The 66,393-nt window shown below is 40.4% G+C and overlaps 1 protein-coding gene across 1 annotated transcript; it reads right to left on the reverse strand.

Annotated features, from left to right (window-relative positions):
• Nucleotides 1–48,807: 48,807 nt before the first annotated feature.
• On the reverse strand, nt 48,808–59,418 carry MUC21 (mucin 21, cell surface associated). The gene is made up of 3 exons (XM_077763935.1): nt 59,337–59,418; nt 49,578–50,875; nt 48,808–48,996 (listed from the first exon to the last, which is right to left on the reverse strand). The coding sequence occupies exons 1-3, from the start codon at nt 59,416–59,418 to the stop codon at nt 48,808–48,810; spliced, it is 1,569 nt and encodes a 522-aa protein (XP_077620061.1).
• Between the last annotated feature and the right edge of the window lie 6,975 nt (nt 59,419–66,393).

The raw sequence follows: 66,393 nt of genomic DNA on the forward strand, positions 1-66,393 counted from the left end.
TAGTGCCTTGGACCAGGGAGCTCATTATATCAATGTGACTTATTGCTGGTGATGTTAATCTTGAACACTCTATTAAGGTATTGACTGACAGGACTCCCCACTGTAGATTTACTATTTTTCCCTTTGTAATTACTAAATATTTGTGGGAAGATGTTTTGAGACTGTGCAAATATTCTATTTTTTTTAAAAGTAGGCTCCATGCCCAGCGTGAGGCTCAAACTCATGATCCTGAGGTCAAGAATTGCATGTTCTACTGACTGAGCCAACCAGCACCCTCTTTTTAAAGTATTTTCTTATATTTTGTCATCACAAGATCCTCCATGCTCATTTTGTATATTCCTTGCCCATGCCCTGGAATCAATCATTTCTCCATGTAACTCTGGTTCTGTTTATTAGAGAACAGTATTTAGAAACCAAGATCTGGGCACTAGGTGTGTTCATTCTTAGTTGGGTATTGCTGCTTCTTGTCTATCACAGCAGTTAGAGCCAGGAAATAAATAAATAAATAAACAAATAAATATTAACTTATACATAAACACATACCTATATTTATTTCTGTATTATCTATCTGCAAATATATTAAACATAAATATGAGTCCAGTTTGATACCTCCAGCTCCAGTCTAGCAACACAAAGTTTATTCTACCCTCTCCCCTTCCCCTATTTGTAGTTTGTTTTTCTGATGTTGTTTGCAATATTTACAATATTTCTTTTTTTATATTTTATTTATAAGGGTGCCTGGGTGGCTCAGTCGGTTGAGCATCTGACTTTGACTCAGGTCATGATCTCATGGTTTGTGNAATAAACATTTAAAATATTTTTAAATATTTTATTTTTAAATAATCTCTACACCCAACATAGTGCTCAAACTCACAACCCTCAGATCAAGAGTTGCATGCTTTATCAACTGAGCCAGCCAGGCCCCCCTACAATATTTCAAGTACTTATTTATTCATCCCTATTAAATAGAGAGTAGTTTCAGAATTGCTAATCCACACTCATGTGAGAAAACAATTTGTCGACCAGAGTACAGTGTTTGTGCACAATTCTTTTTGTCTTTAGCTTAACAGTACAAACACTGTTTTTCAAAGTTACTTAGGTCAGCTCCTTCCCTATCCCATTTGATATGATTATGTGATTCATTTGTCAGAGTCTGCATTCCACCCCTCTCCCTACACCCTAGTTGATTTGCTGAATTTCCATACAGTAAAATTTACTCTTTGTAGGGTACAGTTATATAGATTTTGATAAATTATAGAGTCATGTCTTCACCATACTGAAATATTTCCTCACCCCCCAAGCCCTCTCTATACTGTTCCTTAATAGTCAACCCTATCTTGATTATCTTGATTCCCAGGTTTTGGCAAAACAGACCTGGTTTCTGTCCCTAAAATTTTGCTATTTCCAGAAAGTTGTATGAATGGAATTATATAGTCTGTAGCCTTATTGTTTCTACCATAATCTATATATTATACATAAAAACCATGTTTGCAATTATTCATCAGTCAAGAATAAACTATTTTTCTTGCATATGTTCTTGGATATAGTGTTTTATATAAAGAGTTTTATAAATAAATATATCTTCTTTTTTTTAAATGTTTTTATTTATTTCTAGGAGAGAGAGAGACAGCGTGATCAGGGGAGGGTGAGAGAGAGAGAGGGAGACACAGACTCCGAAATAGGCTCCAGGCTCTGCGCTGGCAGTCAGCACAGAGCCCGACGCGGGGCCCGAACCCACGAACCGCGAGATCTTGACCTAAGCGGAAAGTCGGACGCTTAACCGACTAAGGCACCCAGGGGCCCCTAAATATATCTTCTTGAGTATATAGTAAAACCTTGGATTGCAAGTAATTTGTTCTGCGAGTGTTCCACAAGATGAGCAAACATTTCTAATAAATTTTAACTTGATAAACAAGCAACATCTTGCAATATGAGTAGTATGTGACACCAAATGTTACATGATCACAACTGAGCCAATGGTTCTTGATGTTCGCTTTGATATACAAGATACAAATGCTTTGCATTACAAGCATGTTTCTGGAATGAATTATGCTCACAAACCAAGGTTTTACTGTATTCTTGTGTATAAAACATGTCATAAACAACAAGATATTCTTCAGTCTCCCCTCTGCCTGCCCCCAGTTCAGTCTCCAGCTACAGAAGGTGGGAGACATGTTGATTGTTATGTAAAGACAATAAAAATTTCAGAGAATTAATCATTTGATAAATTAATTTTAAGAAAATTGCCTACAGCTGTTAGAAGAGGATCTTCCTGAAACAAGACTTCTAACAAAAGTCACTATGGGCTCTGGAGAAGGGGTTTTTTAAAAAACTGCTAGGAAGAAAACTCTTGAAATCCACTTTTCTTCTTGATTCCCATTTCTAATTGTGATCTTGAATTTTTTTGTTTCTTTGCTGGGATATTACAAGAGCCTTTGAATTTCAAGCTCTACTGGATTGCAGCCTCTATTTTCTACTCACTCAGGCAGAGTGTTCTTGTTTGGAAAAAAATATTTAATCCCATAACACCTTAAAACAATCTGTTGGCTTCCTGTTGTTACAGAGGGAAATCTCACCACTTGGTGTGGCATCCAAAACCCCATAGTTAACCCTCTGGCCTCATTTCTCTGTGCTGTCCTATCTGGTCCCACAACTCTTTTGACCACTCACTAGCAGTGCCACACCTCATCACGCACAAGGTGCTTGTTTGCCTGACTTTTCCCCTTTTCCTCCTTATAAATGCCTGTCAACCCTTTATGATCTGAGTCAAAGTCATTTATGTGAGTCAGCCCCTCTTCCCTTGGTCAAGTTCTATGTTTTTTCCTGGAGTACCTTAATTAATAGTACTTGATGCATTCATTGGCCTAAACTTATCTGTCTACAAGTCTGTCTCCTTTACCAAATTGTGACCTACACATTCATCTCTGTCTCTCCAACTTCTCTAGACCTGGCACCCAGCAGGTGCTCAGTAAATATGGTGAATGAATGAATGAAAGAAATGAATGAGAAATGTGATAATTATTTTATTTATTTATTTATTTATTTATTTATTATAAATAGTTTATTGTCAAGTTGGTTTCCAACAACACACAGTGCTCATCCCCACAATGCCCCAGTGCTGCCTTTTTTTTTAAAAAAAAATTATTGTGATAAAATATACGTAACAAAAATGTTACCACTTTTGCAATCGAAAATGTATATGCAGGGACATTTAGTACCTTCTCAATGTCACGCAGTTATCACCTCTATCTAGTCCCNTTATTGTCAAGTTGGTTTCCATATAAAACCCAGTGCTCATCCCCACAAGTGCCCTCCTCCATGTCCATGTGATAGTTATTTTAAGACAAAGGACTGGGAACTATTAAAACTGAAGAGGAGATAACTAGTTAGAATCTTCAGGTATAAAACCATTATATGGTAAAATTATTTAATTTATTTTAAAAATTGTGTGATATTAAACTGTTATGTGGTAAAAAATGCAACCCTAACTACCATATAGTTTTGTTTAAGTAAAATTTACAGACTGTGAAATGCACAGATCTTAAGTATTCAGATGAGTTTTGATAGATATATTTACCTGGGTAACCAAAAGACCAACCAAGATATAAAACATTTCCATCACCCAGAAATTTTCCCCTTCTAAAAATTCTCACCCACAATGGGAAATCAGTGATCTAATCTCTGTCACTATAGGTTAGTTCTGTTTATTATTGAATTTCAAAGAAATGTAATCAAACAATAGGTATTCTTTTGCATTTAGCTTCTATACAGCATTTTAAAACTGTTTTGTTAACAGTGTTATAAAATGTACCTAAACAGCTTTGGTCCTGTTAAAAAGGCTTTGGCAAAGATCAAGACTTTGAGAATGATAGAGGCTGAAGAGACTTAGGGTTAAGACATAGGGTTAAGTTAAGGTGAGTGATTCATTTGCTACCAGGAAGGGTTAGTGGTATGTGTGTGAGGAGCGAGTGGCACCAGAAGCCTTAACAAGGCGGTGACCTTCAGCAAGAGCATGGTGTTAATACACAAGTTTTGTGTCCCTGCTCTGAGGCCTGGTTTTGCAGGGACAGCTGAGTTCCCAGCTCCTGACAGGGCAGGCTGGCCTGTCCCTGCAGAAACTGGGAGCGTGGTCTCCTTGTATGATAGCCCTCTTGAGTCTGACAGCCCACAGGAAAGAAAGGTGGCAACTCAAACCTATCTTTTCAGTGAAGAGTCCAAGCCCAGAGCATACGTGAGCAACCAGTGAATGTGGCCATGTCTGGGAGTAGCCCCATTAGCTGTTAAGTCTTTCTCTACCTCACAGCAACCCCAACACTTCATGCTCTAAGCTCACACAGAGACCATCCATCTTTTCATTGTGCAACACAAATCTGTGAAGTCCAACACCTGCCTTCCCCCATCTTTCCTGATTCAATTCTTCTATCAGCCTAGAGGCCTTATGGGAATGAGGACAAGATAGGGAAGAAAATGGGACAGATATAAGGTCTCTGGATTTCACTCTATGGGTTTAAGAGCTGAGAGGATACAGGAAAGAGAGGTTTGTGGGATACAGGGAACCTCTACTCACAGCAATATATAAACACTAATATATACAGTTTGGCTCCCACATGTATTGACCTATTAATTTAATATTTCCTCCTTTCCATGGTCTGGATAAACCAATGAGAGGGAGGAGTGTCAGAGCTGGGAGGAGCAGCCCTGAGGGCATATAGGTCATATTCAGTCCCTCCAGTCATTCAGGTCGGCTCTCTCCCTCCCCCTGAGGTGATGTTTCTGCCTTCAGGGATACTCAGAGCCGCTTGTGTTTCACAGTCAGTCAGCTCCAGGGCTGCAGGGAAAGACTGGTCTCCACTGGACTCAATCACAGACCCATCATGGACTCCATAAAAGCTGTAAGATGTGGACCAAGGTTGGAGCCATGGGGGTAGCAGAGATATGTGTTGAAGACGTTTTTTAGGCACAGAGAGTTTCTCCAGAAAACAAAAGGATAAATCATTTCTGAGTTATCTCCTCTCTTCCAGTGCTCTCCAGTCCCTGCCAGCACTACTCCCCAGTGCTCTTTTTTGACCCCATATTTCTCCCATCAGTTTCCTCTGAATATGTCTTAGCTTTTCTAACCATCTGTCTTGCTGGTTCTAACTTGCTGTTTCTGAGTCTTGTTTTGTAACTACTGATTTCCCATTTCCTACTATCCCTACAGTGACCCTGCTCTCTCTACTGTACTTCCTGCCTCACTTTCCTGCTCTCTTTTTCTCAGAAAAAAAGTTTTCTGTACTTTTGAGTACAGTGTTTAGGCACTCACAAAGCAGAAGAGGAGACCAGTGAAGAGAATAACAGCCATTCCAAGGAGGCCAGGGTGATTAGGGCAATTTCCCATGACCTGAAGTATCTGTTAGATTTTTCCTCATTCTCTGGAGGGACAGTGCTTGTGCTTGTGACATCAGAGGCCATAGGTATTGTTTTGGTTCCACTGGATACTGTGATTGTTCCAGGGTGGGTGGTTGTGATGGTCCCACTGGATGGTGGGGGTGTTGCACAGTGGGTGATTGTGATGGTCCTGCTAGGTGACATGGTTGATGCAGGGTGGGTGGTTGTGATGGTTCCAGTGGGTGGTGTGGTTGATACATGGTAGGTGACTGTGATAGTCCTGCTGGAAGGTGTGGTTGTTCTAGGGTGGGTGGTTGTGATGGGCTTGCTGGCTGGTGTGGTTGATACAGGGTGGGTGGTTGTGGTGGGCTTGCTGTGTGGTGTGGTTGATACAGGGTGGGTGGTTGTGATGGTTGTGATGGTCCTACTGGGTGGTGTGGTTGTTCTAGGTGAGTGGTTGTGGTGGTTCCACTGGAAGGTGTAGTTGTTCCAGGGTGAGTGGTTGTGATGGTCCTGCTTGATGGTGTGATTGATACAGGGTAGATTGTTATAGCATTAGCATTGGAAATTACAGCTTATTAAGAAAGGATGGCATGTTAGGCCTTTTGGAAACTTTGGTTCTGCAAGTAGTACTAACTACTACTAATAATTATAAGAACTATCATTATTGAATGGTCACTATGTTCCACGCATTGTCCTAGGTACCATATATGAATTAGTACTTCAAATCCTCACAATACGTCTGTGATATAGGGACTGTTTATACTCACATTTTATAGATAGGGAAATTGAGGTTTAGAGAAGTTAAGCAATTGGTCCCAGGTTATGTAGCTAGGCGATCATGGAAGAGAGATTTACTTATTTTATTTATTTATTTATTTGTTTGTTTATTTATTTATTTAAAGTAGGCTCTGTGCCCAACATGAGACTTGGACACACAGTCATGAGATCAAGAGTCACATGCTCCACTGACTCAGCCAGCCAGCCACCATAGAACAGGGATTTAAACCACAGCAGTCTGGCACAGAGTCAGTTCTTAGCCTGTATACTATTCTACATCCTAGGTATGGGGGAGTCACATGACCTGGGGTCAGAGGAGGATGGTATCATTTCTCCTCTGACTATTCATGATGATACTCTCCAGATAAAGAATGTAAGAGAAAGTTAGTAGGACTGTGTATACATATTCTGCTACTCTCTGAATAGAATTTTACCCTTTTTCTACAGGAAAGATAATCAAAGAGAATCAGTTTGGGAAAGAACAGTGATAGGCATTTTTACCACTACCAGGTAATTTTTATGCACACAAAAGTTTGGGACCACCAGTTAAGGGATCCCAACTGGTCTTGGTACTTAGTCTATCAAAGAACTAGCCACATGTAGCTCAAATAGGTAAGATAATTTGGGATTCAAGGAAGGGGCTAAACCTTCTTGGTTAGTGAGTTAGAGTTAATGTGAAGCCATACTTTTTCCCTGTATCAAACACCTACCTTTTACCCCTGATTTTCCATCCCAATAACAACTTGGCCTCCTGCATGCCTATATATCCATGTCTCACTTATAGCCCTGTTCTTCCACTGAGATTTAGATGTTCTTCCCCTCACNGCCTACCTTTTACCCCCTGATTTTCCATCCCAATAACAACTTGGCCTCCCGCATGCCTATATATCCATGCCTCACTTATAGCCCTGTTCTTCCACTGAGATTTAGATGTTCTTCCCCTCACCCTACCCGTGTGTGTGTGTTTGTGTGTGTTGTCTGGACTAATGTACAGATTGCAGATTTAGATTTGGGAGAGGAATCCAAAAGCTTGTATTAATACCTCTAATTAGGTTCATGGACAAACTAAGTGAGAAGTTGAGATGAAGAGTTGGCTTGTGGAGAGGCAGTAGATTTATTTTGTGTTGTTCAGGGGTATAAAACAAATGAGCCAGGGGGGAGGAAAATTCTAGAAAAAAATTAAAGCTATGCAAGTGTGGAACAGCATTGCTCCTGGCATATTCAATTAGAGGCTTAGTGACTGCTGTCAGAGATATTGGAAATGGATTCCTCCCTATTGTAGGTGGTCAGAGATTAACTTTAAGATCTCTGCCAACTCTAATATGTCTCCATTTGATAGTGACTTAAGAAAGAGGAAATAAGCCAGACTTCTGGGCAGAAGAGCTGCTACTGGAAACAGAATGGGGAATAAAGGCTGGGTTGAATTTGAGAGAATAGAGCAAGATAATGGCCCTAACACTTTTTTGGAAAATGGGAACTAACAGGACAGAATGTGCATCCCAGAGGTTGTCAGAAATTTCCCCAAACTCTACTTAAACTCCAAGAATATCCTTTTTAAAACAAAATCACTCACCAGCTCCTAAAAGTAGAAGATGAAACAATGGCCAACATGCAAAGGAAAATGTTTTTCTGTTCATCTTGAGATAATCTACCTGTGAAGCCTAGAAGGGAGGGCTCCTGAGTCCCAATATGACAAAAGCCTAGAAGTGAAAGAAAAAAACACAACAGAGTGTCTTGAGAGATAACAGGTAGAGCTCTGAGGCTGGAATGCTGGCAGTTGGAGTCTCCAAAGAATGGGTCCTTAACCTAAAGAAAACCACCAGGAAAGAGCACATGGGGCTACAGAGTGGGGATGCTGGTCCCTTGGGCTTCCTCCATTGAATGTCACCTCTTTCCTTATCTTTCAAAGAAAGTCTTTATAGTATCATCTGGGCTGGGCAGGAGCAGGATATGTTGCCTGTTTTTTTCAGCTGTAAGCAGGTGACAGAATACTTAAATTCAGAGAGGAGGAGTATAGAGGTCAGGAAGTACATGAGAATTGAAAATGACATGATCCTCTTAGGCAGGGCCTGGGGAGGAGCAGGAAGTAGGACAGTTCAAGAGGATCAAATTGCCAAAGTGGAGGGGACCCACCCTCTGAGGCAGAGATGGGGCTGAAAACCTATTATAACTCAGCACTTTGTTTCCTGGATGACAAGTCCTGAGTGCCTGGGTGTTAGAAGGAAGCTCTCATGAACAGAACTTAGCAGGAAGGACATATCAAGTGAGATTCAGTGTGAATTGGAACTGGGGACTGGATCTCTGGGAGCTGCTGAGCATATAGTAGGCATGTAAGACACACCTTGAATGAAGGGGGAAGAGAGACTCAAGGACAGACTTTGGAATTACTGGGGCATGAGAGGTGGGGGTGGAATGAGTGGGGCTATGGACTGTTGGGGAAATGAGACCCATGGTATACTGGTGTCAGTGCATACCTGTGCCCTAAATTGTTGAGTTTTTGGAATTTTTTGCAACACAACCCCTTAAACATTTAATTACCATACTGAGAGCTAAATTATATTTAAAACAATGATAAGAATACTCAAAACTCATTAATTCTTAATTATTTTGCTACATTTTACTATTATCTATGCTCATGAAGTTATGTACATCTATTGTATCTGGTAGAAATAGTGTATAATGGTGTGCGCACATCTCTTCTCAACCTCCTTTTCAGTGATGTCACATTGCTAACCTGAAATCAGCTATGGGGAGAGCATTTGTACCACAGAAAACTGGTTGTTAAACATTCACCAATACACACACTGGATGAGACCTAGAGAGAATAATGACAACTGGAGAAGAATGTTCCTGCTTTCAAGCCCCTTCATAGGAGTATTCCTCTCTCCTTAAAAAAAAAAAATGTATTTTGAGAGACAGAGACAGAAAGGGAGAGAGACAGGGAGAGAGAGAATCCAGTGCCCAATGCCGGGCTTGAACTCACTAACTGTGAGATTATGACTTGCGTGAAATGAAGAGTCAGATGCTTAACTGACTGAATCACCAGGCACCCCTCTCTTATTTTTTAAGAACTCATAGAAATTTTCACACCCTGGGGAACTTCAGCTGCTTCTTCCCATCAGTGCTGTATGCTAGATAAGCTGAATTATCAAGGAAAACACTGACAGTCTGTTGGGGAACTGAGGGCTTGCAGTACATTTTGTTTAGACACTTAGACAAAGCCAACAGAAATGATGCAAAGACAGTTGAACAAGGAAAACAAAACGAAGACGGTAATAAGCTAACGGGATTGACAGTTACTTCGTCTAGAGTTCATGGCAAGAAATTAGGACTAGACCTATGAAAGTTTTAATTTTATACTATATGTAGTCAAAACATGCTGTTTCTACACCCTCCAAAAATCTAGCAAAGCTTCCTGGCAGAGGAGCCATTTCAGATCATTCAGACGTTTAGGTGGAAGAATATTCATGGCATATGAAGCTTGTGGAAATGAGCTGACAAGCAAGAGATGGCTGGGGATTCATCCCACAAATACTTAGTCGTTACCCACTATGTGCTGGACATTGTACTCCAATAAACGAAACATAAATTTGTGTTCTTTGGGAGCTTATATCTTAAGATATGAAAGAACTGTGAATGACTGAGTCCTAGAAGCTGTATAGAGAGAATGTGCTGTGGTAGAAAATGAGGTCTTGAATGTGGGGTCAAGAATCTAGATTCTAGGATGCCCTGGGCTTGGAAGTTGATCTATTTTCTGCATTGGGAAGTTCCTTGGGGGGATGGATTAGTGGTGTGGTCAGTCACAAGTTGGTACTAGGATCTCAGCACTCTGCTCTGAGGGTAAAAAATCCCTATAATACTTCTAAATAGAAAAAATCCACACACACACACACACACACACACCCCGTCCGAGAACCAGTTGGAGTTAGAGAACTTGTCTTACAGTGCAATCTTGCTCACTTATTAGCTTTTTTTCTGAGTTGCAGTTTTCTCATCTGCTTAGTGAGAAGTGTAATCTGGACTTCATATGATTGTTATGAGGACCAGATGATGGTACATGTAAAAGCTCTTAGCATACTGTGTGGCACAGGCAGTCACTCAGAAACAAAGGAAAGGAGCAAAAGAAACAAAATTTAAAAAAATAAGCATTTAATCTGGATACCACATATGTTAAAGAATTTTTATACCTTAGTGTATCTAGTAATTCTCTTCTTAGACATACAATATCTGAAGAAGACACAAAAGAAGAGAAGAAGACTCTTCAGAGACAAAGTCAAGCTCTGGAGGGTACTGGAATGCTGTGTTGAGTCCAGTCACAGTGCCCATCCCCACTCCTATCAAGGGCCAGCAAACTCCTTCATCTTGAGATTCTGAGTTATGGGGAGAGCCCAGGGAATACATTTACTTGAGGTTGTTTCTAAGGCTGAAAAACTGGCTATCTTTCAAAACCACACTATGCTTGAGCTTTGTTAGTCAGATATTGAGAGGCTTTCCTTGGTTCTATTCTTGAGCTATGCCATAACTTATGGCCATTCCCTGAGAACATTCTGGTCCCCTGTCTTCACTCACTTCCCCATTATAGAGCTTTGTCTTCTCCTCCATGCCCTTCCTTCCATAAGGTGTCCCCCTCAGAATGTCTCCCATTTTCCAGTGGCTATAGCCATGCCCTCTTCAATGACTTCCTCTGGGGCCTGCCCTGTGGTTGTCTCTATCATGACTTCTATCATGGTCTCATATCTGGCTTCCACCCTGAACTCCTCTGTGGATACTTCATGACTCATTCTATGATCACCTTTATGACTGTGGTTCCAATCATGGCCTGCATTATCGCTTCCTCATGGCCAAAACCAAGGGCCCCTCCATAGCTCATTTTATTGTTGAAGCTGCAGGACAATGGACCCAGGCCTAGGTCATAGATGTATTATATGCTAATATTTCTCAGAGGCAGAAGTATCCCTCTAAAAGGAAAAATATATAAATATGTTAAGAAATTAATCCTTCTCTCCCATTTTATAGCACACCAGGTTGACTGAAGTCAGTCTTTCACTTTTTAGGAAAACCCATTAAAAAATCTCTTCTCAACCTCTTTACTTCCTTTGTATTTCTCTTTGTATCACTGTGTTACCTTTGTAACATTGTAATAACTATGTTATTATTTCTCTCTCTGAGAAGATGGCAAAACAAGAAAAATAAAATAAAATGACCTTACTGTGTCTATGAATTCTCATTTATTACGCTGTACCAATATGGTAGAATTTGCAAAGCAAAAACAATCAGTCTCCCAATGTTCAGAGGATGGACCCCACCAAAGTGCAGGAATCAGTCATTGTATTAATTAAAGAAATGTGTGTTTAGGAGACTAAGAGTAACTGACCTGGGAAAGCCACAGTCTTGAAATCTATCTACAACCTTGCAGTTAAGAAGGTAGATTCCTGGGGTGCCTGGGTGGCTCAGTCGGTTAAGTGTCCAACTTCAGCTCAGGTCATGATCTCACAGATCGCGGGTTTGAGCCCTGCATCAGGCTCTGTGCTAACCACTAGCTCAGAGCCTGCTTCAGATTCTGTGTCTCCTTCTCTCTCCGGCCCTCCCCTGCTCATGCTCTCTCTCTCTCAGAAATAAATAAAACATTAGAAAAAAAAAGAGTGTGGATTCCTGAATTTTAAAAATCCTGACGGAGGAACAAGGGGGAGAAGAAGGGCGGAAATGGTGGGGGAAAGGGAGAGAAGCAAACCATGAGAGACTCTTGAATGCTGACAGAAACTGAGGACTGATGGATGTGGGGGGAGGGGGGATGGGCATGGAGGAGGACACTTGTGGGGCTGAGGACTGGGTGTTATGTGGAAACNTTAAGTGTCCAACTTCAGCTCAGGTCATGATCTCACAGATCGCGGGTTTGAGCCCTGCATCAGGCTCTGTGCTAACCACTAGCTCAGAGCCTGCTTCAGATTCTGTGTCTCCTTCTCTCTCCGGCCCTCCCCTGCTCATGCTCTCTCTCTCTCAGAAATAAATAAAACATTAGAAAAAAAAGAGTGTGGATTCCTGAATTTTAAAAATCCTGAGCTGAGTTCTAGCTCTGTTGTGTGCCCCTCAGTAAATTACTTAAACTGTCTATGTCTTCTTGTCTCTGAAATGGAAATAATAGCACATTTTTTTTCCTACAGAGTTATTGGGAGGTAAAATGAAATAGCACTTGTAAAGTACTCACACAGTCCCTGGAACAAAGTAAGTGTTTTATAAATTACCTACAATTATTGCTATTATGCCTTGGTCTTAAATAAGACAGTGCCGGCACAATTGGGAGAAAACTAGTAGATTTGAGTCTGTATACACTGCTTTCCAGATGGAAGAGTTTAAAAGCAAAGAAACTGTTTATGGTTGGAGTTGTCTTCATCATTTATGCCCTGCCATTTTCCACATGTTGTGTATGGTAACCTCTCTATAACAAAAAATAGAAAACAAAATTTCAGAAAAAGAGGAAAATACACTGAAATAAGATAGAAAGTCTTGGTGATATCTGAATGCAAAATGCAGTCTGGGACTGAATTCAGCTCTCAGCCCCAAGGAGGAATAATGGAGAGGTGGAGAGCCCTGGCTGAGCTCTGCAAATCTTAGCACTTCATCAGGCTGACTGTTTTGTCTCCCATCCTCTCTGGTTTGCTCCTGTTATTCTGCTTTGATATGGCCACAGGCTTTTTGTATGCCAACCTATTCAGCTCTGCTAAGAAGATACAAACATAGTTTTCACCCCCAGTGGGATGGAAACATTAAAGGGCAAGGACTGTACTCTTGGAGAACACAACTGGATTAAAGGGTAGAACCCAAAGGGAAACCAGTGTAGAACACTTGATTCTCCGCTCCTTTGCATCTAAAAAGGTCTACTTTGGTGCTAAATTTTGGGAATCTTAGAGTTTTGCTCCCCTATTCCCTTGTCTCTCTATTCTCCTGGACTCCAACTCTCTCTTCCCTCTCAATTTTTATCTTCTTTATCCATCTTTCTTTTGTTTTCTGCTTTACTCTTCCTATCTTGTCTCTATAAGATGCAATGCTTTCTGTCTCTGAGTGTCCTTTTTTTGTTGTTGTTGTTCTGACAATCTTTACCATTTACTATTTCTAATTATGAACACTTTAAATGGTACTATTTCCATGCATTCCACATATACCCCAAAAATGTGATCTTTTGTCACCAACAGCCTCCTCGTTAACCAGTTACAAATACTTGCCAGGCCAAATCCAAGTTCTGCTAACAGAATGACAGCAGCTGCAACTGCAGCTGAAGCCAGAGAAATGAGGATAAATAAATAAATATCTTGATTTTACCACAGTCACTGGAATGTGGCTCACACTGCGTGCACTGGAAAGGAACAGGTCTGCTTTACAGGTGCCTTCAATAAGTCCAATGGTATTGATTATTTCAAGGGTAGATCCTGTTCCATGACTATGGTGACTGAGGTAGAGGTGGGTCCCTAAGCTGTGGTGCCTGAAGCAGGAATGGATGTGCCTATCTCAGTGGGGGTTCTGCCCAGGGAAGAGTGTAATGTTCCAACCACAGGAATCAGTTGGTGCCTAAGACATAGGTGGCAGTCTCTGTTGTAGTGCAGGTTGTCCTTAAGAAGCAGTGTTCACACTATTCCCATGAAGGCTGTTGCCTTGGCCAGAAAAACTTTCATCTTCCAGAAAAAATGGTATTCCCTGAGACAGAGCTTGTGGTGACTGAGATGAAGAGTGCTGTGTCTTTTCTCATGATGGTTTGGACCTGGACTTAGGAATGTGCTTGCTCCAATGGTCGTCATGCTCAATCAGAAGTTCCTTTTTCAGTCCTGGGTGATCCTCAGGCAAAGACCATGGTTCCTGTTCTGATCATAGTGATGTCTGGGGGTAAGGAGAGATGTACCCAATTCAGGGTGGTTGTGTCCTGGACAAAAATGGATATACTTGTCCCCACAATGGCTATGTCAAGAACTGGGGTGGTTATGTCTATTTTGGTTTAAACTTTGTACTGGAGACACTGATACTATTTCAGCAGTGGCTGATTCTTTAAAAGAGGTGACGATGCCTCTTTAGAAAATAATGTGTATGGGATGGTGATATATAGGATAAGGATCATGTACCTGATGTATGGGTGGGTGTGCCTTGGGTGAAACTTGTGCCAGCTACCATGGTAGTTGTGCTTAGGACTGTGTTAAGATAGTTTGTACCTATTCCAAGGTTGACTGTGCCTTGAGCAGAAGTTGTTATACCTGTTTCCATGGTTGCTGATCCTTAAGCAGAGGTGGTTGCTCCTTTTCCAATGAAGATGGTGCCTGGAATGAGGGTGGATGCATTTGACACTTGAGTGTTTATGCCTTGGGCAAAAGTTGTACCTGTTATTGTGGCAGTTGTGCCTTGGTCAGAGGTGGTAATTTTTGTCCTAGTGCTGGCCTTATCTGAAACAGGAGTGGCTGATTCTGTTCTAGTCTGATGATGACGATTGATGGTATTTCAGTGGGGGGGGCGGGGGGCTGAATTTGAGGAGTTGTGGTTATGCCTATTTCCTTAGTGGATGATGCTTGCAAAGAGGAGGTGGTGNCTATGCCTGTTTCCATGGTTGCTGATCCTTAAGCAGAGGTGGTTGTTCCTTTTCCAATGAAGATGGTGCCTGAAATGAGGGTGGATGCATTTGACACTTGAGTGTTTATGCCTTGGGCAAAAGTTGTACCTTTTATTGTGGCAGTTGTGCCTTGGTCAGAGGTGGTGATTTTTGTCCTAGTGCTGGCCTTATCTGAAACAGGAGTGGCTGATTCTGTTCTAGGCTGATGATGATGATTGATGGTATTTCAGTGGGGGGGGCGGGGGGCTGAATTTGAGGAGTTGTGGTTATGCCTATTTCCTTAGTGGATGATGCTTGCAAAGAGGAGGTGGTGTTTATTCCAGTGATAAGTGGTGCCTGAGACGAGAATAGGTGTACCTGTTCCAGAAGTGCTTATACTTTGGGCAGAAGTGCTAATGCCCACTTCAGTGGCAGTGGTGTCTAGGTCAGTCAAAGTTGTTTCTATTCCAGTGTTGATTTTCTCTGAAACAGGAATGCTAGATTTTGTTCAGGGTTGGTGGTAACCAACATGGAGGTAGTCATATATGTTAGGAGTGACTATACCTTGAACAGGAGTATTTGTTTCCACTTCAGTGGTAGCTCCTACTTTAACAGTGGAATGTAAGATGGGAAGGAAGTGTCTACCATAATGGCATACAGTGTTGGAGTCAGTCTCAGGGCTGGTGTGGGAAGAGGAACAGACTCCAGTTAAGGAAACCAGGAACAATGCAAGATTGTTGGGAGGGGAGAGGGGGGAGGGGGAACTCCTAAAATCCTCATCTTCATTCAACTAAAATCCTTTCTTTAAATTTTCCCCAGCTTTTTAAAAAAATTTCATTTGACAAGGGAGATAAAGAGGCTATATGTGAGCTAAAGTAGTCTATAATTATTGAGACCTGAAAATCATTGAATTCCAAGAGGGATAGGAGTTAGTTAAACCTGCAGGTCCATCAGCTGGACTCACACAGGAGGTCAGTTTGTTTCCCCCTTGGACTAATTGCACTCATGCCACCCTGGGCGCAGGTGGGCATCCTCAAGGGCTATTAAGGTTAATAATTTGATATTGGACAGCATTTGTGGAGGAAATATTATCACTTGTATTGCCTTTACTGGGCCTTGTACTGATTTTGACTTGATGATATATTAAAACTAGGATCTCCTGGTTCAGTATAAAGCATGCATCAGTTAGCTTCTGCAATCCAGGCTACCCAGAGAAATGAGACTTATTCCCTGCCTCCTGACCAGGCACATGGCCGGGGGAGATGAAGATGGATTTGCTTCAACAGAAAAGTGGGATCAGCATTGTAGTCTGAAGAGTGGAATCGGTAATGAATTTCATAGAAATGGGCAAAAACTGTAATCATCATTGCTTCTAGAAAAAGAATAAGAATTTGAGGACATGATGCTTCATACAGGGGACCCCATCTCCTTTAGTTTCTCTGGTCTGTATGTTGTTCTTTTTGGTAAACCAGTAATTCACCTACCAGGTCCCAGAAGGTGAAAGTGAAGCAACACAGGAACCAAAAGGCAGAAGAGAACTTTCTTCTTTTTACCTTGAAAAAACCACCCAGGTTCCAAAGCAAAAATGGGGTGCAAAGCAGGACAGTCAAAGATCAGATGCTTAGGAAATCAAGTTTCTGGATTAGAGGTGAAGACTGGCCAAGAGCCAGTCCTGGAAGATGGGAGAGCTGGACCCCTGGGAACCACAGGACACTCCACATTCTGTCTTTCCATTTTTTCTTCCTTTTCTTGCCTGAGTATAGCTGTGGCATTTATGGCTGCTACTAGGGAAAGGAAGCCAGTGTTTCTGGGCTTCCCCTTCCTTTGAAGGAGTAACTTTTGCTGGTCGTTGTGGTTATTTAGGATTGAGAGAGGTGGGAGGGTATGTTTTTGTTTGGAGAAAGGCATGTCTGGTGGTGTTAGGGGGAGNATCTTTCCATTTTTTCTTCCTTTTCTTGCCTGAGTACAGCTGTGACTTTATGGCTGCTACTAGGGAAAGGAAGCCAGTGTTTCTGGGCTTCCCCTTCCTTTGAAGGAGTAACTTTTGCTGGTCGTTGTGGTTATTTAGGATTGAGAGAGGTGGGAGGGTATGTTTTTGTTTGGAGAAAGGCATGTCTGGTGGTGTTAGGGGGAGATAGAGGATAGTTGGCACTCTTCCTTCTAGGAGGAAACAAGGAGGGAAGCAGAACAGGGACAGCACAATTTCCAGATATGAAGAGACCTATCCTTTGAGCCAGAGATAAACAGAATCCTGGTTTTCTTGGGTAAGTTTAATTTCTAGAGCAGTAGGAAAGAGAAAGAAAATTAACTTTTCTAAAACTCAGTGGGTGCCTGTTCCAAGAAAGCTGGGGATTTGGAAGCCATAAAGGTGTCTTTACCCACAAGATGAGATTTTCTTCATAATACTGGTTTCCAAAGTCCATGTAGCAGATGCTACAGTGATCATTTCAGTAGCCTCTCCAGGTGTGTGGTAAATGGCAGTGAGTACTAGAGCTGGCTCATACTGGCTTGCATGAACTGATTGTTATATTTTTAGGAAATTTGTGAGCTTGTTCTTAAATGCAGGCATTGTTAAAAATTAAGTTATAGGAAGCTGTGTGTGTTGGGAGGTAGGGGGCATATAAGAACTCTGTACTTTCTGCTCAGCTTTGCTGTGAACCTGAAGCTAATCTAAAAAATAATTTAATTTTTTAAATTAATATAAATTTCCAGTTTAAATAAATTAAAAATAAAGTAATAAGTAATCAAAACTCTTCACTTTCTAATTTGGTTACTATCTGTTACTATATATTGGTTTGTTACTGTGCATCTCTTACAAATTCCTGTTCAATAACATCATGTTGGTAGCTTGAAATGGGCCATGCAGGGAATCAGAAAATGGTGTATATCAGGGCTTTTCCCCATGGAGAGTTAGTTGTTAAACATTTACCAACACACAACAACTGAGTGAAGTTTTCGATCCCTGTAGCTGGGGGTTAACTACTGGTCTCCCTAGCCACACTTCTAGTGGAGGGTTTTTGAGCAGGGAGCAAAAGTCCCAGCTGAAGGTCCAAGCCCTACATATATCAGAGTAGTAAAAAGTTACATGGTACAACCTGCACATAAAGAAAAATATGTCACATTGTTTGACGTAACCGGTATCATCTGACTTTGGAACCCCATTCCCAAGAATAAAAAGTTATGATGAGGAAGAGATGTGTGGAGAAGGATGGAAGTTTGATAATTATTTTATTCCAGAGTGACATCACCAAGATGGTAACATAGGAGGCTTTTGACTTTTCCTCCTCCCATAGATGCACTAATATAATATACACAGAACAATTTACTCTGAGAGATATCCAAAAACTAGTTGACTGACTCCTACACATTGGGCAACTAAGAAAGTACCCACATCAAAATGGGTAAGAAAGGCTGACATGCCTTCATCATAAACCCAAACCCTAGCATAGCACCTTACAATCAGAGGGAACCCCCAAACTCCCAGCTAGTCCCAGAGGAGCAGAGTTTGGTTCACACATCTAGCATTCCAACTTTTAAGGCTGCCACAAGAGGAATGTGCTCTCAAATTACTTAGCTCTGTGAGCCAATGGGGTTTACATTCATGAGTGCCTATAGCAAACAGAGAAGCAGTTGTTAAAGGGGCATGCAAGCACTTCGCTCCACTATTCCCCCACCCCCAGACTCAATGCAGAGAGAGCAAGCAAAAGTGTCCATTTCTGTTTTCCCTGGAACAGATTTGACTGCATACTTGAACAACTTTGCTATTTGGGAGTCTGGCTTCTATTTAGTCCACATGTAGATGATGACTGGAATACTTCCTGGAGCCCAAAAGAGCTGGTGGGCTCTTACTGCAGTCTTCTCCCTCCTGTTGGCCCCAACAATAAAACCAAGTCACTAGCTTCTTGTCACCACAACTTTTATGGCTGTCACCTAGGGGACAGGCCCCCACACCATCTAGCTCTGATAGCCAATAATACAAATTCCACAAGACTATTCAAGAAGCAGTTGTTAAACGGGCACAAGAGCACTCCCTGTGGCTGTCCCCACTAGGGTCAGCACAGAGGGAGCAGGCAAAATTATTCATCTCCCAGTTGTTTCCTGGGAGCGATCTGACTCTCCCAGCTGCTTCCTGAGGGCCCAGTTCCTAAGCAGGCTGCATTTCAATATTGACTTGTATCTTCCCAGGAGCCTGAGGGAGCTGGTGCACATGTCACTTGTCATCTCCTTCCTGGCTCACTCCAACGATAAAACTAAGTTTCCAGCTTCTCCTTGGAAGAAGCTTGTTTATACATCTAGCACCCCAACTGTTACATCTGCCATCTGAGGGACTAGATCTGAAACCACTCAGTTGTGGGAGTTAATAAGGCTTGGCATTCACAAGTCCCCTGGGACCATACAAAGTAGGGAGGAACTATTTAGGCACATGAAAACTCCCAGCAACTATTTGCACTGGCTCAATTTTCTTTTGTTGTGTGTATGAGAGAGAATGTTTATATTCTATTCTCTTTGCAAATTTCAGTTATATAATACAGTACTGTCAACTACAGTCACCATGCTATACATTAGCTCTTCAGACCATATTCATCTTATAACTGAAAATTTTAAACCCTGTGATGAAAATCTCCCCCATTTCTCCCACTGCTTAGCCCATGACAGCCACCATTCTATTCTCCAGATTAGGAGTTTGGCTTTTTTAGATTCTACACACAACTTAGATTATACAGTATTTGTCTTTCTGTGTCTAGCTTATTTCACTTAGTAGAGATCAATGGTAACCCACCATATGGCACCATTGTCCAGAGAAAAAACTGGTGTCAGGTTGATTACATTGAACCTCTTCTAACCTGGAGGAAACAGTGATCTGTCATCATTGAAATAGATATTTGCCATCCCTGCACAGAAATCTTCCAACAACACCCTGTCACTGGGCTTACAGAATACCTTATTTATCATTGTGTGTCCCAGCCACATCCTCTGACGAAGGAACTCATAATACTGCCTGAAAAATAAGGTCTCAGAGGATACATTTTTCACTTTTTAATTGAGGCATAACTTAGACACAATAAAGTGTACAAATCTTATGTGCACATTTCAATGGACTTTTACATATGTATGCACTCGTAATCACCATTCAGACAAAATATAGAACAATATCATATCCCTCTCCCACAAGGTTCACTTATGTCTTCTCCCAGAAATGTTTTTGAACTGCATGTGAATGGAATGACATAGTGTGTACTTTTTGTTTTTTGACTTATTTTATTCAACATTATGTCTATGAGATTCATTGATGTAATTGCATGATTCAGTAGTTCATTCTTCTTCTTCTTCTTCATTTTTTTTTTTTATTTCTAGGAGAGAGAGAGAGAGACAGCGTGAGCAGGGGAGGGTCTGAGAGAGAGGGAGATACAGACTCTGAAATAGGCTCCAGGCTCTGAGCTGGCAGTCAGCACAGAGCGCGACGGTGGCTCAACCCCACGAACCGCAAGATCATGACCTAAGCGAAAGTCGGACGCTTAACCGACTAAGCCACCCAGGCGTCCCAGTAGTTCATTCTTCTTTACTATGGCATAGCTTTCCATATACAAACATGTCACAATGTGTTTCTTTCCTATTGTTAATAGACTTTTGGGTAATTGCCAGCTCAGCACTGTTTTGAGTTAAGATCCTATAAGACGTGTCTTTTGGTGGACATAGGTACTCATTTCTGTTGGATATATTTATTCAGGAGTGGGATTTCTGGGACATAGGATACATGTGTGTTTAATTTTAGTGTGGCCGTTTTCCCAAAATAATTGTGTCAATTTACATTCCCACTAACAATGTATAAGAATTCCAGTTGTTCAACCAATATTTGGTATTATCAGTCATTTAACTTCTAGTTATTTTGATATTTATGTAGTAGTATCTGATTGTGGTTTTGATTTTCATTTCCCTGATTAAAAAAATAATATTGAGCACCTTTTCAAATGTTCACTAAGCATTTGATATACTCTTTTGTTAAGTGTTTATCTAATCTTCTGCCCATTTTTAATTACTGTTTTTTTCTTATTGACTTGTAGTACTTTTTATATTATGGATATAAGTTATATCCATACATATCCATTTATAATACGGATATTATGGATATCTTTTGTCAGATATATGTATTACAATATCCGATCCCATCTTTGGCTTTACTTTTCATTCTCTTACTAGTATATACTTTTTTTAATTTAAATTTTATTTATTTATTTACTTTGGAAAGAGAGAGAGAGAGAGCACAAGCAGGGGAGGGGCAAAGGGAGAGGGGGAGACACAGAATCTAAAGCAGGCTCAAGGTTCTGAGCTGTCAGCACAAAGTCCAACACGGGAATCAAACTCATCAACTATGAGATCATGACCTGAGCTGAAATCAGATGCTTAACCAACTTAGCTACCCAGGTACCCCAGGTGCATTCTGATGCTGGAATTTAGTGAAGTCCAAACCATCAAACTTTTCTTTATAGTTAGTGCTTTTTGTGTCTTATTTAAATATCTTTGCCTACCTCAAAGTATCCTCAAGCACTTTTTAAGGGTTAAATGATGATGTATTTAAAGGCTCCTGAGACAGTGTCTGGAACATAGCAAGGATTAAAAAAAAAATCAGTGAATATTAAAAGAACAAAAAGGAAAACAAGTAAGGCTGTGGTCCTGATAATATATTTATATTGTGCTTTTGTTTCTTAGAAATGTGTGGTAACATTTATAGCACCCTGAGGAAATATAGGGATGAGAAACACTGACGTTGAATTGGCTGGTGGGAGATGGGAGAGACAATGTTCTGAGGATGACCACTGACTCCCTACAATAGAATCTAACTTTTTTTTTTTTTTTTTAAAGTAGACTCTGTGGGGGAGCCTGGGTGGCTCAGCCAGTTAAGCCTCCGACTTTGGCTCAGGTCATGATCTCACGGTTCGTGGGTTCGAGCCCTGCGTGGGGCTCTGTGCTGACAGCTAGCTCAGGGCCTGAAGCCTGCTTCAGATTCTGTGTCTCCCTCTCTCTCTGACCCTCCCCTGCTCACGCTGTCTCTCTCTCTCAGAAATAAATAAAACATTAAAAAAATTTTTTTAAAGTAGACTCCATGCTCATTGTGAGAACCTTTTTATACTCCCTTTTAATTTTTTTTTTTTTTAAGTAGACTCTGTGCCCAGTCATGACCCTGAGATCAAGAGTTACATGCTCTGATGTCTGAGCCAGCCAGGTGTTCCTATAACTTCATTTAATCATTCTATGATCATTATTTTCTCTATGATACCCTTTTCCATAATATTTTCCAATATATTATCCAGTTTATAGATGTGACCATCTTGTCCTGCTGTGGCTTCCGTGGTGTCTTCCTCTGTGGCCCACTTGATGGCTTCCTCAGTGGCCTTCTGTGTGGTCCATTTCACAGCTATTGTAATGGCCTCTTCTAGTTCATAACTTCTGCCATGATTCATGCCATAGCCACTCTGACAGCTATGGCTCAACTCATGGCCCACACTGTGTCTAAAGCCGTGTGCTCCTCCATTCATGTAGAGCCTTGAGATTATAGGTATGAACTCTGGGATCAAACCAACCTGGGTTAGAGTTTCAGATCTGCTACTTACTGCATGTGCTGGGGCAAATAACTAAGATCATGGAGCTCCAGGCTCCTAATCTATCAGATGGCCATAATATCCCGTTAGGACTGTAGAGGAAATGAAATGAATGATGTATTTTAAGCACTCAGCCCTGAGCTTAGCATTTAGTAAAAACTCAGGTAATTTAGTTCTCATTATATGTGGGCCTTGCACATAAAATAATAATCCTTTCATATTAGCCCTAATTTTATATTTTTTCTCCTCTTTTTCTACTTTAAATTTATCACTTCCCTGAGTTAATCATTCTCTCTAGCCTTTATAGCATAGTACGTGATTTTTTCCTCCTAGCATGCCAACTTATATTTCTTTCTCATTCTGGATATCCTAATGGCACTATTTACATGAATTCTTTTCCCATTCACACTCTGCCTTCTTAGCATGCTTCTCTATTAACTCAGCCTTGATACTCACCAGCCCAGAACTCAGTCCTGTTAGTAGTCCAACAGCCACTATGACTGCAGACAGAGAAATGAGGATGATGCCCCAGGGCTGCAAATATCTCCTTGCTTAGTCTCATTTGTTGGCATTTGACTCTTGGTAACTGTATTTGTGCCTGTGATGTCTTGGCCCAATTTGGGGGATGTTCTGCTTCTTCCAGGAGTGGGGGTTGGCTCCTGGGTGGATCTCATCCTGGTGTTCCTGGTACCTGGAACAGAGGTGGTAGATGATGCTCCACCAGTGGATGTGCCCAGGTCAGAGGTATTTGGGGCTATCTCAGGGACAATATCCTGGTAGCAGGGGATATAGAGTCCATTGCAAGGGCCATGGTGACAGAGATGTGGGTAGTTGGTCTGGTTCCAGGGGTCCTGGTGCCTAGGAAACAGGTAATTGAAAGGGAGGCAGGTGTACTTAGAGAAGAAGGGTTGATCTAACACACTAATGGGTGTGGTGGTTTGAGAAGAGCTGTTGTGGTGGGAGGAGAGATGGTAGAAGGTGATTCACCTGAGCCAATGGTCCCCAGAGTAGAGGTGAGTGTCTTAGAGAAGAAGATGTAGACTATGTCCACTGGTGATGGTGAAGGCTAAGACTGAGGAAATGTAACTGTAATTGATGTAGGAGAAGACTTACTCAATTTTAGAAGTGATCACCCAAATAGAGAAGGTGGGGTGGGATAAAAGGGACAGAGTCTGATATTCTTGTGATGTACTCACTGGACGTAAGGATGTTGCTGGAGGAAAGGATGATGGAGTCAGATTTACTCGGGGGTGAGACGTGGCCATGGCTGGGAGCACAGGTGACATAATCTAACACAATTAGGGTGGTCAACAAAGGTGAGGTGAGTGTGCTCAGAACATATGTGGAAGAACCTGACCCACAGGGAGGAGGCTGGCTTTAGAGACAGGAGAGGCTGGCTCAGAATAAGGTGGGGGGCCTAATACATACAGAAGGTGGCATCAACAGGAAGAGTTGTGCTTACACCAGAAGTGTTTATATTGATACAAGAGCAATGTCAGTCACTGGAATAGCAGTAGGTGGCTCAGAACAAAATATGTAGAATCACATCCAACATGAGTGCTTATGACAAGTGCAGAGGTGACTTTATTCAGAGCAAGTGGCAGAATATGAAAAAAAATCACTTTGGTCTTAATCAACCTTGGAGCAAGGGTTGGCAAACTTCTTCTGTAAAAGGTCATCAGGCAGTAAATTTTTAAGCTATTTGGGTCACAAAGTCTCTCTCACAAGTATGCAAAGTAGCTGGAAAGCAGCTATAAATGTAATGGAGTATGTGCAGCTGTGTTTCAATAGCCCTTATTTTGAGAAATCAGATAAAAGGTCAGGTTTGGCCCATGAAGTGTAGTTAGCAGCCCCTGGGCCAGCATTCAATCTATTGAAGGTGAGATGGCCATGTCACAGAGATGGGTGGGACAGAGCTGATTATTCTTGGCACAGAAGTGACAGCATCTGACAAATGGAGATATTTGTCACAGAGTTGAAGTGAGTTCCCTCTAAGCAGGAGTGATAGAACATAATTAATGTGTGTGTTGGGGTGTGTATGTGGGGATATTTGCAAAGATTGGGATGGAAATGAAGGACACTGAACAAAAGAAGGTGAGACCAGAACAGAAGTAAACAGGATTCAACAAGAGAGAACTGAATTATATCTAATAGGAGTGGTGGCTTGACTAGAGTCTAGAGCAGAAATGACAGAAACAGGCATAAAAGTGATGGTTGTCACTGGAGGTAAATGTGTGTGCTTAGAGAAGATACAGTGGTCAGTACCTGATATAGCTGTGTTGGTGATGGTCTGAGTAGAAAAGTCAGTAACCTTGGTGGGCACCAAGGTGATAGAAGAGACCATGAAAGGTCCAGAGACACTGGTGGAGACTGTGGGGACCTCAAAGGCAGAAGTAGAGGCCTAGAAGAGCAATGAGGCTAAAGTGAAGGCTGTGGTAATCTCTGAGGCTGTGGTTGTGATGTCAGGTCTCAGAAATTGTGATTTTGCTTGTAGTGGTCACAGAAATAGTGAAAAATCTGTGGTGAATTTAGGACTGATGAGGTGGCCATGATGGTCTTGATGGGCTCAGAGTCTGTATTGGAGCCTATTTTGAACATAGACTCCACAGTGGATCCTGAGGCGGTGGTGGAAGCCACAGTGGTCCTAGAGCTTGTGGAGGTTTCAGAAGTCATGGTGAAGACTGTGGTGGGAATAGATGTTCTTATTGAGGCTGTTGTGCTCTGAGAAACTGTGTTGAATGATGTGGTGGGCAGGAATCTTGTGGTGGTCTCAACAGGTATTGTGGTGACTGTGGAGGACAGAGGCTTCAGTTGTCCTAGAGCCTTCAGTAGAGACTATAATGATCTCAGAATTGCAGTAGCTGTGGTGGAGGCCATGACCAGGCTGTCCAGATAGGCATCGTCATTTGTCAAGTGTCAAGGACACTTGATCAAGAAGACTATGTCATCTGTTGTGCCCATTGTGGTTTGTGTGTCTAGAGATGACCAGCTTTTTACTGGAATATTCATAAGAATTTTGTGATGATATATTACAGCATTTTTCTTTCTTTTATATTGTTTTTTCATAGGCAATTTCTACTTCTAATAAATTTTTAAATTAATACTATTCCTTCTTTCTATTACACATACCCTATACTTCCTTGTAGTTCTGGATAGTTTATTATTAAAACATGTATTCTTTCTTTACGTTGGTATGTGTTTTGTCTCTTCCTCTGTGTCTCTGTGTTTCCTTTTACTTCATTAGATTCATTTAAAAAAAAACTTATTCAAGCAATCACACTGTCTTTGATTCTCTATTTTGCTCTTAGAACAATACTTTATTTTGGCATAATCCTATTCTTATCAAATCTCAAAATGTAGTCCAACACAAAAACCTGTATGTACATGTTTCTAGAGGGTTTTTTTCTAAAGAATTTTTTAAAGTTTATTCTTATTTTTTAAGTAATCTTTACACCCAACATGAGGCTCAAATTCATGACCTTGAAGTCAGGAGTCACATATATTTTGACTGAGCCACCTGGGCACCCCTGTTTTTAGAGGTTTTATTCAAAACCTGGAAACAATCCAACTGTCTCTCAACTGGCAACTGGGTAAGTACACTATGGATTATCCATGCATGGGAGACTACCTACAATGTGTAGACTTTTCAGTCTGGTTTCCTTCACATAGTAAAATGCATCTAAGAGTCGTCCATGTTATTTATTGCATCAGTATTTCCTTTTTATCGCTCATAGCATCTCTGCACTGTGCTTTCTGCAGTTCAGGGCTATTTGAAGAGAGGTGCCCTGTAGGAATCAAAACAGAAGAGGAGGCTAGTCCACTGAATCAGTGGGTGCAGACATGAGGAGGAGCAGAGAGGGAGACAGGATGACTTGTCAGGTGGAGGGGACCCACCCTTTGAAACAGAAACCACTGAAAACCTGTTATTTCTGGGAATGGCTCATTTCCAAAAGCAGGAAGAAGGAAAGAAGGGAAGGAAGCAAATGGACCTTAAAAGGCAATAGACGTCTATTTGGGGGAAGCTGGAGGTATGAAGGGTATAAAGACTGTCAGAAACACCTGAGGTTGTCTCCAAGTGTTCTTTACTAGATGCAGGGCAACACGTGGCTATATGATATTTTGCTGGATTCTCCAAGAGTGGGGACAGCTTATGACACCAAGTGATTCCCTCAGTGAACAGGGTATGACATCATTAGTTTCCCAGGCCTATCTTTGGCAATGCCTCTTTCATCATGGTTTGGGCATCCTAAGTCATAAAGCCTATTTCTAGGCCTAACAACTAGCAATGGATTAAAATTTATACTTTGTATCTCAGTTGTGCAAAGAAAAAAATGTGACTTGGTTTGCTATATGTTATCTGAGTTCCTGGGCTCTTGTTCTCACTAATAGCAAGGAGGGCTGTGTTGAGGGATGAAGATATGGATTTCAGCCACATATTGGTGTTTCAATTCTTGGTGTTTCCTTTCTTTTAAAAAGTCTTTTTCGATTCAATGCAATTTCAATCAAAATACCAATAACATTTTAACAGAAATGGAACAAATAATCCTAAAATTTGAATGGAACCACAAAAGACCTTGAATGGTTAGAACAGTCTTGAGAAAGAACAAAGCTGGAGGTATCTCAACCACAGATTTCAATATAAACTCATCAAAAGAGTGTGACACTAGTACAAAAAAAGTATGACATAGATCAATAAAATGGGACAGAGACCCCAGAAAGAAAATCTTACCTATATGGCCAAATTATCTACAACAAAGGGGGCAAGGATACACAATGGGGAAAGATAATCTTTTCAATAAATGGCACTGGGAAAACTGGATAGTAACATGCAAAAGAATGAAAAAATACACAAAAATAAACTCAAAATGGATTAAAGATTTAAATTTGAGAACTGAAACCATAAAACTCCTCTGAGAAACATAAGAAATAAGCTCTTGGACATTGCCCTTAGCAATATATATATGGATATGTCTCCTGAGGCAAGAGAAACAAAAGCAAAAATAAACTGTTGGGACTATATCCCTGCCTCACCAAAAAAGTTTTTGCACAACAAGGGAAACCATCAACAAAACAAAAAGGCAACCTACTGAATGAGAGAAGATATTTGCAAACAATATACCTGATAAGGGGTTAATATCTAAAATATATAAAGAACTTACACAAATCAACACCAAAACTCCCCAAACAATCCACTTAAAAATGGGCAGAGTCGTAGGGTAGTTCTATTTTTAACTTTTTGAGGAACCTCCGTATTGTTTTCCAGAGTGACTGCACCAGCTTGCATTCCCACCAACATTGCAGTAGGGTTCCCTTTCTCCACATCCTCACCAACATCTGTTGTTTCCAGAGTTGTCAATTTTAGCCATTCTGACAGGAGAGAGGTGATATCTCATTGTGGTTTTGTATTTCCCTAATGATGAGTGATACTAAGCATCTCCTCACATGTCTATTAGCCATCTGGATATCTTCTTTGGAATAGTGTCTATTCATATCTTCTGTCCATTAGTTTACTGGATCATTTGCTTTTTGTGTGATGAATTTGGTAAGTTCTTTATAGATTTAGGATACTAACCCTTTATCTGGTAAGTTATCTGCAAATGTCTTCTCCTATTCCAGTTGTTGCCTTTTAGTTTTGTTGATTGTTTCTTTTGCTCTGCAGAAGTTTCTATTTTGATGAGGTACCAATAGTTCATTTTTGCTTTTGTTTCCCTTGCCTCCAGAGACGTGTCAAAATAAGTTGCTGCAGTCAGGTCAAAGCAGTTCCTGCCTATAGGATTTTAATGGTTTCCTGTCTCACAGTTAGGTCTTTCATCTATTTTTAATTTATTTTTGTGTATGGTGTAAGAACTTAAGTATAAATTTAAAAAATAATCTTTTGAATCTATGGAAAAACAGGAAAAAATGGGTGGAGGACCTAAAGAGACATTTTTCCAAAGATATATAGGTGGTCAGTGACACATGAAGAGATGGTCAAATCACTAATCATCAGGGAAATCAAAATCAAAACCATAATAAGACATCACCTCACACCAATCAGAATGGCTGGTATCAAAAAGACAAGAAATAACAAGTGTTGGCAGAGATGTGGAGAAAGGGGAACCCTCAGGCACGGTTGGTGGGAATGTGAGATAGTGCAGCCACTGTGGAAAACAGTATGTATGAGGTTTCCTTAAAAAATTAAAAATAGATGGGGCGTCTGCGTGGTTCAGTTGGTTGGGCATACGACTTTGGCTCAGGTCATGATCTCACAGTCTGTGAGTTTGAGCCCCACATCAGGCTGTGCTGACAGGTGTAAGCCTGGAGCCTGTTTCAGATTCTGTGTCTCCCACTCTCTCTGCCCCTCCCCCGATCACATTCTGTCACTCTCTTTCTCAAAATAAGTAAACATTAAAATTTTCTTTTTAATTTTAAAAATAGAATTACCATATGAACCAGTGAGTCTACTATTGGATATTTACCCAAAGAAAATGAAAACACTAACTTGAAAAGTTACATGAACATCTATGGTTACTGCAGCATTATTTAAAGTAGCCAAGATATGGAAGCAACTCAATAGTTTATTTCTGCTTTTGTTTCTCTTGCATGAGGAGACACATCCGTAAATATGTTGCTAAGGGCAATATCCAAAAGCTTACTTCTTATGTTTTCTCCAAGGAGTTTTACTGTTTCAGGTCTCAAATTTAGATCTTGAATCCATTTTGAGTTTATTTTTGTGTATGGTGTAAGAACGTGGTCCAGTTTCATTCTTTTCATCTTACTATCCAGTTTTCCCAACACTATTTATTGAAAAGACTATCTTTTCCCATTGTATATCCTTGCCTCCTTTGTTGTAGAATGTACACACACAAACACACACACACACACACACAAATATAGTATATGGATATATATGTATGGAATATTACTTAGCTATAATAAGCAATGAGATCTTGCCATCAGTGACAACATGGATGGATCTAGAGGACATTATGGTAAGTAAAAGAAGCCAGAGAAAGACAAATACAATACTTATAAGTGGAATATTAAAAAAAGCAACAATGAACAAACAAAAACATTTTTTAACGTTTATCTAGTTTTGAGAGAAAGAGAGAGAGTGTGTGTGAGCAGCAGAGAGAGGGAGAAACCCAACGTTGGGTACAGAGCCCAATGTGAACTCACAAACCATGAGCCAAATTCAAGAGTCAGATGCTCAACCAACTGAGCTAACCAGGTGCCCCCAAACAAAAACACTCTTAAATACAGAGAATAAACTGGTGGTGCTAGAGAGAAGGTGGGTGGGGAGATGCGTAAAATAGATAAAAGAGATTCAGAGATACAAGTTTCCAATAATAAAATAATAAACGTTGGAAATGAAAGGTTAGCACAGGAAATATGTCAATAATATTATAAGAATGTTGTATGCTGACAAATGGTGACTACATTTGGCAATGATGGGAATGTTTCACAGTAGGGTCTGGATGGAGGATACAAAGGTCTAAGCATAGGTTAAAATTAAAAAACTTGAACACTTATGATGTGTCCACTTTACACATTTTACTGCATATATGTTAGCCTCAATTTAAAAATTAAAATAAAAGACAAGAGGCGCCTGGGTGGCTCAGTCGGTTGAGCATCCGACTTCGGCTCAGGTCATGATCTCACAGTTCGTGGGTTCGAGCCCCGCGTCGGGCTCTGTGCTGACTGCCAGCTCAGAGCCTGGAGCCTGCTTCATGTTCTGTGTTTCCCTCTCTCTCTGACCCTCCCCTGCTCACGCTGTCTCTCTCTCTCAGAAATAAATAAAAAACATTTAAAAAATTTAAAATTAAAATAAAAGACTTAAAGGACTCTTCTAGGTAAATTTTCAGCCCATATGAATTCCATCGCCCCCTCTGTTTTTCTAGTTTCAAGTGGAGTCTCCCCTCCACTTCTTTCCCACATGTCCTCTGCGAGGAATTTATATCTCCTAATGGTAGTGTGGAGAAAGGATTTGAGTCCTTCAAGCAGGTCCCTCTTGAGCTTGCTCTTATCCAATCTGGCCAGTTGGAAACTGTGCTGGCATCCAACAACCTTAAGACAGAGTTCTATTGTTGTCTCCATTTTATAAATGAGGAAACTAAGTCACAGAGAAAGCAAGTAACCTGGTCAAACTCACAAAGCTAATAAGTGCTACAAACAGGAAGTAAACTAAGAAGCCAGCTTCAGAGTATGTGCTTTTAGCCATTAGTGTGTCATGCACAAACAAGACTTCAAGTCTAGCTGGTTCCATACGTATCTTCTTTCAGCTAGATTGCCTGTTCACAACCTCACCCTCTATAAATATTTTGGAGCTGTCATTGTTGGAAAGCTAAAATATATGACCACAGAAGCTGCAGAGGCCCAGCCATGTGGTGTATTAAAAAATAGATGAAATAGTCATGAGAAGGCACAGGTCAGAAAAGTTAATGTGTTAGGAGCAGATTGCCTGAGTTAATGCGTTAGGACTAGCTAACTGGTCAGAGGTCATGTTTTGAATGCCTGTTTGGAGATTCAGTTCTGATGACTATGAAGGAAAGAACATGCAGAGGCTGAAGGCTTAGAACTTTTGTTTGTTTTGCAGAGTAAAAGATTAGTTTATCACAGTGTTAGGAATTTCTGGAACCAAGCACTTATGTAAAGTGAGTGATTTGTAAACACCTAGTGCAGATGTGAAATTCTTCCTTCTCCCTCTTATACTGAGAGTTTTGTTTAGGAAATTCCTGAGTTCCAGTTTCTCACTGCCTGTCTTCCAACCTCACCATGTCCTTCTCCAAACTGACTGGACAAGAGTCTCCTTTCTTTTTCTGAATCCTCAACTCCAGCAAATTTCTTGTCACTACAAGGAGTCACAAAGCTGTCTTTCCATATGACATATGGTTTATCAGAAAATAACATAAAAAGAAACATGATCTTCTGTGAAACACAGACCTAGATTATCTGTGTCTGTGACCGATTTTCCTACAAGGTGGCTCCCTGCTGGAGGCAGTCATCCTTGAATTTGGGAGTGAAGCTCTCTCATGAGTTTGTTAAGACTTCATCAAATACCTTGAACCACTGTTTGTGTGGAAATGTCTTTGTGTATTTGATCAATGGTCTTCAACTTTTCCACTCACACACTCTCAAGAAGCATTTTGAAAAACTGTATATTTCCTCATCTGTTTCCGCTTAATCTAGTGTTTAAATTGTTAAGTTTAATAATTGCAAATAATGTAGTTATATTTAAATTGTACGTATAAACATTGATACAATAAAAGTTTCACTACTCTTTAAAATGTTTCAGACTCTGAATACTGTAGCATCTTAATAGTCATCAATATCCTTTTTAATAGCATATAAGCAAGTTTGTCCTCAACAATAAAAATTTCACATAGTTTCTTCTGCACTATGAATATTTCCCTTGTTCCACATTATTCCACTCTAATATTTTTTGCCTGAAGGAGTTTTACTAGCTTTGGTATCATGATTCTATGCACCTAAAGATACGTTTTGTGTGATTTTTTTCATGTTGTCCTTTTTGTTTTCTATCCTCAGTTTATGCTCTCTGTCATCCATTGAAAAAGGAAACAGGGAAGAGTTAAGATGTTAGAGAAGTAGGGGACCCTGGGCTTTCCTTGTCTCTCAAACACAGCTGTATTGAGGTCAGATCACTTGGAATACCCAGAAAATTGATCTGAGCACTGACAAAAAGATCTCCACCTTTGGAGGGAGAAAACTTGGCAGGTGCAAGATGCAAGGAGGTGAATTGCAGGAGAGAAAAGCGGTGGTGCTGCAGAGGAGAGGCAACCCTTTCTGTGAAGAGAAAAAGAAGAGAATGAGGGATTGAGAAAGTGCGGCATTGGGTTCACACAAGACAAAAACCTCTCTGGACCACAGACCAAGGAGCAAGGGGTTCTGATTATCGCAGGTGTTTTGCAAACAGTGTGTGGAACTCAAACTCTTAGGGTTTGGAAGTGCAGTTTTGTCTGGAGCAGAGCTGTGGCATGGGCTCCTGGGGAGAAGGAAGGCTCTGGCCCCATAGTGCATAGCATGGTGTAGAGCTCTCCAAGATGTACTGGGAAAGAACATTTCCCTTCCTGTAGTACATTTGGAATGGGGTGTATTGCCTCTTAAAGGACAAAAAGCCCATCAGGTGCCAGCAAATAGCCTTTTATCAGCAGGGGACTGAAGTATGCATAGAGGGCAGATAAGCTAGTCACTGCTTTTCACAGTGCTATGCCACAGAATCCATACACCATGCAGATGTGGGACTGTTTTGCTGGGACAAAAGACATCAGACTCCGCACAGAGAGGCTCTACTCTGGCGGAAGAGGGGTCTGTCCAGTGCTGGGTCCTTTAAGATTTGGAGCGTTGAATCCTAGCCGAGAGTCAAAGATAAATAAAACACAGGAGAGCTTTGACGCAGGGTGCCGTGATGACCCTCGATATTCTGTGAGAGCTCTCTGAACAGCAGGAAGTGTGAGATCACCTGAGATCTACTGTCCAGGGATGAGAGAGTGGAGTGGCACCATTTTCCCCCTTGTCACCAATATGGTGGAACTTTCAAGAGCAGCAGAGTGGCCCCCAGTTGAGGCTGGACTCTGCTTACACCAAACCCAGCCCGGCTGTGCCTGGCAACTGCTAGGGCAACACTGATTTTGAGCCAGTGCAGGGGGCCTCTCCTCCAGATCAGCACAGCCAGCGCCCCACAATACACCAAGTACTGAACATCAAGTCCTTCAAAACGACACCTGAAGTTTTGGTGGAAATAGGACCAGGCTTACTTTTTATTCTTTTTTCTTCTGTTTTTTTCCTTTGGAATCAGACTTATAGTTTGTGTTTAAAATTTTATTTTTATTGTTTGTTTGGGCTTTTTGTTCCTTTTCCTTTTCTCTGTTTTTGGATCAGGTTTTTTTTCTCTTTTTTCCTCCCCCACCCCCCAGGCTTATTTAACAAACAAATCAAGTAGGTAAAGGTCCGAACACTCCCCATTGCAAGCCAGGAGGAGCTCTTCAGAGGACTCACCAGTGAGAAAGAGCAGCCAAAATGCAACAGCAGAGTGCATACAGTATACACCAGAAACACTTCCTGGATTCCAGGTCCTGGGCAATGTATGACCTCTTTTTAGTAGAGCATTACTCTACGATGCAGGAAACATAACGAGCTTTCAAAACATGCAAAAGACAGAAACTTAGCCAAAATGACCAGACAGAAGAATTCTCCCCAAAAGTAAGCTCAAGAAGAAATCATAGCCAGGGACTTGCTCAAAATAGATATAAGCAATATGTCTGAACAAGAATTTAGAGTAACTGTCATGAAACTACTAGCTGGGTTTGAAAAAAGCATAGCAGACACCAGAGAAAGTATTGCTGCAGAGATAAAAGACCTAAAAACTAGTCAGGCTGAAATTAAAAATGCTTTAACTGAGATACAAAGTATACTGAATATAATCACAATGAAAACTGAAGAAGCAGAGGAGAGAATAGGTGATAGAGAAAACAAAATTATGGAAATAATGAAGCTGAAAAGAAGAGGGAAAGAAAACTATTAAATCATGAAGGTAGACTTAGGGAACTTAGCAATTCCATAAAGTGAAATATTATCCTTGTTATATGAGTCTCAGAAGAAAAAGAGTGGGGGAAAAAGAGGTGGAAGGTTTATTTGAACAAATATAGCTGAGATTTTCCCTAATCTGGGGGAAGGAAACAGGCATTCAAGTCCACGAGGCACAGAGAACTCCCCTCAAAAAAAAAAAAAATTAAGGTCAATACGACATACCATAGTGAAACTTGCGAAATAAAAAGATAGAGAATTCTGAAGGCAGCTAGGGACAAACGGTCCTTAACCTACAAGAGTAGACAAATAAAGTTAGCAGCAGACCTGTCCACTAAAACTTGGCAGGCCAGAAGGGAATGACAAGAAATATTCAGTGTGCTAAGTGGGAAAAATATGCAGCCAAGAAAACTTTATCCAGCAAAGCTGTCATTCAGAATAGGGGAGATAAAATTTCTAAAACAAGTAAAAACAAAAGGAGTTTGTGAACACTAAACCAGCTCTGTAAAAAATACTAAAGGGGACACTTTGAGTGGAAAAGAGGGACCAAAAGCAAAAAGACTAGAAAGGAACAGAGACAATCTACAGGAACAGCGACTTTACAGTTAATACAATGGTACTAAATTCATATCTGTCAATGATTATTCTGAATGTAAATGAACTAAATGTCCCAATCAATAGGTATAGGGTATCAAAATGGATAAAAACACAAGATCCACTGATAAGCTGCTTACAGGAGACTCATTTTAGACCCAAAGTCACCCCCAGATTGAAAGTGTAGGGGTGGATAATTATTTATCATGCTAATCAACATCAAAAGAAAGCTGGAGTAGCCACACTTATATCAGACAAAGTAGGTTTTAAACCAAAGACTGTAAAAGGAGATAAATAAGGACACTATATCATAATAAAGCATTTATACAAGAAGATCTAACAATTGTAAATATTTATGCCTCTACCTTCAGGAAGCCAAATATATAAATCAATTAATAACAAACTTAAAAAAATTCATTGATAATAATCCAATAATGTAGAGGATTTTAACACACCATTCACAACAATGAACAGATCATCCAAGCAGAGGATCAACAAGGAAATCATGGTTTTGAATGAAGTACTGGAACAGATGGACTTAACAAATAAATTCAGAGCATTTTATCTTAAAGCAACAAAATCTATATTATTTTCAAGTGCACATGGAACATTCTCCAGAATAGATCATATACTGGGTCACAAATCAACCCTTAATAATTACAAAAAGATTGAGATCATACCATGCATATTTTCAAACCACAATGCTATGAAACTTGAAGTCAACCACAACAAAAATATTGGAAAGACCACAAATACACGGATGGTAAAGAACATCCAACTAAAGAATGAATGGATTAACCAGGAAATTAAAGGAGAATTTTAAAAATGCATGAAAGCAAATGAAAATTAAAACACAACAGTCCAAAACCTTTGGGATACAGCAAAGGCTGTCTTAAGAGTGAAGTTTATAGCAATACAGGTCTTCCTCAAGAAGCAAGAAAAGTCTCAAATATGTAACCTTACATCTAAAAGAGCTGGAAAAAGAACAGCAAATAAAAACTAAATCCAGCAGGAGGCAAATAAAAACTAAATCTAGCAGAAGAAGGGAAATAATAAAGATTAGAGTAGAAATAAATGACACAGAAAAAATACAGTAGAATAGATCAAGGAGCTGGTTCTTTGAGAGAATTAACAAAATTGATACACCCCTAGCCAGACTTATCAAAATGAAAAGAGAGGGGCAACTGAGTGGCTCAGTTGGTTGAGTGTCTGATTCTTGATTTCAGCTCCAATCATGAAATCACAGTTTGATGGATGGAGCCCCATGTCAGGCCCTGGGCTGACAACATGGTGCCTGCTTGGGATTCTCTCTCTCCTGTCTCTGAACCTCCCCTGCTCACATGCTCCTCCTCCTCCTCCTCCTCCTCCTCCTCCTCCTCTCTCTCTCTCTCTCTCTCTCTCTCTCAAAATAAACTTTTTAAAAAAGAGAAAGGACCCAAATAAATAAAATCATGAATGAAAGAGGAGAGGTCACAACCAACACCACACAAATGCAGACAATTATGAGAATATTATGAACAATTATATGGCAACAAATCAGGCAATCTGAAAGAAATGGATAAATTCCTAGAAACATATAAACTACCAAAACTGAAACAGGAAGAAATAGAAAATCTGAACAGACCCATAATCAGAAAAGAAATTGAGTCAGTAATAAAAAATCTCCCAACAAATAAGAGTCCAGATGGCTTCCCAGGGGAATTCTACCAAACATTTAAAGAAGAATCAATACTTATTCTTCTGAAATCATTGGAAAAAAAAAAGAAACTAAAGGCAAATGTCCAAACTTATTCTATGAGGCCAGCATTACTTTGATTCCAAAGCCAAAGACCCCACTAAAAAGGAGAACTACAGACCAATTTCCCTGATGAATATGGATGCAAAAAATTTCTCAACAAGATACTAGCTCTAATAGAATTCAACCGTACATTAAAAAGATTATTCAGCACGATCACGTGGGATTTACTCCTGGGCTGGCAGGGTGGTTCAATATCCACAAATCAATCCACATTAATAAAAGAAAGGGTAAGAACCATATGATCCTCTAAATAGATGCAGAAAAAACATTTCTTGATAAAAACCCTCAATAAAGTAGGAATAGAAGGAACATATATCAACATCATAAAGGCCATATACAAAAGACCCACAGTTAATATAATCATCAGTGGGGAAAAAGTGAGAGCTTTGCATGTAAAGTCAGGAACGAGACAGGGAAATCCACTCTCACCTCTGTTGTTCAACATAGTACTGGAAGTCCTAGCCTCAGAATTCAGACAAAGAAATAAAAGACATCCAAACTGGCAAGGAAGAAGTCAAACTTTCACTCTTTGCACACAACATGATACTGTACATGGAAAACCTGCAATGCTTTACCAAAAAGTTGCTAGAACTGTTACATGAATTCAGGAAAGCCATAGGGTATAAAATAAATGCACAGAAGTCTGTTCTATTTCTGTACACCAACAATGAAGCATCAGAAAGAGAAATCGAGGAATCAATCTCATTTACAATTGCATGAAAAACCATAAGATATCTAGGAATAAATCTAACCAAAGTAAAAGATTTGTATGCTGAAAAGTATAGAGCACTTATAAATGAAATTGAGGAAGACACAAAGAAATGCTAAAACATTCCATGCTCAGAGATTGCAAGAACAAATATTGTAAAAATGTCTATACTACCCAAAGCAATCAAAATAACACCAGTACTTTTCACAGAGGTAGAAAAAACATTCTAAAATTTGTATGGATGGAACTGGAAGATATTATGCTGAGTGAAATAAGTCAGTCAGAGAAGGACAGATATCATATGTTTTCACTCATATGCAGATCTTGAAAAACTTAACAGAAGACCATGGGGGAAGGGAAGGGAAAAAATAGTTACAAACAGAGAGGGAGGGAGGCAAACCATAAGAGACTCTTAAATACAGAGAACAAATTGAGAGTGGATGGGGGTGGGAGAGAGGGGAAAATGGGTGATGGTTATTGAAGGGGGCATTTGTTGGGGTGAGCACTGGGTGTTGTATGTAAGTGATAAGCTATGGGAATATACCCCCAAAACCAAGAGAGTACACTTTACACACTGTCTGTGAGGCAATTTGACGATAAATTGTATTTTAAAAAACCTTTTGTATGGAACCAGAAAAGACCTCAAATAGCCAATGGAATGTTAGAAAAGAAAACCAAATGCAGAGGCATCACAATTCTGGACTTCAAGCTGTATTACAAAGCTGTAATCATCAAGATAGTATAGTACTGGCACAAAAACAGGTATGTGGATCAATGGAACAGAATAGAGAACCCAGAAATGGACCGACAACTATATAGTCAACTAATCTTCGACAAACTAAGAAAGAATATCCAATGTAAAAAAGACGGTCTCTTCAACAAATGGTGTTGGGAAAACTGGACAGTGACATGCAGAAGAATAAATCTGGACCACTTTCTTACACCATACACAAAAATAAGTTCACAATGTATGAAAGGCTTAAGTGTGAGACAGAAAACTATCAAAATCCTAGAGGAGAACACAGGCAGCAACTTCCTTGACCTCGGTCACAAAACTTCTTAGTAGATATGTGCCAGTGACAAGGGAAACAAAGGCAAAAATGAACTCTTGGGACTTCATCAAGATAAAAAGCTTCTGCAGAGCAAAGAATCAATCAAAAGGGAAACAAAGGCAAAAATGAACTCTTGGGACTTCATCAAGATAAAAAGCTTCTGCAGAGCAAAGAATCAATCAACAAAACTAAAAGGCAACCAACCAAATGGGCGATATTTTCTTTTTTCTTTTTTTATGAGGGGGATGGGGAGAAGATATTTTCTTTTTTTTTTCTTTTTTTAAATAAGAGTTCTTTTTTTTTTTCAAATAGTTTATTGTCAAATTAGTTTCCACATAACATTCAGTGCTCATCCCCACAAGTGTCCTCCTCCATGCCCATCCCTCCTCCCCCCCCACATCCATCAGTCCTCAGTTTTTGTCAGCATTCAAGAGTCTCTCATGGTTTGCCTCTCTCCCTTTCCCCCACCATTTCCGCCCTTCTGGGGAGAAGATATTTTCAAATGACATGTCAGATAAAGGGCTAATATTCAAAACCTATAAAGAACTTACCAAACTCAACACACACACACACAAAAACCCAGAAATGGGCAGAAGGCATGAATAGACACTTTTCCAAAGAAGATATCCAGATGGCTAACAGACGCATGAGAAGATACTCAACATCACTCATCGTCAAATCAAAATACAAATACAGAATACAAATCAAAACGATAATGAGATACCACCTCACATCTGTCAGAATGGTTAAAATGAACAACTCAGGAAACAACAGATGTTGGCGAGGATGCAGAGCAAGGGGAAACCTCTTGTACTGATGGTGGAATGTAAACTGGTGCACCCAGGTTACTCTTGAAAGCAGTATGGAGGTTCTTCAAAAAGTTAAAAATAGAACTACTATATGACCCAGCAATTACACTGCTAGGTATTTATCCAGTGATTCAAGGGGGCACATGCACCCCAATGTTTATAGTGCCATATCCACAGTAGCCAAAATATGGGAAGAAAATACGGAAAGAGCCAATATGTCCATTGACTGATGAATGGATAAAGAAGATGTGATATATATAATGGAATATTACTCAGCTATCAAAAAGAATGAAATCTTGCCATTTGCAACGACATGGATGGAATTAGAGTGTACCAGACTAAGCGAAATAAGTCAGTCAGAAATATGTCAGTCAGTGAAATCATATCATATGATTTCACTCATGTGGAATTTAAGAAGCAAAACAGATGAACATAGGGGAAGGGGAGGAAAAGTAAAATAAGATAAAAACAGAGACATAAGACACTGATAACTATAGGGAACAAACTGAGGGTTGTGGGAGGGGAGATGGATGGGGGGATAGGGTAAATTCATGATGGACATTAAGGAGAGCACTTGTAATGAACACTGGGTATTATATGCAAGTGATGAATCACTAAATTCTACCCCCAAAGCTAATACTGTAGTATATGTTAAGTAACTTGAATTTAAATAAAATCTTGAAAGACAAAAAAAAAATCTTAATGTTCCATTTTCTGTAAGGGAAACAAGGCTTGAAAAATAAATATATTGACTAAAATCATATAGTCAATAAGCAGCTAAATCTGTTCATATCCAAAACTTAATTCTTGTAATCTTCCTACAGCCCACATAACTAATGAACTTGAACTTTTGACATACAAGGAAATTATTGAGGAAAATACTTTTTATTTAAAAAATAACTTTGGGGGCGCCTGGGTGGCTTAGTCGGTTAAGCGTCCAACTTTCGCTTAGGTCATGATCTCGCGGTTCGTGGGTTCGAGCCCCGCGTCGGGCTCTGTGCTGACTGCCAGCTCAGAGCCTGGAGCCTGTTTCAGTCTGTGACTCCCTCTCTCTCTGACCCTCCCCTGCTCACGCTGTCTCTCTCTCTCTCTCTCCTAGAAATAAATAAAAAAAGAAAAAAACATTAAAAAAAAGAAACTGGATGTAAATTAGGGCGCCTGGGTGGCTCAGTTGGTTAAGCGTCTGACTTCAGCCAGGTCATGATCTCGCGGTTCATGGGTTAGAGCCCCGAGTTGGGCTCTGTGCTGACAGCTAGCTCAGAGCCTGGAGACTGTTTCAGATTCTGTGTCTCCCTCTCTCTCTAACCCATCTCTGCTTATGCTGTCTCTCTCTCAGAAATAAATAAAACATTAAAAAAAATTTTAATGGAATGTAAATTAAAAAATAAATTTTTAAAAATTTAAAAAATAACTTTGGATTGACTTTGAAATCTTTGTATGAATTGTTGAAGTAAAACATGTACCTCTAGCTCATTACTTCATCACAATTTTAAATAAGCAATCAAGTGAAAGAAAAACAAATACAGTTAAAAAATGAAGTATTTAATTTTTCAATGTACAGATATTTTCACTAACATGCTTGAAAAGTAGTTATACAGTATCAAATCTTCTCTCAGAAGGCAAACCATGAGAGACGCTTGAATGCTGAGAACAAACTGAGGACTCATGGGTGTGTGGGGGGAGGGGGGTGATGGGCATGGAGGAGGGCACTTGTGGGGATGAGCACTGGGTGTTACATGGAAACCAACTTGACAATAAACTATTTGTAAAAAACAAAAACAAAAACAAAAACAAATCTTCTCTCAGAATAAAATAAGGATTTCACTGACAAAAAACAAAAAATAAAAATAAATAAAAAGGAAACATACACCCTAAAAGACACCATTACTAATAAATGTAGACATCATGAACTTGTGAATTTAAACTACTAAACTTGAATTTACTTGTCACTTTTTGGTAATGTATATTTTATTAAACAAATTACACTTTGTAACCTCAGGGGAAAACCAGTGATACTAAATTTATAAGATGTGTTTTATGATTAGGAAATGTTATGCCTTCAGGAACACCTAGGTGGTTCTTGGGGCACCTGGGTGGCTCAGTCGGTTGAGCATCCGTCTTTGGCTCAGGTCATGATCTCAAGCCCCGCGTCCGGCTCTGTGCTGACAGCTAGCTCAGAGCCTGGAGCCTGTTTCAGATTCTGTGTCTCCCTCTCTCTCTGACCCTCCCCTGCTCATGCTGTCTCTCTCTCTCAGAAATAAATAAAACATTAAAGAAAAAAAAAAGGAACACCTAGGTGGTCCTTGATTATGGCTCAGGTCATGATCTCACTAACTGTGAGCCCTGCACTGGGCTCCTCACTGACAGTGAGGAGACTGCTTGGGATTCTCTCTCTCCCTATCTCTCTGCCTCTCCCCTGCTCACTCTCTCTCAAATGAAAAAAGAAAAAAAGAAAATGTTATGCCTTGAAAAATTTATAATTATCATTGTATTATTACAAAATAACAACATACAAACTAATGTGCATATCATTTTATATTAAGTTTTAATTTTAATTCCTGTATAATTATTATACACTTACATTAGTTTCAGCTGTACAATATAGTGATCCAACACTTCCATACATCAAAAAGTGCTTATCACGATAAACACACTTCATAATCCCCATCACCTATTTCACCCATCGCCCCCACCTCCCCTCTATTTGTTCTCTACAGTTAAGAGTTTGTCTCTTGGTTTATCTCTCTCTCTCTTCCCTCCCCCTTACTTGTTTGTTTTGTTTCTTAAATTCCACATATGAGTGAAATCATACTGTTTTTGTCTCTCTCTGACTTATTTCACTTAGCATTATGTTCTCTAGCTCCATGCATATTATTGTAAATAGCAAGATTTCTTTCTTTTTGATGGCTGAGTAATAGTCCATTGTATCTATATATCACCTCTTATTTATCCATTCATCTGTTAATGGACACTTGGGCCATTTCCATAATTTGGCTACTGTAAATAATGTTGCAATAAACACAGGGGTGTATTTATCCCTTTGAATTTGTGTTTTTGTATTTTTGGGGTAAATACCTAGTAGTGCAATTTCTGGATCCTAGAATAGCTCTATTTTTAACTTTTGAGGGAACACCACACTGTTTTGCAGCATGGCTTCACCAGTCTGCATTCCCACAAATAGTGCATAAGTTTTCTTTTTTCTCCACATTCTCGCCAACACCTGTTGTGTTTTTTTGTGTGTATTTTTTATTTTAGTCATTCTCGTAGGTATGAGGTGATATCTCATTATAATTTGGATTTGCATTTCCTTGATGATGAGTGATCTTGAGCATGTTTTCATGTGTCTGTTGGCCATCTATATATCTTCTTTGGAGAAATGTTGATTCATGTCTTCTTCTCATTTTTAAGTTGGATTATTTGTTTTCTGTGTGGTGAGTTGTATGACTATATATTTTGGATATGAAAATTAATATGCAAATCTCCCATTCACTAGCTGCCTTTTACTTTTGTTAATTGTTTAATTTGCTATGCAGAAGCTTTTTATTTTGATGGAGTCCCAAGAGTTCATTTTTGCTTTTGTTTCTCTTGCCTCATGAGACATATCTTTTTTTTTTTTTACAAATAGTTTATTGTCAAATTAGTTTCCACATAACAACCAGTGCTCATCCCCACGAGTGCCCTCCTCCATGCCCATCCCTCCCTCCCCCCTACATCCATCAGTCCTCAGTTTTTGTCAGTATTCAAGAGTCTCTCATGGTTTGCCTCATGAGACATATCTAGAAAAATGTTGTTATGGCTGATACCAGAGAAATTACTGCCTGTGACTCTTCTAGAAATTTTATGGTTTTAGGCCTCACATTGAGGTCTTTTATCCACTTCTAATTTATTTTTGTGTATGATGTAAGCAAGTGGTCCAGTTTCATTCTTTTGCATGTGGCTTTCCAGTTTTCCTAACACCAGTTTGTTGAAGAGACTCTTTTTTCTATTGCATATCCATTCCTCTTTTGTCAAAGATAATTGACCATATAATTGTGGGTTTATTTCTGGATTGTCTATTCTGTTCCATTGATCTATATATCTATTTTTGTGCCAGTACCATACTGTTTTTGATTACTACAGGTTTGTAGTATAACTTGAAGCCTGGAATTGTGATACCTCCAGCTTTTTCTTTTTCAAGATTGCTTTGGTTATTTGAGGACTTTTGTGGTCCCATACAAATTTTAAGACTGTTTGTTTTAGTTCTGTGAAAAATGCTACTTTTTGTGTTTTGTGTGCTTTTTGTTTGTTTTTATTTTTGTATTTGAAAAATTCTTTAGTGTTTATTTATTTTGAAAGAGACAGACAGACAGAGTGTGAATGGGGGAGGGACAGAGAGAGAGGGAGACACAGAATCTGAAGCTGGCTCCAGGCTCTGAGCTGTCAGCACAGAGCCTGATGTAGGGCTTGAACTCATGAACTATGAGACACTTAACCCTTTGAGCTGCCCAGGCATCCCTGTTTGTTTGTTTTTAGAGAGAGAGAATGTCAGAGAGAGGCAGAGGGAGAGAGAGAGAGAAGGAACCTTAAGCAGGTTCCATGCTCAGTGCAGAGCCTAATGTGGGGCTCTATTCCATGATCCTGGGATCATGATCTGAGCCTAAATCAAGAGTCAGACACTAAACCAACTGACCCAACCAGGTGCCCTGCTACTGATATTTTGATAGGGACTGCATTAAATGTGTAAATTGCTGTGGGTAGTATAGACATTTTAACAATGTTTATTATTCCAATCTATGAGCATAGAATGTCTTTCCATTTCTATATGTTGTCTTCAATTTCTTTCATCAGTTTTTTAGTATTCAGAGAACAGGTCTTTGGTTAAGTTCATTCCTAGATATTTTATTATTTTTGGTGCATTTGTAAATGAGATTGTTTTCTTAATTTCTTTTTTGATGCTTCATTATTAGTGTATAGAAATGCAATAGACTTCTGCACAGTGATTTTTTTATATTTTGACTTTACTAAATTCATTTATCAGTTCTAGTAGTTTCTTGGTGGAGTCTTTAGGTTTTCTATGTATAGAATGATGTCATCTGTCATAGTGAAAATTTTGCTTCTTCTTTATCTATTTGGATGCTTTCATTTCTTTTTGTTGTTCGATTGCTGTGGCTAGGACTTCCAGTACTACATTGAATAAAAGTGGTGACAATGGACATCCTTGTCTTGTTCCCTTAGGGGAAAGGCTCTCAGGTTTTCACCATGGAGTACAATGTTTGTTGTGGGTTTTTCATATAAGATCTTTATTGTGTTGAGGTATGTTCCCTCCAAATCTACTTTGTTGAGGGATTTTATCATGAATGGATGGATGCTGTATTTTATCAAATGCTTTTTCTGCATGTATTGAAATGATCATATAGATTTTACCCTTTATTGATGTGATGTATCATGTTGATTGATTTGCAAATATTGAATCACACTTGCATTCTGGAACTAAATTCCACTTGATAATGATGAATGAGTTTTTAAATGTATTGTTGGATTTGGCTTGCTAGAATTTGTTGAAGTATTTTCCATCTGTGTTCATCAGGGATATTGGTCTGTAGTCCTCTCTTTTTGTAGTGTCTTTGTGTGGTTTTGGTATCAGGGTAATGGTGGCCTCATAGAATTAATTTGGAAGTTTTCTTTCCTTTTCTATTTTTTTGGAATAGTTTGAGATGAATAGGAATTAAGTCTCATTTATTTAAAAAAAGTTAAATGCTTTTTTAATGTATTTCCGAGAGAGAGAGAGTGAGAGAGAGAGCAGGGTAGGGTCAGAGAGAGAGGGAGACACAGAATTTGAAGCAGGCTACGGGCTCTGAGTTAGCTGTCAGCACAGAGCCCTATGCGGGGCTCAAACCCATGAACCGTGAGATCATGACCTGAGCCGAAGTCGGACACTTAACTGACTGAGCCACCCAGGTGCCCCAACTCTTATTTATTTATTAAAAAATTTTTAATGTTTATTTTCAAAAGAGAGAGAGAGAGAGAGAGGCAGTGGGCGGGGGTGGGGACAGAGGAGCTGAAGCAGGCTGTGTGGGCTGACTGCAGAAACCCCAATGCGAGGCTTGAATTCACAAACCATGAGCTGACATCAGATGCTCACTGACTGAGCCACCCAGGTGCCCTGGAATTAACTCTTTTTTAAATGTTGGTGGTATTTGCCTGTGAAACCTTCTGGTGCTGGACTTTTATTTATTGGAAATTTTTTGTTTACTGATTCAACTTGTTGCTAGTAAATGGTCTGTTCAAATTTTCTATTTCTTCTTGCTTCAGTTTTGTAGTGCTACCAATACACTCATGAAGTGCATGCAACCCCATGGAATGAGTACTGTAATCACCCTCATTTTTACAGATGAGAAAACTGAGGCCCAGAAGAGTTAAGGAATTTGTGTAAGGTCACACTGAGCTTAAACTCGAGGCCAAAAATTCTAGTTCCACCATCTATCTTCTTAGATGACATGCTGTGAGGCCTCTCTATGTTCCTTTCATCCTTGGATGTAACATGAATCATCTGGAAGTAAATGTGGAGCTTGTAACATCCTTCTTAAAATCATGTAAAATATACATCTGTGACCTAAGCAAGAAACTGGTGAATGGGGCACTTTTTCTCCTGACAGAGAATGATGTACAAACCTGGGAAGTGTGCTTCATCTAAGTTGCTGTTTCCAAACATATTTTTGCCAATCTTGAATATTCTAAAATAAGAAGATGCACAGATAAGGTGGGTTGACTTTCCATAGGGTTTTCCCTAGGTTAAATAAGGCACTGCCACCTTTATTGTTTCATACTGATGCTGTCTTTGCTCTACTTTCATGAGACGCTCCCTCAAGAGTGATGCATTCTTTGACAGGCAATAGAAGAGAAAAGACTATTAAAACAGAAATTCTTAATACTCCTGCTATCTCACTCTACAATATACCTGTCTGAATATAGATATATTGTATTTTTGGTATATGTAACATCTTAAGATATATGAAAATTGCCAGTTTCTTGTACTCCATTTAGCCCCTAACAGGATTTATATGAAGCTAGGGAAAACAGGAAGCCCTACTCTGTGTATATAATCTTAAATTAGAAGAAATTTTGAGATAACCCTTTATTTGCACTAGAACTTTCTGCACCCCAGAGAAATGCACCATAATAACATGGAAACTAGAAAGAGAAAGGTGGTTAGTCATTAAGGGGGAGTTAGAAAAATCTAACTAGCCTGATGCTCTGACCACAAAGGTCTTCTCAGACAAATCAATTTAGGCAAAAGATGAAAATATGAAAAATGATTCCTGTACAATATCCCATACCTGCATAATATTCTTTAGAAAATCCTTATGTACCTCCAGGTGTATGGAACAGACTCCATTTAAAGATTATTGTGCTTGGAGGTATGGGGGGTGGGGCGGGGGGCTCAGTCGGTTAAGTGTCTGACTCTTGATTTTGACTCATGTCTTATGGTTTGTGAAATTGAGCCCTGCCTCAGGCTCCACGCTGTCAGTGCAGAGCCTGCTTGGGATTCTCTTTCCCTCTTTCTGTGCCCCCCCACCACTCCTTCAAAGTAAATAAATAAACTTGAAAAAAATTTTAAAATAAAGATCTTTGTGCTAGACCAATGGTACAAAAGCATGAGATCTGGAAGGGGCAACACTAATTCTGTCCACTTCTCAGAATCTGCTTGGGTCAAACATGCTTGATGAGCTGTGGCTTTGTCAAGTTAAAGCATGTGTAGTCCATGTAAGTGTATTCCATGATGAAAGTTGCTGAGAGTAGTAAGATATTCACAGCATAACCATGTGAATTGATCACACTAAATTGCTTAGCATGTTTTTTTTTTGCCTTTCCATCTTTCTCCATGTTGAAGTGCCCATTGCTTTGAGTCATTTGTGTTTATCTTTGGAAATCAAAATTTTAATTTTAACTATATGCCTGATAATATTTTAATAGCTTTGTTGAGATAGAACATACATACCATATAGTTCACTTGTTTAAAATAGATAAGTCAATGATTTTTATTATATTTACAGAGCTGTAATTGGTGAACCCTTACATGTGCAGATCCAAATCTTTCTTTTCTGTTCATTTCCTTCTCAACTATTTCTTTGAGTTTTTTTTTCTCTGTTTTGAACCTTATTATTTTCATGTTAGTCTTCCTAAATCTATTCTCTAAGTGTCTTCTATTGTCTGGGTGATTTTCATTTCTTTACTGTTGTGTTGTGTATAATTGAGCAATTTTCCCCACTTGCTCTTCCAGGTTACTAATTTTATTCACAACAGTGGCCAGTCTCTTTCCATTTGTCTATTGCAATTGTAAACTTGAGAATCCATGTTTAGAATTTTTAATTATCTAAATAGATTCCCTTGCTTTGTCTCATTTATTTTCTTTTTTCTTTCTTTCCTCTTTATTTTTCTTTTCTTTTCTTTCTTGCTTGCTTTTGTTTGTTTGTTTGTTTCAGAAATAGAATTTAGTGATTCATCACTTACACATAACACCCAGTGCTCATCCCAACAAGATCCCCTTTAATGCCCATCACCCATTTAGTCAACCCCCCACCACTACCCTCCATTAATCCTCATTTTATTCTCTACATTCAAGAATCTCTTATGGTTTGCCTCCTTCTCTGTTTTTATCTTATTTTATTTTTCCTTCCTTTCCCCTATGTTCATCTGTTTTTTTTTTAATTCTACATATGAGTGAAATCATATGATATTTGTCTTTCTCTGATTGCCCTATTTCATTTAGCATTATCATTTACTTTCTATTCACAGTACGCTTTCCACAGTTCACATCAATGGGAGGCACCTTTTCAGGGTTCTCAACCCTCAGCTTCTCCTTCTGGTGCTGGATCCCTTTACATGAGATGATGATGATGATGATGACGACGACGACGACGATGATGATGGGCCTGCATAGGGCTTAGCGTGTCCTCATTGATTAGGATGAGCTGGTTTGCTGACACTAGAGAAACCCAGTAAGTGTTGGAAGGCAGAGCAGTTTCCACTGCTACAAGTTGGGGTGAATCCCCCAACAAACTGCTCATTCTCTGAGGCCTCTGTCCCAGAGGGCTTTGTCTATCAATGCCTTGTGGGTTTGGAGCAACTCAACCTTCCAAAGTAGCTCCTCTCTGTCCTCCAAGACCTGTAGAAACAGGTTGTTTTCTTCCTTACACCCATGAAAGAGATATGTGCTGCTCTTCTGGGAGGAGACTAATGAGAATCTCAGGCTTTACCTCCGGTTTCTCTGCCATGAGCCTCTTGAAAGGTTAGACCTTAGCCAGAAAGGTTAAAGCTAGAAAGTCTTTCCCTTTTCTGCTTCTGAAAAGAGCACTGTGAGAGAGAAAAGTGTCAACTCGCACCTTCATCCTGACAAGTAGCCTTGGTCTAGGGCAAATGTAAATGGCCTGGATACTATGACTTTGAGTGAAAACGCCCTGCCCCCATCATCTCTCCACCTCATCTTGCTTTGGGTTCTCTATGTGTCATGACACAATCTCTGTGTACCAGATACCTAATACAGTGAGTCTGTAGAATCCTAGCACCTGCCCTCCATTCTCATCAATCCCAATTCAATTTTCCTGTCAATATGGGTGAGTCTCAGAAACACAGGTGTCCTGCTTGGGACAATAAAGATTAGAGAAAGGGGACAGATAGGAATGAGGTTTCTGGATTTTGCTGTGATTTTGTATGGATGTGGGTTCTGACATGGGAGTTTTCTCACAGAACTGGGAAATTCAATTCAGTGCTGTAGACATCCACTCATGTGCACACAGATTCTCTCTGTCATATATTTTGGATGTGTTTATTTCTTAGCTAAATGACAATAGACTTTCTTCTTTCCACAGTCTGGTAAAAGCAAGAGAGAGGGAATGTCTTCCTCAAGGCTGCCAGAGACCCAGACAAAACTGGGAGAGGACTTTTGGAGATAAATGAAAGGACATTCAGGTCTCTGGTCTCTCAGGTCAGCTTCCTCCTTGAAAAAAGTGGCACTATGGCTTCAGGGGCCACTCAGGGCCCATTGTATCTCCTTCTCATCTCCATGGCTACTGAGGATACTGGTCTCCTCCAGAACCAGTTAGGCCTCCAACTAGGCCTGTGGTGGACTCCATGATGCCCTTCAGGGCCTGTGCCAAGGTCGGGACCATGGGGGCGGTAGACAGCCGTGTCAAAGACGTTTCTCAGAGACAGGGAATTTCTCTAGAAAAAGAAGGATGAATCATTTCAAAATTGTATCCCCCTGTCCCAAACTTTAACCACGTACTCCTTCCAGAATCTTCTTCCCCTTCATATGACCTCTCTCTCTAAAGTATTCCTTCCTTTAGGCTTTATTCCTCCTTGTTTTCCCACAAGTCAATATTTTCCACTGCACACTGATTGGCTTTCCCAATTCTAACTTCCTGCTTTTCTTTTAAATGTTTATTTATTTTTTTAGAGAGAGAGAGACACAGTGTGAGTGGGGGTGGGGGAGAGAGAGAGAGAGAGAGAGAGAGAGAGAGAGAATCTGAAGCAGACTCCAGGCTCTGAGCTGTCAGCACAGACCCCAATGTGGAGCTCGAACTCATGAACCTGTGAGATCATGACCTGAACTGAAGTCAGTTGCTTAACTGACTGAGCCACCCAGGTGCCCGTAACTTCCTACCTTTCTTTAGTAACACTCTCCTGATCTTTCTCTCCTTCCTACCCACTCTCTAACTTGGTTACCTCACTCTTCATATCCCATTTCCTTATGTTCCTACTAGTCCTTCTCCCAGGCACTTTCCTACATATTAGGCACTCACCACACAGAAGAAGAGCCCAGCAAAGAATCCCACAGCCACTACAACCGAGACCAGAGTAATGAGGAAGATTTCCCATGGTTTCAGAGACCCACTGGGTGTCACTTCATTCACTGGAGTAGTAGCGCTCGCGCCATGGGAAGTTGTGTGTGTTCCAGTTGGAGAATGTGTGCCAGAGCTTCCGGCGGTTGCACTGGATGCAATGTTGGCAGCTGTGCTGGTCCCACTGGAAGTCACACTAGATCCAGTGTTGGAAGCTATACTGGTCCTGCTGGAGGTCTCACTAGATTCAGGGCTGGCAGTTGTGCTTGTCCCGCTGGAGGTTGTACTGGATCCGGTACTGGAGACTATGCTGGTTCCACTAGAGGTTGTATTGGCAGGCGTGCTGGTCCCACCAGAAGTTGTACTGGATCTAGTGTTGAAGGCTGTATTGGTCTCACTTGAGGTTTCACTGGGTCCAGTATTAACAGGTGTACTACTCCCTCTGGAAGTGGTGCTAGATTCAGTACTGGAGGTCACACTGGGTCTGGTTTGGGAAGTTGTACTAGTCCTGCCAGAGGTTGTGCTGGATCCAGTGTTGACAGGTGTGCTGGCCTTTCCAGAGGCTGTGCTATTTTCGATGTTGGAGGTTGTGCTGGAACCACTGTAGGTCACACTGGATTCAGTGCTGGAGGCTGTACTGGTCCCACCGGATGTTGTGCTGGATCCAGTGTTGACAGGTGTGCTGGCCTCTCCAGAGGCTGTGCTATTTTCGATGTCGGAGGTTGTGCTGGAACCACTGTAGGTCACACTGGATTCAGTGCTGGAGGCTGTACTGGTCCCACCGGATGTTGTGCTGGATTCAGTGTTGACAGGTGTGCTGGCCCCTCCAGAGGCTGTGCTGGAACCACTGTAGGTCACATTGGATTCAGTGTTGGAGGCGGTACTCGTCCCACCGGATGTTGTGCTGGATTCAGTGTTGACAGGTGTGCTGGCCCCTCCAGAGGCTGTGCTGGAACCACTGTAGGTCACATTGGATTCAGTGTTGGAGGCGGTACTCGTCCCACCGGATGTTGTGCTGGATTCAGTGTTGACAGGTGTGCTGGCCCCTCCAGAGGCTGTGCTGGAACCACTGTAGGTCACATTGGATTCAGTGTTGGAGGCGGTACTCGTCCCACCGGATGTTGTGCTGGATCCAGTGTTGACAGGTGTTCTGCTCCCTCCAGTTGTACTGGATACAGTACTAGAGGCCATGTTTGTTCCACTAGAAGTCACACTAGATCCAGTGTTGGGAACTGTACTGGTTTCACCAGAGGTTGTGCCTGTTGTGTTAAAATCACTAGATGTTATACCTGCTGATAATCATAAATAATGACAAACATATACATTGAGCCTAAGTACTTTCTGCTCAATACTTGGTTAAATAATTCATTACATGGATAGTTCTATTTGATGCTCACTAACAGCGCTATGAATTAGATACTATTATTATCAACAGCTAAGATGAAGAAACTGAGGCTTAGGAATGTTGACATTTGCCCATGTNCCATAGCGCTGTATCAAATAGTATCAAATAGATACTATTATTATCAACAGCTAAGATGAAGAAACTGAGGCTTAGGAATGTTGACATTTGCCCATGTTTATACGGATAGTAAATAGTAGAGCAGGAATTTGTACCCAGGCTATTGGATCTGCATTTTCAGCCACAATGCTAAATTGCTCTTCCCACCGATCCCCAGCACCAGGATTACATAGCCTAGTTTCACTGATAGTAAGCTTATTCCATATTCTGCTGTATAAGATCCAATACAGATAAGAAGTATTATAAAGGAATTGCAGAAGCCAGGTGAAACTAGTATATATTGATTAATTCATGCTTAATTAGTATTGCTCCTTTTCTAGAAAATATTTTTAGTGTTATTCAGAAAATATCTACATCAAAATTGTCTGAGTAGCTTGTTAGGTCCTAGGCAGACTGCTCCAGATTAAATGAATCAGAGTTTGAGATGGGGACTTTCAACAAGGGGCTGGATGATTCTATATGCATGAAATTTCCAGAGGTTCCTGATCTTTATGCCAGAGGCTGAAGAATAAGTTATATGTAACTTAAACATATAAGATCTCTCAGGATTAAGGGTTTTAAGGTGTAGGGAATCTTTTCAACCTTGGGTGCACAGACCAAGTTAAGGTTATATCTATTTTTCTCCCTAACAGCACTGAAGGACAAAGATACTCAACCTCCTCCAGATAACCAAAATTAACCTGTAGCTCATTTACCACTAAGTGGAACATGGGTGCCTATCGCCTCACTCCACACATGTGTATTTTCCCCTCAGCTTATTTGAACTAACATAGGATTAGAGTTTTATCTCTATTTTGGGAAGACTCCCCCATATCAGCAATATGGTACAAATTGGATTAAGATAAGAATCTTGAGTAAAACTTAAAAGAAACTGAGATGATCAAGAGTAGGAATGACACAACAGTTAACTCTTTTTGTTCTTAGTATTTAACCTCCCCTCCCCCGCCTCAGCCAACCACACAGGTTATTTCCATTTTATAGATGCGGCAATGGAGGCACAGAGAAGTTAAACAACTCATCCACAGTACACAGGTAACAGTGGAGTCATGATCTACACACAGGCAATCTGAGACCAGAGTTTACAGTTTTAAATCCTGGGTTCTAACTGCCTCCTGGGTGACACTTAGTTAGACTGAAGTCATTGGGGAAAAACAATGATCCTCATTCTGTGGAAGAGAACCAGAGTTAGTCCTATCAGTGGTCAGCATCTCCCAAAGCACCTCAGAGGTTCTCAGATTACCCACTTTTAAAGGAAATCACTTACCAGTTTCTAAAAGTAGGAGATGCAATAGTAGCCAACACTTAAAAATAACATGTCCTTTGTGCATCTTGATCTGTCTCATTGTGGTTGGAAAGTAAGATGCCCAAATCCCAGTTGTGGCCAAGATCTAGAGGGCAAAGAACAGGATTCTTGAGAAAGGAGAGTTCAAGGTGAAGAGAAAAAATATAGAGCTTCCAGGAGCTTGAGTCTCCCAAGTACTTGTTCTTTGGAAGAACTTTGAGCCTAGTGGGCAGAAGACTGGATGCCTGGGTTCTATAAGCTTCTTTCATGCAATGTTCTTGCCTCTTTCTTTATAATGGAAGAACTTCAAGGACCTTTATAGCTTCATATGGGTTGGGGAGGAGTAGGGAAGATGACTTATTCCTCTGCCAACTCTGAGCAGTTAAAAAAACAATACTGAGCTTGGGAAGGAATAGACTAGGGGTCAAGAGGAAGGTGAGAAAGGAGAATGACATGATCACACTAGGCAGGGCACTGGACTGGCTGGGTCAGAGCAGGAAGTAGACTAGTATAAAGAGATTAAATTTGTCAGAGTGGAAGGGACCTACCCTCCAAGGCAGAGATGGGGTCAGAAACCTGTTCTACTGCAAGACTTTGTTTCCTGGCCAAGAAGTTCTGTGTGCCTGCTTTGGCAAGGAAAGAGCCCTAATGAAGTGTGCTAAGAGGGTGGTACTCCACATCTCTGAATCAAGTGGAAATATGAGACTCAAAAGAGAGCAGGAACTAGGGATCTGGGCTTCTGGGTTATAGACAAAAGACAGATGGAGCATTACTGGGTATGCAGTAAGCACTCATCAGTCCACACTGAATGAACAGGGGAAGAGAGATCCAGGGGTTGATGAAGCCATCTTTGGGGTCTCTAGGGCATTAGGGCTAAGGGCATGAGGAGTGTCAAATGTGCAGAACAAGCCCCTTGTCAGGCTCATAGCAGGTGAAGGAGTGGTATAAGGTTCTCCTTCTGATCCTCCACCATAGGAGTTCCCCCTCTTATTTGTTTTCAGAGGAATCTGTAGGATCTTCTTTGTCCTAGAATCCTTCAGATGTTCCTTCTCCTTAGCCTAATGAAGAACGTGAGCAGGGTAGAGAGATGCAGATGCAAATAAAGAGAGAGATGCAGATTCCAGGCTCTGAGCTGTCAACACAGAGTACAATGTGGGGCTCAAACCCACAAACCGTGAGATCATGACCTAAGCCCCGAAGTTGGACACTTAACTGACTGAGCCACCCAGGTACCCCTCCTCATTCCCATTAATGAAAAACTTTGTGGAAGATGCAACTTCTCAGATAGTTTATTTGTAGGTGAACAAATATCCCTGACATGTAAGACTTGTTTGAAAGAAGCAGGAGGTGGCTAGAGATATGAAGGAGTGAGTCTGGAGGGGACAGACTGGGCTGGAAAAAACTGATGCAGATCAGCCCAGAAGTTGTGATGGTCAGTTCCTGAGGCTGAAGTGTGAGAAATTGTTCAATAACAGGCTGGGCTCTAGATTCCTGGCAATCTCATAATCCCATTCTATGGCTGATTGGCCAATAGCACTCTAAGAAATCCTTTTCTTTCCCCTCTAGAATTATTTGGAGGCAAAAGTCCTGAATTCAAGTCCAGATTCCACCCTTTAGACATAACCCTAAAATGTTTTCACATGCACACTTATCAGAATCTGTATGTAATTAGTGTCTTCACTCTCTTTCAAAACAATCCAAGAATCTTGGAATTCTACACCCAGTTCCCTACTCATACCCTAATGTTATCAATTCTTTTAATTCCATCTTAATTTTTAACTTCATGAGAGATTATTGTTATTTGCTTAAACACCATCAGCCAAAGATAGTCAGGCAGCTACAGTAAGCTGAAAGAGAGACTCATGAATATAGTGACTACTGGGGTGGGCATGTGCTCAACTAAAACTTGAGAATATTTTCATTAAAGATGGAGAATAGATATTAATGGACAACCATAAAGCCATGACACACACTTAAACCTACTTGCTTTATTTTTTTAGTATAGTTTCTGTATTCCTGGAGCTTTCATTCTGTTTTGTTTGTTTTGTTTTGTTTTTCTAACATAATTTATTGTCAAATTGGCTTACATACAACACCCAGTGCTTATCCCAACAAGTGCCCTCCTCAATGCCCATCACCTACTTTCCCCTCTCCCCACCCCCCATCAACCTGCAGTTTATTCTCTGTATTTAAGAGTCTCTTATGGTTTGCCTCCCTCCCTCCCTGTTTGTAACTATTTTTTTTTCCTCCCCTTCCTTATCCATTCATCAGTTGATGGACATTTAGGCTCTTTCCACAATTTGGCTAATGTAGAAAGTGCTACTACAAACATTGGGGTACATGTGCCCCTATGCATACATCAGCACTCCTGTATCCCTTGGGTAAATTCCTAGACATGCTATTGCTGGGGCATAGGATAGTTCTATTTTTAATTTTTTGAGGAACCTCTACAACCTTTTCCAGAGTGACTGCACCAGTTTGCATTCCCATCAACAGTGCAAGAGAGTTCTCATTTCTCCACATCCTCACCAGCATCTATAGTTTCCTGATTTGTTCGTTTTAGTCACTCTGTGTGACTAAACCTACCAGTGTGAGTAAACCTACTTGCTTTATATTCTGTATTTAAGAATTCTAATACCTTTAGTTTTTGTGATCTGATCTTGCTGTCTTTTTGTGTTTTGTTTCTTGCTGGTTTTCACTGATGGTTTCTGACTGAGATGGTTTTACTTGAGATTTATGAGTGAATTTATTTTTCTTGCAAAGTTATCTGTAGAAGTACTTTGAAGCCTAAGATGAGGGCTTGACCTTCCGTAGAGAATTTACATGTTTTGGCCAACATACAGACACATTACCATTTGAGGATTCTCATAAATTAAATTATAGCCTTCAGGTCTTTTGAGTAACCCATGATTTGGAACTGCAAGCCATGTAAAGTATGTGGTTACAAGTTATTTCTCCAGAGATATTTTCCCTGCACCAAGTTTAGAGAGACAGGAAATTTTGCTTGCATTTCCTGAGAGGAAGAGTGGGTTTATTTTTAGCTTGCACTCTCCCTGAAGGTTGCAGGTTTATGTGAGGGCTTACTGTGATACCCACCCCACCTGTGCTGGCCAGTCGGACTCAGGCTGTGCTACCAGAAGCTTAAGTTCACCGAGTTTGGCTAACGTTGGCTTCAGTACTCCTCTTACCTTCTTGGGTTCCTACCTTAACTTAGCCTTTAATTTTAACATTTTTTTAAAAATATTTTATAGGTTCAGTTTTTTAAAAATATTTTTATTTATTTCTAGGAGAGAGAGAGACAGCGTGAGCAGGGGAGGGTCAGAGAGAGAGGGAGATACAGACTCCGAAATAGGCCCCAGGCTCTGAGCTGGCAGTCAGCACAGAGCCCGACGCGGGGCTCGAACCCACGAACCGCGAGATCATGACCTAAGCGAAAGTCGGACGCTTAACCGACTAAGCCACCCAGGAGCCTCTAATTTTAACATTCTTTACTTTCCCACCAACTCACTGATTCATTTAAGATTATTGTGTAATCCACTATATTAAGTTTTTCAAGGTATTTTAAGTCAGTGCACTTAGCCCATTACAGAACCAGAAATTTAAATTCTCACTGAATTCTTTTGAGAAATAAATGTAGTGTATTTAAAGTTACTAGAATAGGGGCGCCTGGGTGGCTTAGTCGGTTAAGCGTCTGACTTTTGCTTAGGTCATGATCTTGCGGTTCGTGGGTTCGAGCCCCGCGTCGGGCTCTGTGCTGACTGCCAGCTCAGAGCCTGGGGCCTATTTCGGAGTCTGNTTACTAGAATAGTGTTTGGCACCTAGTAAACATGAAATTATAAAGAACAAAGGAAAAACAAAAAGTAAAACAAAAACATATATATTTAGGAGCCAGTGTATTTTAGGATTTTAATTTGTAGCACATCCCAGTGATTTTCTCCTTACTTGTCACATGACATTTGGAAGAGACAAAGAAATAGGGAAGAAGAATCTTCTCAAAGATGAAGGAGACCCAGAAAACAATAAATGGTTCTAAGATGGTTTCCTGTCACCTAGTTTGTATGATTTGAAGCTACAAACCTAGACAGATATTAACTACACTTATTGTGGTGATCATTTCCCAATGTATACAAATATCGACTCATTATCTTGTACACCTGAAACTACTAACATGTTATATGTCAATTATACCTCAACTAAGAAAGAAAGTAGAGGGAAATAGAAAGAAAGAAAGAAAGAAAGAAAGAAAGAAAGAAAGAAAGAAAGAAAGAAAGGAAGGAAGGAAGGAAGGAAGGAAGGAAGGAAGGAAGGAAGGAAGGAAGGTAGGAAGGAAAAAAGACAGAGAGATGGAGTGCCTGGGTGGCTCAGTCAGTTAAGTGTCTGACTCTTGATTTAGGCTCAGGTCATGATCTCAAAGTGGATAGATCAAGCCTGGAGTTGGGCTCTGCGCTGGGTGTGGAATCTGCTTAAGAGTCTCTCTCCCTCACTCTCTCTACCCCTCCCCCCACTCACACTTGCTCTCTCTCTTTATCTAAAATAAAGTTGAAAATAAATGAAGGAAGGAAGGAAATCAGTTCAGTGAAGATCAGGCTGCTAGCAGGCGCTTGCAGAATGCCTCTTGTGTACCTTTTACCATGGTCAGGATTCAACCCTGATATAATTAGAGAGTGACTTCCCACTGCTTTTGGAATCTGCCTCTTCAATCAGCCACAAAAACCATTTCCACAACTGGAGTCAATGACATAAGATCAACTGACATAGTTTTGCCAAGATATCCTTGATGTGATCTCATTTTTCAATGAAGCAGAGGTCTCTTGCTTTCAGCATCTAGTATGATAGGTGTTATGTCTTTTCTTTTCTTTTCTTTTCTTTTCTTTTCTTTTCTTTTCTTTTCTTTTCTTTTCTTTTCTTTTCTTTTCTTGTGAGAGGTCTTCGAAATTAAATCAACAGTAGTTTTTAACCTGAGTTGTTTCTGTCCTCTTAGACTACTGATTTAAGCAGATAATGAAAGGGCTGCCATTTTCCTCTAAGAAATATTGCTATTAGTGTTTTTTTTTAAATGTTGCTTTCGTTACAAAATGACTCAATAGATTTACCCTCCTTTGACTTAAAAAAAAAAAAAAACAAATGAAGAATGCCATGTGATTACAAATTCTCTGGGGAGATTTTTCACCTCTGCCCTTCTACTCAGTATTCAGTTTCAAGATAGACATTCTTCTCAGCCCCGTGTGCACCATGGACAATGTCATTTTATTCTAGTTTAACTATATAGTTAGCCTAGAGGCTTTCACCATTAATATCTCAGCTTTATTTAGGATCTCCTATTAGACTCCACCCCTTGTTCAGGTCTTGGACTTTGTCTCCTGTACTCTACCTGCTAAGAAGCTGTGAGAAGATAAGCTTATGTTAACCAGACTTGGCAGATGCCCTCAATGCAAAGGCTGGTTCAGAGCTCTCTTTGAGCCTCTGTCAGTCTCTGCCTTCTCTCCATTGTTGATCTAAATATTACCTACTATCTACCTAGTTAATTGATACAGTTACAAATATTTTCTTTCTATACTTAACTGGCAATTTTTGTTGCTTTTGTTGAGTGGAGTGGCTAACATATCTTATTCACTATATTGACAGAAAAGTGGAAGTTTTCAAAAGATTGTCCTGAGACTACAAATTTCACAATCATATATGATAGTGCATTTAAAGTCACTTAGTACAATGCTTAGCATGTAGTAAGCACTCAGTAACAAAGGAAAAAGGGAAAAAAGAATCTCCAAACAGGTAAACAAGTAAGCAAGTGATCTGGCTACAACAAATATTATGAAGTGTTTTAAAAAAATTTATTTCTTTTAATGTTTTATTTATTTCTGAGAGAAAGAGAGAGACAGTGTGAACAAGGGATGTCAGAGAGAGAGGGAGACACAGAATTTGAAGCAGGCTCCAGGCTCTGAGCTAGCTGTCAGCACAGAGCCCCGCGTGGGGCTCGAACCCACGAACCGTGAGATCATGACCTGAGCCAAAGTCTGACGCTTAACCAACTGAGCCACTCAGGCACCCATAAAAAAAAATGTTTATTTTTGAGAAAGCATGAGTGGGAGAAGGTCGGGGGGTGGGGGGAGAGGGAATCCCAACCATGCTCCATGCTGTCAACATGGTTCCTGACATGGCGCTTGATCCCAAGAACTGTGAGATCATGACCTGAGCTGAAATCAATAGTCAGACGCTTAACCAACTGAGCTACCCAGATGCCTCAAGGTACTTTTTTAAAGCCATAATAATGCTTTTTTTTTTCCCTTCTTACTCGTGGCATTACATCCCAAGGAAACTAAAAAGTAGAAATCCAAAGCTGAAAGCACATAGATTATTATCACTTGCACATCAGGAAATCAAAGAGAAACTGTTCTGAGACTGTTAACTTTAAGAGTTTCTGAACTATGGCTCAGCCCAGAGAATATTTTCACTTGAGCTCACATGTAAAGTTGAGAAACCTGCAAGTTTCCTCTAGAATCTTTCTCTATATTTCTGGCTGGCCGATTGGGAAACTTTTTGTGATCTTTTTTTCTGGTTCTTTTTCTTTACCTTGATCATGACCACCTCAAAGGCCAATTTTCTTTTTTTTTTTTTTTNNCCTTCTTACTCGTGGCATTACATCCCAAGGAAACTAAAAAGTAGAAATCCAAAGCTGAAAGCACATAGATTATTATCACTTGCACATCAGGAAATCAAAGNTCAAGTACAGAGCTCTGCCCCCTTCCCCCCTCAAAGGCCAATTTTCTAAAGACTTTTTGGAAGTCCATCCTGATCCATTTTATGGTCACTGCCTTCTTCTCCATGATCCCCTTCTTCTCCAATATTTTCTTTTTTTTTTTAAATGTTTNTCCAATATTTTCTAGAATATCCTTCATTGTTCAGTCTTTTTCCGTACTCTCCTTGTCCTCCACGGTGTCTTTGGCTTCCTCCTCTGTGATCCATTTCATGGTTCTTGTAATGGCCTCTTCCGTGTCCATGACTTCTGCTGTGACTCATGACATAACCACGGTCATGAGTGTGGCTCAATTCATGGTCCACATCATGGCCCACTCCATGTCCTAATCCATATGCTCCTCCATGAACCAGTTTATTTTCCCAACTATGGAACATCCCAGAGCTCAGTCCTGAGTTCGGGTCTGGACCAACGCCAATTCTGTAATCATGAAGGTTATAAATGCTCTCTTTATCAGAGGAAAAAAAAGTCCTTCTAAAAGAGAAAAAAAATATATATATTACTAGGGTTAAATCTAGAATCACAAGTTTTCACTTTTCTGTATGTTTTGTCTTCTTATCCTTTTTTTGGTAGGTGTGATATTGCTGGTTCTCATCTTATTATTTATTTATTCACTCTTCTGAGAAAACAGCCTTCCAATTATTGCACTTATGTGAATGTTGTGATCTTGCTCTTTGCTTTGATAAGATTATATGCCACTAAATTTTCAAGACAAAGGTAAATCCACATCCTGTACCTACGCAGTGGAGTCTCTCAGAAATAGGGAGTCTTTTGTTGTGCTAATGATCAAAGAAATTTGCATGTCTATGAGGACAGGTAAAAAAGAAATGAAAGTTCATAAAATAAGGATCAGAATAGTATTTACTTTTGGTTGGGTAGATACTGGGTTGACTGGGAGGGGACACACAAGAAACTATTCAAATGATAGAAATCTTCTGTATTTTGAACTGAGTGGTGATTATAAAAGTATGTGCACATTTTTAAATTAATCAAATTGTACACTTAAAATTTGTGCACTTCTTATAAATTATACTTCAGTTTTTAAAAAAAGATAAGAGAAGGCCCACAAAATGCCAAAAGTTGGAGAACTGGTTTTAAACTGCAGCTAAGAGCATGGGCTCTTCAGTCCAAGCAGACTTGAATTGGAGCCTTGCCCTGTGATCTTCAGCAAGTTACTTTAGTCTCTGACTCCAGTGTCCTAGTCTATGAAATGGGATAATAATAGTATGTTCCCCCAAGGTGGTTATGCAGAGTAAAGAAGGACAAGGCTATTTTGCACTCTTGGCTCTGGACCTTGCACTTAGTAAACAGTTAAAGTGCTAGTAATTGTTGTTACATCTTTTTCTTTTGTTGAGAATGAGAGAAAAGAAGAGGGGCTGGGGGTGAGAGAGAGAGAAAGAGAGAGAGAGAGAGAGGGAGAGAGAGAGAGAATCTTAACTAGGCTCCATGCTGAGTGAACCCTAACATGGGGCTCAATTCTACAAACCTGGGATCATGACCTGAGCCAAAATCAAGAGTCAGACACACAACAACTGAGCCACACAGGTGCTCCTATTACATCTTTATCTTAAACATTTGAAGAATTGCTGATGGCTGGAAAGTTGCATTGTTCTCACCATGGTGAACAATCAAGATTTTGAGGTAAGAAACACAAGTAAACCAATTGGAAATTATGCCCATCATTTGTGGCTAGTGTGTAAATTTCTTATTTATTTTTATGGGTCACCCTAGAAACGTTGAAAACTATTTCCAGGAATACATCCAGCCAAAAAGTAAAATTATAAATATATTTTCAAAGATAAAACAAGAAAAATACATTAGAATAGAAGATTAAGACCAAGACAGAGAATTAGAATGCAGGGATGCAGTCTGCTGTGGGTATGTGGTTATCACACAACAGAGAATTGCAGGGGGCTCTGGGCCTCAAAACATGTCCTGTCTCAGAGTATCAGAAGCCTCCCCTACAGGAGAGTGAGTGTTTCTGTGGCTTCTGTCCTTGAGAAGGGTATTTCCTTCTTATCTGCTCTTTTAGTATTTAGTAAAGTATTTTGAAATATCCAGCCTGTTTGAGCTGTGCTACCTAAAAAAGTTTGCACTTGTATTCTCGAGTATGTATTCACAGCACATAGACTCGTACACTTACCTCTCCCATAGATTTCACTTCACCTTTCTTCTCCTTTTTCCTGCTTCTCACTACATCTGTTATTTACATTTTCTGTCTTTCCCTCTCTTGTGGTCTTTATATCATGCTATGTGGGAAAGTGAAAAATACACTGAGAAAGTAACAGTCTGTCCTGCCATTCCTCAGGTTGGCATGACAACATGGGTAAACCCAGCTGCAAGGTCCACAAGAAAGAATATTCTCCCCAAAGACACACTGCAGTTGTAAACCTTCATAACATCCCCCTTCTTTCAGTGGCTTACTCACTTCCAGTGATTTTGTCAATGAAAAATTAGGTTCTCTACACACATAGATTATCACAAATTTCCTGTTTGAAATTATATTTGTAAGAAGCAAATACCCTATTGTTGTCTGGAGAATCTAAGTTACTTTAACACAGAGAGGTAGCTTCAATTTCCAACCCAGAAGCAGATAAGAGTTTCTGAATACATTTGACCCTTGAACAGTATGGGTTTAAACTGTGTTCATCCACTTATATGCAGAATTTTTCAATAAAAATATAGTACAATACTGTAAATATATTTTCTCTTCCTTAGAATTTGCTTAACATTTTCTTTTCTCTAGCTTATTTTGTTGTAAGAATACAGTATAATACATGTAACATACAAAATATGTGTTAAATTATTGTTTATTTTATGGGTAAGACTTCCAGTCAACAGTAGGCTGCTAGTAGTTAAGTTTATGGGGAGACAAAAGTTATACAGATTTTTGACTGTGAGGGGTCAACTATACAGCATTTCCCATCTATTGTAACTGTCATCCCCAAGGAAACTGATCCTGCTTCACAGTCTGGAACAGCTGTTGACCCTGTACTCATCCTGCCTTGTTGTGAGCTTGAGAACACTATGCTTCATTTAACTTTGACCCAAATTCCACACTTCCCCAATATTATAATGACTCTTTTCCTTAGTTTGGTACAAAGCTCTTAGTCCCTCTGGTGTACAGTTTCTCTTGTTGCAATGACCTGACAAAGCTGACTTTGTGAGACTACAGGTATGTTCCTGCTACACTTATGTTGACTGGGCTAGGGTGTATGTGATCTCTACAAACTGCTTTCCCGTCCTGAACTTCCTAGAGATCCTGTTCTCATTATCCTATTCCCACTCATGATCCATCATGTAGGTGGTTTCTCTATCTCTACTCACAGTAACTCACCAGGCAGAAACTCAGTCCCATTAACAGTCCAAAAGCCACTATGACTACAGACAGAGAAATGAGGATGATGCCCCAGGGCTGCAAATATCTCCTTGCTTAGTCTCATTTGTTGGCATTTGACTCTTGGTAACTGTGTTTGTGCCTGTGATGTCNCTAGGGTGGTCAACAAAGGTGAAGTGAGTGTGCTCAGAACATATGTGGAAGAACCTGACCCGCAGGGAGGAGTCTGGCCCTACGGACAGGAGAGGCTGGGCTCAGAGCAAGACAAGGGGACCTAATACATACAGCAGGTGGCATCAGCAGCAAGGTTGTGCTTAGACCAGAAGTGGTTACACTGATACAAGAGCTGTGTCAGTCACTGGAACAGCAGTGGGTGCATCAGAACAAAATATGTAGAATCACATCCAACACTAGTGCCGATGGCAAGTGCAAAGGTGGTTTTATTCAGAACAAGTGGCAGAGTATGAAAAAAATCACTTTGGTCTTAATCAACCTTGGAGCAAAGGTTGGCAAACTTCTTTAAAAAGTCATCGGGCAGTAAATTTTTAAGCTATTTGGGTCACAAAGTCTCTCTCACACAAGTATGCAAAGTGGCTGGAAAGCAGCTAGAGACATAAAGGAGTACGTGTGGCTGTGTTTCAATAGCACCTATTTTGAGAAATCAGATAAAAGGTCAGGTTTGGCCCATGAAGTATAGTTAGCAGCCCCTAGGTCAGCTCTCAGTATATTGAAGATCAGGTGTAAATGTCACAGGTGGTGGGTGGGACAGAGTTGATTATGCTTGGCACAGAAGCGACAGCATCTAACAAACTGAGATGTTTGTCACAGAGTTGAGGTGAGTTCCCTCTAGGCAGAAGTGATGGAACATAATTAATGTTTGTGTGTTGGGGTGTGTATGTGGGGATATTTGCAAAGATTGGGATGGAAATGAAGGACACTGAACAAAAGAAGGTGAGACCGGAACAGAAGTAAACAGGATTCAAGAAGAAGGAACCGAATTATGTCTAATAGGAGTGGTGGCTTGACTAGAGTCTAGAGCAGAAATGATAGAAATAGGCAAAAAGGTGATGGTTGTCACTGGAGGTAAATGTGTGTGCTTAGAGAAGATATAGTGGTCAGTACCTGATATAGCTGTGTTGGTGATGGTCTGAGTAGAAAAGTCAGTAGAGACCATGAAAGGTCCAGAGACACTGGTGGAGACTGTGGGGACCTCAGAGGCAGAGATAGAGGCCAAAGTAGATGATAAGGCCAAAGTGAAAGGTGTGGTGACCTCTGAGGCCGTGGTAGGTCGAGAAGGTGAGATGGAAGCTTCAATGTTGCCAGAATCTGTCAAAGAATATATGATGGACCCAGATGCCGAGAAAGAACTGTGGTGCTCTTAGAAGCTGTGGTTGAAGGGTGCCTGGCTCAAATGGTTAGCTGCAGGCTCTTGATTTCTGCTCAGGTCATTATCTCTCAATTTGTGAGTTTAAGCCCCCTGTCAGGCTTTATGCTGATAGCGCAGAGCCTGCTTGGGATTCTCTCCTTCTCTGTCCCACCCCTTTTTGAACATTTTCTCACTCTTTCCCTTTCACTCTCAAAAGAAATAAATAAAATTTAAAAATAAAGGGGTGAATTAAAGAAAAAATAAGAAGCTGTAGTTGAGACAGCTAGGGTCTCTCCAGGCATTGGAATAGGCCACAGTGTTGTCAGAGAGATCAGTGGTGGCCTTAGTGGTCTCAGCAGTGGTGGTAGATGCCATGGTGGACTAAGAATTGGTGGTGGAGGCCATGCTGTGTTCTTAGAGCCTGTGGTGAGCAGAGCTGTAATTTTGGGGACTGTGGTGGTCTCAGAAACCTTGGTAGAGGCCCCACAGGCCTCAAAGTCTGGGATAGAGTGTATCATTGACACAGATATTGTAACGGTGGACCTGAGGGCCTTAGAAGTTGTTTGAGAGACTAGAGTAGTTGAAGAACTTATGGTGATTTCAGAGACTATGCTGAAGGCTGTGTTTAGCACAGACATTGTAGTGGAAGGTGTGATGATCTCAGGAGCTATAGTAGAAGCTATGGTGATGTCAACACTTATGGAGATTTCAGAAGCACAGGAGGAGGCCACTGTGGACATGGTGATCTCAGAGCTTGTGGTGGACACAGAGTCTGCAGTGGTATTTGAAGCTGCAATGGAATCTCTGGTGGCTCTAGAGCCTGTGATGATTTCAGAGGTTGTAGTGAAGACTGTGGTGGGTACGGATGTCATCATGGAGGAAGCGGTGCTCTCAGAGGCTGTGATGGACACAGATGCTGTGTGGTCAGCAGTTATTGGGGTGACTGCAGAATGCACAGTCTTTGCAATTGTTGCAAGGGCTTTTGTGGAAACTGTACTGATATCAGAGGCTGTGTTGGCAGGTATTGTAGTCTCAGAGATGGTGGTAGAGGCCATGATGGTCTCAGAGGCTCTTGTAATCTTTGAGCCTGAGTTGTAGACCACCGTAGGCACTGAGGTTATTATGGAGAACACGGTAGTCTCAGAGGCTGGGGTGAAGGCTGTCATTGGCACAGACAATGTAGTGAAGGACTTCATGGTTTCAGAAACTGTATGGGAGACTAAGGTGGTCTCAGAGCCTGTGGTGGTTTCAGAGGCTGTGGTAGAGGTTATGGTAAGTACAGATGCTGTGGTGGAGGGTTTGGTGGCCTCAGAGGCCATGGTGATGGTTGTGTGAGTACAGAAGCTATGGTGGAGACCTCGATGACCTGAGAAGTTGAGTTGCTCTGAAGACCTGTGGGAAGAGGCCTTTGTGGGGCACCCTCTGTGGTGTCTCCTGAGGCCATGGTTGTCTTGGTGTGTGCCTCGCAGCTATGACCAAGGATGTGGAGGGCTCAGAGGCTATGGTGGACCCAGGAGTTGTAGTCCTCTCTAAAATACATTAATTTTTATTCAGGAATAATAATCAGTTTTGCATTTTTTTATATTTACTTAAGAGCATTGTGCAGATTTGTCATTCTTATTTCCTTTAAGTCGGCAGAACTACTGGTATCTAGACTGCAGTTAATATATATATTTTTTAATATAAATGCTGTGGGCATGACTGCTGATTCAACTGTGCTTTGTGTTGAATGAATCATTTGATCAATCACCTCTAGGCTTCCTTCTTTCCTCAAGATTTTTGTTAATCAGAGTCCTCAGTCTTTTGGTTTTTGTGGGGTTTTTTGTCGCTGTTTGCCTAGGTGAATCTTAAAATCTAACACATGCTAAGGAGGCAACACGAACAAAAACTGCATATCATTTCTCTAACACGAAGGACTGTTGGAGCTCAGATGAAGGAGAAAATGTGTTGTTTGAAAACAGAGGTCATCTGGACAGATCTCCCACAAGCATTCCCTCAGCTGGGTGGAAGTAAGGAGCAGATCACACCAAAATGGGAAGACACTTGAGCAGAGACCCTCAAGTGCAAATCCACCTTTGACTCTTTGGGACCTTCAGCATATGTCCCTGCCTGAGCAGACCCCACAAGTTGTTATGCATGAAATGAAGGCAGCAAGGTTGCAGCTTTTAGATGAGGCCAAATGCTGCATGGCCTCTTAGGCAGTGAAGGTCAGAACTGATGTGTTATTAACAGTTCTCTCAGTAAAGAGACACAAGGAAATGGTAGGGGAAAATCCTTGGAATGATTACTTTCTTTTGTTTAGTTACTTTTTAGTATAAAGTGCTAGACCAAGTAGTAGTAGTGGGAATGGGTTAGAGAAGAATCTGGGAGATTGATCTAAATTTCTCTGTGATAGGTGCTCGCTGTGTCCAGTACTTCACATTCATCATTCAAAAATATTTCTTAAGAAACTTCTATCATTTACATGGCATTGAGAAAAAATGAAATCTGGCCTTGTGTAGCAACATGGATGGACC

This window comes from Crocuta crocuta, unplaced genomic scaffold, assembly GCF_008692635.1.
Source record: "Crocuta crocuta isolate KB4526 unplaced genomic scaffold, BGI_CrCroc_1.0 scaffold1153, whole genome shotgun sequence".
NCBI lineage: Eukaryota > Metazoa > Chordata > Mammalia > Carnivora > Hyaenidae > Crocuta > Crocuta crocuta.

Coding starts and splice junctions, on each gene's coding strand:
- MUC21 (XM_077763935.1), bottom strand. CDS start 59,418: ATGGACACGGAAGAGGCCATTACAAGAACCATGAAATGGATCACAGAG. Junction 50,876..59,336: donor CACCGTGGAGGACAAGGAGA/GTACGGAAAAAG, acceptor TTAACACAACAG/GCACAACCTCTGGTGAAACC. Junction 48,997..49,577: donor CTGGGCTCTTCTTCTGTGTG/GTGAGTGCCTAA, acceptor TTCTTTTTCTAG/AGAAATTCCCTGTCTCTGAG.